General features: G+C 46.0%; 1 protein-coding gene across 2 annotated transcripts; it reads left to right on the top strand.

Moving 5' to 3' along the window:
- Positions 1–950: 950 nt before the first annotated feature.
- On the top strand, positions 951–38,458 carry OPRK1 (opioid receptor kappa 1). Of its 2 annotated transcripts, XM_064170624.1 has the most exons (6): positions 951–1,173; positions 17,145–17,491; positions 17,987–18,293; positions 32,725–33,077; positions 36,087–36,297; positions 38,346–38,458. In XM_064170624.1, the coding sequence occupies exons 3-6, from the start codon at positions 18,034–18,036 to the stop codon at positions 38,410–38,412; spliced, it is 891 nt and encodes a 296-aa protein (XP_064026694.1). In that variant the 5' UTR covers positions 951–1,173; positions 17,145–17,491; positions 17,987–18,033; the 3' UTR covers positions 38,413–38,458. The 2 variants fall into 2 exon arrangements, with proteins under 2 accessions (XP_064026694.1, XP_064026693.1); XM_064170623.1 differs by lacking the exon at positions 38,346–38,458 and having other exon boundaries at positions 953–1,173; positions 36,087–37,567.
- The last annotated feature ends 15,881 nt before the right edge of the window (positions 38,459–54,339 follow it).

Here is a 54,339-nt window from a genome sequence, read left to right as displayed (position 1 = left end):
GCTTTCTGTTACAACTCTCCTACTCAACATTTGCCTTTAAAGTGGCAACAGGCATAATTCCTCTTTCTTACTGCCTCATTGCCTGTCATCTGCCTGTCTCCAAGCACATTTTTTACTTCCTGAAGCTGAAAATGCAAAAGGGATGCACCCAAACCCATTAACAGAGAAATGTACAAATCTCTCTTGCCTGTGTGAAATGCATTCACTGTCACAAAGATCCAGGGCGATGTTTAATTCAGCCTGCAAGCTTCTAGTCTGCTCGTTTGACCTTTCTCATCTACTGTCAATAAAGCCTGGTGCTTGAATAATGAATTTTATCTCTTCTAAGCACTAGGCTGATTCCCTTCACAGTGGATTTGGAGAGGTGTTGTGTCATTCAAGTGGTGCTAAAAGTGAACGATGTGCTGTTAGGGGGGAAATGGTAAATATTGCCTTTAGCCAATGTGGGAGCTGAGGCAACAACTGCTTTGCAAGAAGAGCCATGCAATGTTGCTCTCTTTCTCATAAAGCGCAGTGAGAATTCCCCAGTCTCTTTTCCCAAAGACTCCACACCTTTTTGTGAGTCCTCAGGTTCTTTGCTCATAGCTTCTCATGTGTGCAGCGGAGACTGAGGTGCCACAAAGTTTTGAGGTGTCCATGGCAATGGCCTAGTGTGAACCAGGATGCAAAGAGAGTTGCAAAGCTGCAGGCAGCCTATGACAAGGTGTTAATGTAGTAAGAGTTTGGTATGGGGAGAGGCTGCAGGAATGGCCACTGTGAGAAGAGATCAGGAGCTGCCCCCATGTCAGGCAGAGCTAGTTCCAGGTGGCTCCAACAAGGACTCAAAGATGAGCTCATCAGCTGGAGCTGCCTCTGCCAAGGATTTTGAAGCAAGGTGATGTGTAGCAGCTGTGAGAGAGGAGTGAGAAAAGGTGCACCAGCTCTGCAAACAGCAAGGTCAATAAAGGAGGAGGGGAAGAGGTGCTCCAGACAGTGGAGCAGAGATTCCCCTGCAACCTGTGTTGTAGACTGTGGGGAAGCAGCTTGTGCTCTGCAGCCTGAGGAGGACCATACCAGAGCAAACAGCCACACGGTGGTCTGTGGAGGAATCTTCACTTTAGCAGATGGATGTGGAGAGCCTGAGAAGAGAAGCCCACACAAGAGGAGGTTTTCTAGCAGGAACTGCAGCCCTCGGTAAGCAATCTCTCTGTCCTTATCTCAACCCGTGAGCTTTTCCACCTTATTTTCTCCCTTTGTGCTACTGAGGATGTACCCAGGTGGCCAAGAGAGCCAATGGCATCCTGGCCTGTGTCAGGAGCAGTGTGGCCAGTAGGACAAGGGAGGTTATTCTGTCCCTGTGCTCAGCACTGCTCAGGCCACCCCTTGAGTGCTGTGTCCAGTTCTGGGCTCCTCAGTTCAAGAGAGATGTTGCAGTGCTGGAAGGTGTCCACAGGAGGGCGACAAAGCTGGGGAGGGGCCTGGAGCAGAGCCCTGTGAGGAGAGGCTGAGGGAGCTGGGGGTGTGCAGCCTGCAGCAGAGGAGGCTCAGGGCAGAGCTCATTGCTGCCTGCAACTACTTGAAGGGAGGCTGTAGCCAGGTGGGGGTTGGGCTCTTCTGCCAGGCAAGAAGCAACAGAGCAAGGGGATAGAGTCTCAAGTTGTGCCAGGGGAGGTCTAGGCTGGATGTTAGGAGGAAGTTGTTGTCAGAGAGAGTGATTGGCATTGGAATGGGCTGCCCAGGGAGGTGGTGGAGTTGCTGTTGCTGGAGGTGTTGAAGAAAATCCTGGCTAGGGCACTTAGTGCCATGGTCTGGTTGATTGGCCAGGGCTGGGTTCTAGGTTGGACTGGATGAGCTTGGAGCTCTCTTCCAACCTGATTGATTCTGTGGTCAGGATGGGCACCTGATGCTGAGCCAAGACCAGCCCACTTCAGAGACACGTGGCATAGAGACACATTTTAAGAACCAGTTTAGCACAGCAAAAAGAGGAACAGATGACGGTGTAGAAAATAAATCTCACTTCAGGCTGGCTCTGAACTGAAGGAATTCTGATCTGAGCACAGTCAGAAGTGACTGTTGCATTGGTGATTTGTGATAGATGACATTATTGGCTGTCAAGTTTAAAAGCATTGAAGTGCTCCTCTCTTCAAACTCTTGTACTCACTCTCTGGATGTCTTTATCTAGATGCTTGCCAAGCTTTGCAACATTGGTGGCTTGTGTCGTTTGATCACTGTGGCATATAGCAATAAATGTAGCACAGGGCTGTGCTGGTGGGGGTCTTGCTGACTACTGCAAGGGAAAACATGCTGTAGACCATGAAGGCTTTAGCACACAAACAGCAGGGGAATGAATCCTCCTGCTGGCATCAAAGACACAGTGAAGTGTTCAAGGTTTTAGTCTTCGTGTGTCTAAACCCATCCACTTCTATTTTTTTCAACGTGGGCACAAAACATTTTCATTTGAAGTCCTGATGTATGCCCAGCTGGATGCTGAAGAGCAGCATGAGGTTCTCTGGTGCTATGGTTGTTTGTTTTTGACGTCAGAAAGCATAGCTGAGCTCTACCAGAGGGAAAACATTTCCATAGTCTCACCAAAAACATGCCCCTGAACCTCTTGTAGCTGCTTGAAAAACTGCAGCTTGACTTTCTCACACCCTGTTCTTAACAGACTGAGGCAGGGGCAGAAGTGACAGGGTATGGCTGACAATCTTGGGTACAGTCAGTCTGGATTTAGTGAGGATTTCAACCTCAGACCTTCTCACAGGGAAGAAAATGTCAGTTAATTCAAACATTTTATGAAGGTGTAGTAAAACCTGCCTTGCTTTTGCCCTAGATGATGGCAGCTGTACAGAAGCAAATGAGAGCTGTTTGTTACCTGCTTTAGCATCCTCTGGAGTTTGCCGTGTTAGAAACCCCAGGGACTCCTAGAATAAAGCTTTGAACAAAGGAAAGAAACTTTTGATCACGTTTGAAAGCAGGACTGCTGCTATTTAAGCAGTCACTATGTCACACTGAGGGAGTATCAGCTGGTAGCTGAGGAGATGATGAGCTGCTGAGTCTCGCCATACAAGGTGTGATAGTGTTACAGCTGTCTTCAAGCAGGAGCTAGAAGACTGGAATTACTGAATTATAAGCAAGGGTAAGATTGGGTCTACTGAATGTTCACTTGTGGTCATGTGGAATAGAAAACCCCACAAAATCAAACAGAAACCCATCTTAGTCTTCTAGTTTGTGTTGAGTCTCTGTGGCCAGGTGGTTAGGAAGCTGCCTTTTCATTTCTAAATAGGTATATACTGAGATAGAGCAACCAGGAAAAGCAATGATGCTGCTCTTGCTGTACATTGTCAATGGGGGAGTACTTCAGATGCAAGGAGAAGAAGTAACTGTGGAGATATTTTATATTTTGTATCTCTTAGGGACATAAACAATTTTAATCTAAAGCCATATTTAAGAGGAACAGGGATCTGCTGGAGAGGGTCCAAGTGGAGGGCTAGGAGGGGACTGGAGCACTGCTTGGTGAGGAGAGGCTGAGAGACCTGGGGCTGCTTACTCTGAAGAAGAGAAGACTGAGAGGGGGTTTAATCCATGTTTATAAGCACCTGAGGGCTGGGGGCAGGAGGGGGTGGGGACAGGGACTGCTCACTTGCTCCCTGTCATAGAACAAGGAGCCATGGATGGAAGCTACAGCACAGGAGGTTCCAGCTCAACACAAGGGGGAACTTCTTGGCCATAAGGGTCTCAGAGCGCTGGCACAGGCTCCTCAGGGAGGTTGTGGAGTCTCCTTCTCTGGAGCCTTTCAAGGCCTGTCTGGATGTGTTCCTGTATGACCTGAGCTAGCTCTGTCCAGGTCTGGTAGGGGGGTTGGACTGGATGATGTCTTTGGGTCCCTTCCAATCCCTGACATCCTGTGAGCCTGTGATATTTGTTATATTCTCAGAATGTTAGAGCCTGGAAGGACCTCCACAGATTGAGTGCAGCCCCCCTGCCAAAAGCAGGCTCACCTAGGGCAATACATGCAGCTGTAGATACCTGCTAACACATCAGAGAAACAAAACACAACAGCAATTTCTAAGTGAGTTTTGAATCCAAAGATGATTTTTTTTGGAGGGGGCAAAATAAACAATAAGAAGAAAGAAAATATCAACCCAGTTCACTAAGTACAGTAAGAGTGGAATTTAAGACAGGAATTCCAGTCAGGATGAGTAGGTGAGGAGATCTTCCTTCCTTGTCTCCAGACAGAATATAATCCAGCCAGAGATGGGGGAAAAAAATAGCTGTCTGTGAAACTCCAATGAATTTTTCATGTCCCTGTAGGACTGTAATCTCCTTAGAGCAGCAAAGATGGTCTGAACTTTTCATATGTATCACCAGAGCCTAACATGTCCTGAGCTGGTGTGGATTTCCTTGGGGGTGGTGGTGGTGGGGAAGATTTCAGTTTGCAGGCTTTTTTTCTTCTGTATTTAAAACTAACTTTGGTATCATAGTAGAGAATAACACTAGGAGAGTTTGTAGGCATGAAATATCACCAAACACCTGGACTGGATTTCTCTCTGAAGTGGACCCTCAAAATGCACCACACTTAATGTCTTACATATAAGAGAAATAATCTCTGACCTCCTGGTGTCGTGACCATCCTCAGCACAAGGTCAGCCCATCCTTCTTGGTGCCCACACTGGGTGTGGTGATTCTTCACCAACTGTAGAGGGAAATTGGAAGACTAAATTTGATCCTATTGACCACAAGATCACACTGCTAGCTTCTGGTTAACTTTGTCCACCAGGACTCCAAAGTGTTTCTTCCAACCTGATGCAGTCTAAGATCTAGTTGGAGACATCCCTGCACACTGCAGGTGGGCTTGGACAAGATGACTTTCAAGTGCCCCTTCAAACCAGGTGCATTTTTTTTCAGCAGCTCAGCCTTTAAGTTGTACAGATGACCACACCCTGGGGTCTGTCCAGTGGCAAAGAGGCCACCCATGGCTCATTTCTCCAGGCTTTCTCCAAAGGGTCCATTTCAATCTGCAGCCAAACCAGAAAGTTGTAATCCACCTTCTTGGTTTCCAGGGGCAGCTTTTATGCACACCACCAACTTCTTATGTGCCAGTCCAGCCAGCAGATAACCAACAATCACCTATCAAGGTTTGACAAATTCAGCTTCTTTCCTTGGTGGCTTAAATGGTGCTTCAGACAAATGCCTGACAGAGAAATGAGCTGATATGCAAGTAAGGGAATATACACTCCAGTGGCTTACCTTTACTCAAGTAACAATTCTCACCTCAGAAATGCATCAGGGTCTTGTTCTTCTATCTTTAGAAGGAATAAAAGGTTCCTCATTCTGCTTTCCCATCTCTTTCAAATCGTTCAGCTCTATGTCACAGACCATTGCTTACTTCCTAAATGCAGAGGCCCAAAGTATTCTCATTACTACACCTCCTGCTCCTGCTCAGCAGTCTTCTTGCAGGAAAAAAATATGCTAATGCATTTGTTTCTAAGGCCTTGGTCTTTGCCACGCTTCAGCTTTCATTTCTGCCTGACTTTGATCTTTTTCACTATGAGCCAGCTTGTGGAGTCTCCTTCTCTGGGGACTTCCAGGACCTGTCTGGATGCGTTCCTGTGTGATCTGAGCTAGACTGTGTGGTCCTGCTCTGGCAGGGGGGTTGGACTCAATGATCTCTTTGGGTCCTTTCCAACCCCTGACATCCTGTGAGCCTGTGATCTCTGTTCACTAACTGGGCACTGGCTGTGCTTCAATGCCCTTGTCTGATTTCCACCTAGATGCAATATCTAAGGAAGCAGTCTGTCGCTTTATTAACCACAAGTGAGGCTTGGGTGCAGAAACTTCTTTCTTCCTGATAAATCACTTTTTTTATGAACAATGCTTGTGGTTTTCTTCCTTTCTCTGGAAACTGTTGTTTTTTTTTCCAAACTGGGCATTGTTCATGTTGATCTCCATCAATTGCGACGTTGGATAATGTATTTAATTTGTATTGATCAAGCAGGTTTTGTTATCCAATTAGACTTGGAGAGGAGAAAAATCATAGAAGAGCTTGTTTTGGAAGGCATCTCTAAAGATCATCTTATCCAACACCATCCTGTGGGTGGCAGGTGCATCTTTCACCAGACCAGTTTGTCAGAGCTCTGTCCAATATGACCTCGAACACTTCCCAGGATTGGACATTTACAGCTTCTCTGGGCAACCCCTTCCAGGGTCTTACTGCCCTCACCATAATTAACTTCTTCCTTATCTGCAGCCTGAACCTGTTCTCTTTCAGTTTAAAACTGTTACCCCTTGTGCTATATCTACAGGTCCTTCTTTAACCCTTCCCCCATTTTTAAATAAGCTTATTTTAAGTACTGAAAGGCTGCAATGAAGCCTCCTTGGAGCTTTCTCTTCTCCATGCTGACCCCCAATTCTCTTCCTAGTAGAGGTATTCCATCTCTCTGGCCACTTTTGTGGTGCTCATCTGGACCTGCTTCAGCAGGTTCATGCCTTTTTTGCAAGAACTCCTGCTATTGATTTCATGTCACACACAGTTATGGGTTTTTTGGTTGACTTATTTCCTTGCAACTGAGATGATCTTCAAAGCTTTTATTCATTGATGGTTTTTTTCTTTTCCTCACCCTCTCCTTTTCCATTTCCTTTGCCTAGCTGCCACAAGAGATGAAGAATGTCTTATGTTATCTTCCTCTTCTGGCAGGTGGAAGCTGTGAATCAGAATTCATGGTGCAGGCACTGCCATTACTTTGTACCTATCAATAAAACATATTAGCTGGTGGTTGCTGAAGGTAGCTCTTTGCTTCTGCTATTCCTACAGTCCAGATCTCTGCTGCATTCTGCTGTAGGTCTTCCTTGCATGTGTCACACTTATTGTTGAGCAGGAGACATCTCCATGCATCTTCAACTTCTCTGAGGCCAGTTTCAACTTAAACCTCAATACCATTGTAACTGGAGGGTAGGACAACACTTTTTCTTCACCATACTTTTAACCTCCATCTGTAGGACATGGGTTAGTTTTGAAGCTACACTGTGACTGGTGCCACCATAGCCTTGCCAGCATACAGAACTCAATTCCCTCCAATTCAGGAGGTATTCCCTCTCTACAATTCAGGAGGTAACACGCTGCATTACTTGCTTTTAGGTAAAAAGAACAAAACTGAATGGCAGAAGACTCTTTCTGTCTGTTTCTCCTAATGGGCTTTTAAAGCCATGGGCCAATTTTAACCCAGCTTGTCAAAAGAACAATCCAAAGGATTTAGTATATGTGAGATGGGTTTAAGGAAATGGAATGGTTGGATGGAGAACAGGGTGCACATTAGGAGCTCCATCTGAGGGAGAGGCTGAAGAAGGAGGTTTTCAGCAGGACAGAAATGATTTCAGTGCTGCCAGGACAACTTTCTATGTTTTTTAAGCATTAATGAATTCTTAAAGGTCTCCATGATGACTGCTGACCCAATTTGGCTTTGAGCTGTCTGGGGCACAGTGCCCTATTTATTTATATCAGGAAAAGAGAAACAGACCCAAGTGATGAACATCTAATTCCTTCCAAAGCAAGTACACTTAAAAATGTGCCATGTGAGGAAGGCTTTATTAAATTTGTGTTTTCCAAATGTCAGTTCAAGCATCACTTATCCACGAGGAACAGTGCATTTTTGCCGACCCATTACTGCCTCCAAACCTGTGATTGAGCAGTTCTCTGGAGCAGCAAGTTGATTAATTCAGTAACTGCCTGTTCTTCATTTTTTTTTTCTCTAGACTGGAAGCATGCCATCCTTGTAGAACATATATAACCCAGCTAGAGTGCTGTGATGGGATGTCACTTTCCCTGTAGTCTGACAAGTCTCCTTGAGGCACTCGCTAAGTGATACTGTTCAAAAGCTGTCATTACAGCACCATTTGGGGATGCTTCCATACAAGCAGTGCTCTTGCACTTCAAGGCTCTGAAATATATGAAGCCTTTCCACTAAGATGTGTTAGTTGCAGAAGGCCTCAGCAAAAACACAAGGTCTGCCCAAACTGCTTAACCTTGTCCCTGAAGCTTAGATGTGTAAAAGAAAGCTCTTCTTAGCCAGTTTATCTTAAAATGATGAAGCTGAAGCCCAAAAGTCAGAATGAACAAAACCCCAGACAGATCAGGTATTGAAAGCTGGTCTTGAAACCTGACAATTAGTGTCTTGGAGAGGACAATGACTGAGTGTCTCTGCCTGCTGCAGCAGTAACTGAAAGGTTGATTTTAAACCCTCCAGTGCATTTTTCTCCAGGGATGGTCACAGGATGTCAGGGGTTGGAAGGGATCCAAAGAGATTATCAAGTCCAACCCCCCTGCCAGAGCAGGACCATACAATCTAGCTCAGGTCATACAGGAACACATCCAGACAGGCCTTGAAAGTCTCTAGAGAAGGAGACTCCACAGCCTCTCTGAGGAGCCTGTTCCAGTGCTCTGTGACCCTTGCAGTTAAGAAGTTCTCCCTTGTGTTGAGCTGGAACCTCCTGTGCTGCAGCTTCCATCCATTGTTCTTGTCCTATCCCAGTGAGCAGAGCCTGTCCCCCTGCCCTGCTGACCCCCAGCCCTCAGATATTTATAGACATATATTAAATATTCTCTTAGTCTTCTCCAAAACAGAAAGCTCCAGGTCCCTCACCTCTCCTCATCAGGCAGTGCTCCAGTCCCTAATCATCCTTGTAGTCCCCCCCCCAACTCTCCCGCAGATCCCTGTCCCTCTTAAATGATGCTTTGTTGTGGCTGCTGTGGGATAAAGCAACTGGCAACATAACTTTGTGCTTATTTTGCTGAGCTTGATGATTCAAGTAAAACTCCTGCTGGTCTAGAGTTGAATGGCTTGCTTGATCCCTTTCCTTCTCCTGCCTGCTGAAGAGCCAGGACAGCCAGCAGTTTGGATGAACTCCTGACCAGCCAAGGCAATCCATGGGCTCATGGTGCTAGTGTCAGCTGAAACATGCCATGGGGCTGCAGATTAATCACAGTGCCAAGGGACAGTGAGCTTTTGAAGCCAAACCTCCAGCTGATATTGGCACAGTAAGGGCTTATTAGAGACCAGTTACTAAGAGCTTCCTTGACAACATTCACAAGAGAAGGCCTTCAGCACCATCCCCTCATGCCTGCATGAAGCCTTTCCAGGGCCAGCAGGACTATCTTGCCTGTGGTGCTGGGCTGAGCAGCAGGGATGACCATGAACTCTGAAGAACTTATTGTCATAGGCATGCAAAAGAGAAAATCTACCCACGAGGATAATTTGTCTGTGTTTCTCCCCCCACAAGACACTTGTGAGAACCCTTGGGTGTAGCTCTTCACTGCAGCTTCTGGATCATTTCCCTTTAGATTTTCTTTTTCAGAGGCAGCAAAGGTAGAAGAGCAGATTCTGTCTGCTTTCATGTGGGTCATTCTTGTCCCGTCCAGAATACAGACACAGTTCCCAGTGCCATCTCAGGGAGGGACAGGACTGGGGGGAATGGAGTGAAGCTGGAAGTGGGGAGAGTCAGCCTGGACATGAGGAGGAAGTTGTTGAGCATGAGAGTGGTGAGAGGCTGGAATGGGTTGCCCAGGGAGATGGTTGAGGTCCCATCCCAGGAGGTGTTTAAGGCCAGGCTGGATGAGGCTGTGTGCAGCCTGCTCTAGGGTAGAGTATCCCTGGCCATGGCAGGGAGGTTGGAAGTGGATGATCTTTGTGGTCCCTTCCAACCCTGACTGATTCTATGTTTCTATAAATTTCACCTTAATATTTTTTGAGGCTTTCTTAACTCTTCATTCACATAAGAAGTGAATTAAAGATCCTGCAAGCATTGTCTAACTTTAAATGATGCAACATCTCTTGGTAAAATTCAAGGAAAATGTGATTCAAAATCTCCAGTCAAAACTTCAGATTTGAATGACTAAAACAAGACACTTAGATCCACAATTTAAAATGTAATGGGGTGACTTTATAACTCAATATTTAGTTTTCATTACTGGAATTAACAGGTTAAATTGCAACAGCTAATTTAAATGTGAATATTCTGGATGATACCACACTGGAAATCTTGAGTGCTGTGTCCAGTTCTGGGCTTCTCAATTCAAGAGAGATGTTAAGGTACTGGAACATGTCCAGAGAAGGGCAACAAAGCTGGTGAGGGGCCTGGAGCACAGCCCTGGGAGGAGAGGCTGAGGAATCTGGGGGTGTGCAGCCTGCAGCAGAGGAGGCTCAGGGCAGAGCTCATTGCTGCCTGCAGCTCCCTGAAGGGAGGCTGTAGCCAGGTGGGGTTGGGCTCCTCTGCCAAGCAACCAGCAGCAGAACAAGGGGACAGAGTCTCAAGTTGTGCTGGGGGAGGTCTAGGCTGGCTGTTAGGAGGAAGTTGTTGTCAGAGAGAGTGATTGGCATTGGAATGGGCTGCCCAGGGAGGTGATGGAATTGCTGTCCCTGGAGGTGTTGAAGCCAAGCCTGGCTGAGGCACTTAGTGCCATGGTCTGGTTGACTGGCTGGGGCTGGGTGCTAGGTTGGATGGGATGATCTTGGAGGTGTCTTCCAACCTGGTTGATTCTATGATTCTACTGGTGGAACTCAGCACAGACAGGTTCACTTGGCCCATGTATGGCAAGGCAGGACAGTTACTCATAGCTGGTCTCTTCCAACCTCTTTGATTCTATGATCTCTAAGGTCCTTTCCAACCTAAGCCATTCCATGACCTTTAATTGCCAGCTGTGTCAAAAGCCTGCTTGGGCAACTTCCTCCCCACTGGTAGAGAGCAGCAGCCTCTGGCACCTAGCATATTCAACCAAGTAAGTAGTCTCAGGCAGCAATGACACTGGTGTCTTAACTTAAAACAGGCTATTGAAACAATGGAAACAAAACCACTGGATCTAAAATGCTTCCTGTTCTTAAGGTTTCAAAGAATCTTTGCATTTATGAACAAAACCCTTCAGTACATAGAGCAATTAGCAACCTAAAGCAATTAGTCATATTCTTTTTTGCCACAATTGCAAAAGTACTTTAGAAAATTAGCTGTTATGGGATTCTAATTTATTCAAATACAAAGGAGCAGCCTTAGTGCCATTTACTTCATGAATATGCTGACTATTTCTGCTAATAGGCAGTTATACTAACAGGAGAAGAGGTGAAATCAGGCCAAAAAGAAAAGGTGAAGGTAATGCAGATATGGGATAAACTTCAGTGTGATGGCTAAGCCTTTGATGATTTTCTTTGTTCCTCTGCCAAAGTCTTAATTCACACTGAATGTTTCCTTTTGGTCCCACTTGCTCTCAGTAGTGGTACCTGGTGTGCTGGAGTGGGCAGGCATAGAGCTAATTTCCTTCACAGTAGCTGGCATGAGGCTGTGGTTAAATTTGTGCAGAAGAGAGTGTTGAAAGTTCAGGATGTTTTAGCTGTTGCTGAGCAGTCCTTGCACAGGGACAAGGCCTTTTCTGCTCCTTACATCACCCCACCAGTGAGTGGGATGGGGGTGTACAAGTACCTGGAGGGGACATGGCTGGGACAGCTAATCCCAACTGAGCAAAGGGATGTTCCAGACCATATGACTTCATGCCCAGTGTAGAAAGCTGAGGCAGAAGAAGGAAGGGGGAAGGGAATGTCATTTTTCTTCAAGACGAGATGTTGAGATGCTGGAACATGTCCAGAGAAGGGTGACAAAGCTGGAGAGGGGCCTGGAGCACAGCCCTGTGAGGAGAGGCTGAGGGAGCTGGGGGTGTGCAGCCTGCAGAAGAGGAGGCTCAGGGCAGACCTCATTGCTGTCTGCAACTACCTGCAGGGAGGCTGTAGCCAGCTGGGGTTGGGCTCTTCTGCCAGGCAGCCAGCAACAGAAGAAGGGGACACAGTCTCAAGTTGTGGCAGGGGAGGTCTAGGCTGGATGTTGTGAGGAAGTTCCTGGCAGAGAGAGTGATTGGCATTGGAATGGGCTGCCCAGGGAGGTGGTGGAGTCACCATCCCTGGAGGTGTTGAAGCCAAGCCTGGCTGGGGCACTTAGTGCCATGGTCTGGTTGACTGGCTAGGGCTGGGTGCTAGGTTGGACTGGGTGATCTTGGAGGTCTCTTCCAACCTGGTTGATGCTATGATTCCCAAGTAGCCATTATGTGTGAGGGAGTCCTGCTCTCCTGGAACTGGCTGAACACCTGCCTGGTGTTGGGATGCCCTGAATGAATTCCTTGTTTTGCTGTACTTGCCCATTCCAATGCTTTACTTATTAACTGATTTTATCTCAACTCAGGACTTCTCTCACTTTACCAGTTCTCTCTCCCATCTCACCTGGGGGTTGGAGCTGGGGTCAAACCCATGAAGTCTTCCTCATTCTGTAGATTGTGCCCAGCTTGGGCTGCTCTTTCAATTTTCTGTGTCACACTTTCAATGATTTTTCTTTTCACTTCCCTTCATCCTCTTCCTTCAGACAAAGAACTCTTACTCCCTGAGTAGTATTGCTGAGTTAGTGGCACTGCAAGCACTAAGTAATGGCAATCAAATTGGAATTTGGTATTTTATGTGACCCACTAAATGTCCTTTAAAGTGAATCATGGGTTTTCCCATTTGGTACCCAACTAGCTGTAAGCAGCAGTCAGGCTGATCCCAGACTCATTTTCTTCTCCCACATCATTTATTTAAGCAAATGTCTCAAAAGGAACACTTTCATCTGCTGCAAAACATTGGCATGAGTTCTCAGTTTCATTTTCACACTTAGTGAAACTTACCATTTAGTAACAGCATCAAACAATACAGCTCCAAATGCCTGTTTGTCCTCTTTCTGACATTCTTCATGTGCATTCAAAGGTTGGGATTCCCCCTGACCCAAGTAGCTGAAAGGATTTGTTTTGAGAGTATGGCTGGTACATGTGTGTTTGAGCAATCCCTCTTTCACTTCCCTCCTGCTCCTGACCTTGGCAAAATTGTGTCCTCCACACCTGCTTTCCTTGGATGCTCTTTACTCTCAGCATCACTGCTAATATACTGTTCACTCTTGCAGCAAAGGTGACACTGACTGGGTGACTAAAAACACTCCCTTGGTGGGGAGAAGAGAAGGGGGAACAGATAAGGGAGCTTTATCTTTTTCCCCTGTCCTGGAGTCAGCAGAAACTGGCTTAGTCAGCCAGTGCAGGTGCAACCCCTTATTCAAAGAGCTAAATTCACCCCTCTCTTATGACAGCACTCTTGTCTTTAAGGCATTAAGTATGTATGAATGAAGGTGTCAAAAGCAGGAGGCGAGGAAGTGCAAGGTGCAAAGTTCAGGGGTTGTGTATGTAAGTTTTGCTTGAGCTTTAGCTGCATCAGTCTCAGTCTGATTTTTACTACTGCCAGGGACCAGAAAAAGCCAACAGCCAGTTCTAAGTCTCAAGCAAAGAATGTGAAGACTTAGGTACCAGTGGTACATGATCCACACAGTTCTTATTTCCTGAAAATGAGTCATCTTTCTTTCCTTGTCACAAAGGCAAAGAGAAGGCTCTGAAGGAGCTTGAGCTCTTTGGGAAGAAATATCACTTATCCCACACACTCCACTGGGAGCATCCTGGAGAGAGACAACCAGGCTAGTCTTGAAGAGCCTTTTATTTATTCCTACCAAACTTAAATCAACATCATCTCCTGTCCCAGAGCTGAAGCTGGGTGGAAATTCAGGCTGTCTTAGCCATCCTCTTTCCTCCCTGGAGCAGTGTAACAACTTGTTGTGAAAGATGATGGACTGCTCTTTTTTAGTTAAAATAACCTCTCTTTATCAGATGGTCTGCTCTGTAGCTTAGATACCTGTGCTTGTCCAACAGACATCTCAGGAATATTACCTTTTTTTAAAAGAAAGAACCATAGAATCAACCAGGTTGGAAGAGAGCTCCAAGCTCATCCAGCTCAACCTAGCACCCAGCCCTGTCCAGTCAACCAGACCATGGCACTAAGTGCCCCAGCCAGGCTTTTCCTGAACATCTCCATGGGTGGCGACTCCACCACCTCCCTGAGCAGCCCATTCCAATGCCAATCACTCCCTCCTGACTCGTGCAGCCATTCTCAGTGTCCTTCTCTGCCTTTTGGTAGTCAGAGCTGCATGAGAAATTGGGAAATTACAAAATATCCATCAAGGGAACCTTGATGAAATGAAATGCAGGCAAGGTGGCAAAGTGTTGAGCTGCTTTGCTAACTCCATCTGTGCTCCAAGATTCTGATCTTTATCCCACAGCTGACTGAGGAGAGGCAGGATAGCAGCAAAGCAGAGGAGATGACCTCCTATTATCACCTACTGAACTCCTTAATCCCAGTCGCTGATCTCCTTGCTGCCACTTAGCTCCTGTTTGTGCTCCACTCCTCCTTTTTTCAAGTCCTGGCCTCAAAAATCTTTCAACATCTTTCCAGTGCTTCCTTGCAGCTAGCAGTTTGAGGATGACTGATTTTATCCAAACCTTCCCAAGGACTTCCATGTGGAAGGTAGTTATGTGCTGGGACAGGCCACAGAGGCTGTCCTGGTGTTCAGGGCTTCATCGAGATGATTTCTGGAGGTGACAGTGGAGATCTGTAGTGGTAATTTAACTTTAATGTGACATGTATTTCTGCCATGTGCAAAGAAAAAATAAAGCACAAGTACTGTGCTCAATCTTTCATTTGCTGTGACTAAAATCTGCATCCAAAAATTGTTTAGCAAATACAACACATAATTTTCTACTTCTTTTCCTCCTCCCTTTCCCTTCCCTTCCCTTGCTGGTCTTTGAAGAAGGCAAGACACTGTTTCCTGAGAGCTGTGTTCACTCGGAGAACGAGTGTTTCTGGATGCAGAGAGAATGAACTTTGTTTCCCTGGCAACTAGAGCCACCAGAAAGTGTTTCCTCCCTTTAATCAGGTTCACTATTATTGGTGAATCAGGGAGCAAACCCAAGGTGTGTTCCACTTAACTCACCTGGCCTCCCTCCAAGCCTCTAGATTGAAAAGTGACATCTGCAAGTGATCAAAGCATCCAGTGCTAAGAGTAAGGAGAGGGATCTGGGGGTGCTGGTGCATCAGAAGCTCAAGCTGAGCTGTCAGTGTGCTCTTGCAGACCAGAGGACCAACCACAGCCTGGGCTGCAGCAAGAGGTGTAGGCAGCAGGGCCAGAGAAGTGATCCTACCCCTCTGCTCCGCACTGGTGAGACCCCACCTGGAGTACTGCATCCAGGTCTGGAGCCCCTGGGACAAGAGGGATATGGATGTGCTGGAAGGTGTCCAGAGAAGGGCCATGAGGATGAGCAGTGTGCTGGAACACTTTGGCTATGAGTAGAGGCTGAGGGAGTTGGGGCTGTTCAGTATGGAGAGCAAAAGGCTCCCAGATGACCTTATTGTGACCTTTCAGCATCTGAAGGGGGCTACAAGAAAGCTGTGGATGGACTTTTTAGGATGTCAAGTAGTGATAGTTCTGGGGAGAATGGAGCAAAGCTGGAAATGGGGAGATTCAGACTGGATGTTAGGAAGTTCTTCAGCATGAGAGTGGTGAGAGCCTGGAATGAGTTTCCCAGCAAAGTGGTGGAAGGATGGATGAGGCTCTAGACAGCCTGATCTAGAATGAAGTGTCCCTGGCCATGGCAGCGGGGTTGGAACTAGATAATCCTTGTGGTCCTTTCCAATCCTGAATGATTTTGTGATTCATGGCTGAACATCACAATCTGCCCTATCCTGCACTTCTAACTTGAACCTAGACGTGTTGCAGTCCTCTAGAAAGCAATGTCAGCAGCTAAGCAGCTTTCACTCAGAACCTGCATGTGCTGGTGGGATGGAGCTGGGTCTCTGCTGTGGCAGGGTGAGCAGGTGCCACACAGAGTCGTGCTGGTGATTCAGCACCGTTCATTCTTACCTCTGAGTCAGGGCTGAACTCACGTCCCAGCACACTGAAGGTTTGAAGCAGTTTGCTGATGGGGGCAGCTCTTTAGCTTTTGGTAATAAAAAAAGGCAACAGTGAAGCCCTTCCAAACTGCTGCTGTCAAGCATCACAGATTTCCCTCTCTTTTCATTCAGAAACTTTAACCAGGATTGCAAAAGAAAACACTCTACGGGCATAGAACTCCCAGATTGTGACTGTCCTTCCACTTGTTTGGCCTGAGAATGTCTTTGTCATGTGTTTGAAGTTCTGTGTTTTTATCCAGTTTCATTAAGGGTGAAACTTTTAGACAGCTCTCTACAGATGGCAGAGAGCAGATGCTGATGTTCTGGAGAAAGCAGTGATCACAAAGCTGTCACCACATTGGTACAAGCCTCTGCCTCTAAGAGAGGGCATTCTGTACCTTTCAAATCTCCTACCACACTTTTGGCTCTGTGGCTGACAATCTCTCACCTTGGTTATAGGCTCAGAAAGGGTTGTTTTAGAAATCAAAACTGCAGCCTGGTGACAGACGCGAGAGGAGCACAAAGTAAAGTTTCACCATAGGAAGAAGAATGAAGGAAACTCGGAGCCCCTTTGCTGGCTGCCTAAGCTCTACCAAATGCCCTGAGGGCCATGGCAGGCTGCTGTGCCCTGCAGAGAGCTGCTCTCCTGCTGCTTTCTTGGAGATGCAGCCAGCCAGGCTGTTCTGCACCTCTCCCAAGGGTGCAGGAACAACTCAGGGTCTTGCCTCACCTCTCCCAGTTTATCATTTAGAAGAACTTTCGGTGGGGACTCAAGGTCTGTGTGAAAATGAAGGACTATGTCAAACACAGATTGGTGTGTTCCCAATGCCTGCTTGATGGAGCATATTAGATAATCTCAGGGATGTGATTCCTGCACATGCTACCTTTCCACCCCGGGCTGAAGCTGGAGCCTTAGGGAAAGCAGGGCTCTGGCAGTGTTAAAAGAAATTCTTGGCTTCTATCATAGTGTGGGACAGGCTGAACAAGCCATGGACAGTAACTGGGCTGACTCTCTCTGCATTGGTAGCCAGGTTCTGACTTTCCTCCAAGTTGCAAGTGTAAGGGAACAGGCACAGCCACCCAGTGAGTAGAGTGTTAGATGCACAGTTGCATAGCTAAGGCATGAAAGAAAGAGCAGATAGACCAGGCAAGGCATCTGAACTGAATATTCCTGGTTTATTCAGCACCTGTTAGTCTGTGGGATTCGGAAAGGCAGAGAGGATTGCTGCTTGAGGCCTGGGAGTGCAGAGAGAATGAGGAAAGGCAACTTGGAGAAGTGCATTAAAAACAACCACTCAGCCACTGCAGAACTTATTTTTTGCTTTTAATTTCTCTGCCTCTCAGTGTTTAGACAGAAGTCATGTGAGCTTCTGAGCTGCAGGGACAGAGACAGAGAGTGTGCATCAGTGCCGAGTGCTGCTGGAGCCTCGGCAGAGCGAGAGGGAGCCTGAGAGGTAAAGGCGAGCTGGTGGGAGCTGGAACAGCAGCAGCTGCTGCTCCCACCTGGCAGCTCCTGCCCGGGAACCGGCTCGGCTGCCAGCACTGCTGCCCGCAGGGCTTGGTGCCTCGGCTTTACAAGTTCTGGAAGGTCGGCGGCGCTTCCAGGAGCCAAGCGGAGCTGCTCTCCTTGCTGCTTTCCCTGCAGAGAACATCTGTTTGAGGACTCCACTGCTTTTCCCCGACTAAAAGAGGTATTTTGTGCCATTAATATGTCTTATTTAAAACCCGGTGTGGGATTGGGGAAACAGAAGCAACTGGGAGCGGGGTGCCAAAGCAGATGTGCAGAGGGGTGGTGGGTTTCTGTCCCACTCCCTTTACAGCAGAGCTTAGGCAGAGGGCAGCCCCTGCCATTGCCTTAAAATAGGGATGTTGGGAGAGACAGGGTTAAAGCGTGGGGGTGGATCTGAGCTGCTTCCCATCTGATCTGTTTCTCTGTGCAAGCTCTGTAAGTGGAGGAAAACTTTTCCTTGTGCACCTGGAGGAGCAGCACTTGCCCATGACATGGCAAGATGTACAACTTGTGATTATTTAATAGCAGCCTCCTTTGCTTAAATCTCTGCTTGGCAAATTGCAGTTCCCATGACAGCAGAGCTCCTCTTAACACATACAAATTTCAGAGACATTAGCATCGAGTGGTTGTGACAGCACTCATGTTTCTTCCCTTCTCCTCCCTCTTCCCGGTGTAGCTGTCTCCTGCTGCCTGCACTTTCCTGCCCGGGGCAGCTGCGGCCCTATGGATGCCCCAGTACAGATCTTCCGTGAGCAGCCAGACTCCACCTGCTCCCCAGGGCCCTGTCGTCCCCCCAGCACCAGCAGCAGTTGGTTACTGGGCTGGGCAGACTATGACAGCAACGCTACTGGGGCCTTTGGGGACAGCCAGCACAACCACACCAGCATCTCCCCTGCCATCCCCATCATCATCACTGCTGTCTACTCGGTGGTCTTCGTTGTCGGCTTGGTGGGAAACTCTCTGGTGATGTTTGTCATCATAAGGTGAGTACCCGGAGTGCCTGTCGGCAGAGGGGCAAACAGCCAGCCCTAAGTTAGGTGAGAAGTGGTGTAGGTGTTTGGGGTAGTTTATGGAAGTTCCCTGGATATGCGTATACCAGGAGCTGGAAAAATGCAACCGGAATGTCCCAGACCTTTTCAACCCCCGGAGGTTGCCTGGCCGTGCAATCAGAGATAGGAGGGAGAAGCTTGTTAAGAGTGATGGATCCTGCAGCCCGCAGGAAGGTTGCGCCCCGGAGCTGCGTTCATGGACTGCCCTCTAGGGATGAGAGGCTGCTGGCAGCCCGGGGGAAGCTCTAGGGGGAGAAAGAAGCTTCTGCGAGCAGCTTTCGTCCCCTGCGGGGAGGATTGCTTTTGTTTCTGGTGATGTGAACACAGATACATTGCTGCCTCGTCCCTTCTTCGACAAGGTGGGCGTGGGGGGAGGAAAGAAACTGTGTAACAGGTGGAAATGCTTAAGGTAAAGCATGGGATGGTTTTTTCCTCTGTCTAGCAGTGTTTCACTCCAGTTGTTGGTGCTGGGCTGAAGAAAGCAATGCAGATGCTGAAATACCTTTCCTGTTGTCTTTCAGGAAGCAGGAGAAAGCTTTGTCTGCGTGTTAGCTTTTCATACTAAACTTTGTGAAGGGCATCAGTGCTTACAGTTGCACTTACAACCGGGTAGTGGTGTGTATTTTAGCTTGCATTATGATCCCTCTTTCTTTTTGTCCCTTACACACGGTAGGGGGATGTGTTTTAGCTTGCACCATGATTTTTTCTCTCCTGTTGTCCTTTTCATTTGCAATGTATAAAAATGTCTGGGCAGTGCAGATCAGAAAGGTGATGATGAGTAAAAAAGCTGGGGAGGGACTTCTTAGGCTCTCAGGGAGTGTCAGGACTAGGGGGAATGGAGCGAAGCTGGAGAGAGGCAGGTTCAGACTGGAGGTGAGGAGGAAGTTGTTCAACATGAGAGTGGTGAGAGGCTGGAGTGGGTTGTCCAGGGAGGTGGTTGAGGCTCCATCCCTGGAGATGTTTAAGGCCAGGCTGGATGAGGCTGTGGGCAGCCTGCTCTAGGGAAGGGTGTCCCTGGGCATGGCAGTGGGATTTGAACTGGATGATCCTTGTGGTCCCTTCGAACTCTGACTGAGGGTATGATTCTATGAGTAACTGAGGGGACTGAAATCATGCAACTTCTCAGGCTCTTGCTTTGCAACCCATTCTGAATCCTGACACCCTCCCCCCCCCAAAAAAAAACAACAAACAACCACCAAACCCAACAACTCTGAAATAATGTCAATGTGAAGTATTCATTGCTCAGATTAAACCACCTTGCACACAGAAAAAGAGAGGCATAGGAAGGATCTTGGCAGCAAAGTCTGCATGACAAGGGTCAAAGCAACTGCAGGAGGGTGAAACAGCTGTCAGACCTGATCTAGGGGAAAGTTAACTGGAAGTAGTCCAGTGGATGAGGTACTTTAGAGAAGGTGAGCTCTAAGCAAGTCAGAATGGAAATGAAATCACCTTTAATGGTCAGTGCAAGAAATAAAGATGCTTGTGGTCAATGTGGAGAAAATGGTTTGCTCCAGCTTTGTGATGCTGTAATTTTTATGGCCCTGCATGCCCTTTTGCCCTTCATTCAGAGAAGAGATTTCATTTCTTTTCTTAATTTCCCTTGCAAAAAGGAGAGATTCCACGATTGACACACACGGAGCTGCAGAGATTTTCTAAGCCATCAGGCACTAGCAATGATAGCTGTTTGCCTGGCCTGAGCAGTGGAAATAAATTCAAACTTAGCCAAAGCCCTAAAAGTTAGTATGCATCACATTGAGGTGCATTGGCTTCCTCAACTGCATACATACACACAGCTACAGTTCCTATTGCTTTGTTCAAACAGTTCTTATTGCTTGGAAATATTCCAACTGCTCATGCAAGAGGTGTTTGTTTGCTGTTCTGTTTGTTTTTGTTTGGTTTTTTTTAGTGTTTGTGGGTTGTTTTCTTTCCCCCACCCCAACCTCTCATCCCCCTCTCTCCATCCCTCACTTCTATTCTCTGTACGACTGCCTCTCTAGATGGATTTTTTATGACCCGTTGCAAAATGCAGCCTGCAGTGGTGTTCCTTTGTGTGAAAAGCCAGGGTCTGTGTGAAGTTTGTGCAAGAAAGTGCAAGGAAGGAGGGGGACCATATCCTCTAGCCATCTCACATTGCCTCTTGCCCAGCTGCCACAGCTCTAAAGGAGGGCAGGGACAGACTGCAGCTCCTCTTTACTCCAGTTGAGGTTAGGATTTGTGCGAAGCCTCTTGTTGTTTCTCATCTCTCTGAATCCAGATTTACCCTCCTTCTAACCTCCTCTTGACCTCTTTTGCAGCCAACTCAGGCCCAACTCCTCTTCTCTTTGCCCTTTTAGGCAACACTTGATATTGGAATAGTTCAGTTGGAAGAGATCTATAATGATCATCCATCCTGGCCACCAAGTTATCTTCTGGGTGTCAGGAGTGGGGACACAGGCTCTGCTCACTGCTCCCTGGCATAGGACAAGGAGCAATGGATGGAAGCTGCAGCACAGGAGGTTCCAGCTCCACACAAGGGGGAACTTCTTTACTGCAAGCATCACAGAGCACTGGCACAGGCTCCCCAGAGAGGCTGTGGAGTCTCCTTCTCTGGAGACTTTTAAGGCCTGCCTGGATGCATTCTTCTGGATGTGTTCTATGATCTGTGCTAGATTATATTCTCCTGCTCTGGCAGAGGTTTGGACTCGATGAGCTCTTTGGGTCCCTTCCAACCCCTAACATCCTGTGATCCTATGAACACTTTGTCATGTACTGAAAAGGCCACTCCATGGCCCTGTGACATGATTTTGTCACATGTGAAATGGAGATCCTGGTACTCCCTGTCTTGCAATACGCAGCAGCGGTTTTAAAAGCCAGAGCCCAGTCTCAAAATCCAAATGGAGCAAGACCAAGGCTGGGTGGGCTGATAGACCCTGGCTCATGCTGAGCCACGGCACACAGAATTCAAAGCTTTCCTGTGGTCGCTGCTTTTCCTGGTAGAGGTGGTAAGAGGAAAAGGGAACATCACATTGGCTCCTGCACTGGTGGGAAGTGCAGATGCAATGTGGGAAGCATGGTCCCCCTGCTACTGGGGAGAAGGGGAAGTCTGAAATGGGTTTGTAGAAGCCAGGTGAACTCATCTGACCTCACCTGTTTAGCGTTATACAGCCATGTGTGTCTTGGTGTGATCAGAATCTATCACAACCCCAGAGCTTTCCTTCGGAGATCAGCCTTACCTCTGAGATCCTAGAAGATATTTCTCACTGGCTGAAGTTGATAAGTTACTTGTGTCTGGAAGCAGAAAGTAATTTTCCTCTCCTCTTTCTCTCTCCTGCCTTTGTTTCTCTAAAATTTAGTGCTGGCTCTAAAGAAAAGAGGGCTTTCTTGTGACAGCTTGGAGGGGAAGCAAAGTCTCTTAACCAAAGTTACAACTTCAGCTATGGATTTGCCCTTACTGAACCCATAAATATACTCTGGTAGCAGCTATGGGAGATTCTGTCTCTCACCCACTCCAGATTCACTTTTTCTCTGTATGTGCCTTACTCTCATTGATGCTGAAGTTATTTACTGGGAGCAGCTGCTGCCACCAGGATCCTAAATTGCCATTCCCATGTTTCTTTTGAAATTATCTCTCAAGCTTCCAGAGAACTGAATAATTTCTTTTACATTCAAACCCAGTTTTAACAAAAGGCTGTGTCACAGGTATGTGGATTGATTCCTAAGGGAAAAGAGAAAGCTTGTGTGCCTTTGCTTAGCCTGATGTTGAAGGAAAAATACAACTAGTAATACATTTTTGCTCTTGTAGCTCTCAAATTGAGTGTCATCTTATGTAACAGGTTGAGTCTATTCAGAAATGTCATATAAAAGCAACTCCCTTCCAGGCTGTTTTTAAATCTTCATGGAATCATTGAGGCTGGAAAAGACCTCTGAGATGATCAAGTTTAGCCTATGACCTAACCGTATGACATCAGCTATATCATGCCAGCAACTGCCACATCCAGTCTTTTCTTAAAGACCCCTAGGGATGGTGACTCCTCCACCCTGGGAGTCCATTCCAGTGCCTCCATCATTCATTCCAAACAAGAATGATATATATATATATGTAATAGAATCAACCAGGCTGAAAGAGACCTGCAAGATCATCCAGACCAACCTAGCACCCAGCCCTAGCCAACCAACTAGACCATGGCACTAAGTGCCCCAGCCAGGCTTTTCTTGAGCACCTCCAGGGACGGTGTCTCCACCACCTCCCTGGGCAGCCCATTCCAATGCCAATCACTCTCTCTGCCAACAATTTCCTCCAACATCCAGCCTAGACCTCCCCTGGCACAATTTGAGACTGTCCCCTTGTTCTGTTGCTGCTTGCCTGGCAGAAGAGCCCAACCCCACCTGGCTGCAGCCTCCCTTCAGGTAGTTGTAAACAGCAATGAGGTCTGCCCTGAGCCTCCTCTTCTGCAGGCTAAACTACTCCAGCTCCAGAGGAGCCAACCAAATGGAATTTCCTGTTCCCTATTCCTTGCAGTTGGTCTGATTGAATTCCTCTGTGAAATGAAAGGTTTGGCTGCTAGAAGCAGTCTGAGCTCTCACTTGCTTTGGGAAGCTTCTGGGTTTTTACCTTGTTTTGCCCAATCAGTCAATGGCACCATAGTGGTATCAGCACAGAGGTATCACGTGGCTGGGTAGTAATTCAGCACAGGACCTCAAAGAGCATCTTTGCATTGCTGAATTGAGGTAATTCGGGTATGTTCTGCAGGTTTTGGACAAATTAAATGTGATTTTAATCACAACTTAGAAGACTGATCATTACCAGCAGCTTTTGTATGGAACCTGGAAACATGGAAGGGGACAGGTTTATAAATCAGCATTGGTAGTTTGGGAAGCACAGAATATTTGTACATATTCTAGTTCTAATTATTGTGTATGTTTCTAATACTTTTAACCCCCTGCTAGCCACTGACTAAGAAAGAATCATGAATTCTGAGACATGGGATTTATAAGCTGAAACAAGAAACCTAACCCGAGTTCTCACTCGGATGCTGCAGTATGAAAGCTGATAGTGGAAAAGCAGAAAGAGCAGAGGAAAGGCTTGGAAGGAATATTTACTAGGGACAGCATTAGAGAGAGGCTATAGATTATAGTGAGTAATCTGTTTGGCTTCTGAAAAGTAATTTGGTATCCATCCAGAAGCTTCCACTGGGCTAGCAGCCAGGTAGCCATTTATTTTGGAGAAGAGCGTAACTAGAATCAGTGTCCAGAAGCAAGACAAATTAGAGAGAGCCCTCTTGAGCTGTCTGGAAGTGAAAACAAGAACCTTCCAGCTTGGCAGCTGGCAAGGCAGAAAGCTTGAGAAAGGCAGGAGAGGGGTGGGGAAGATCATGCTCCTGGGTGAAGCATGGGGAGGGAGTGCAGTGCAGAGATGGTTCTGGGGAGTCTGCCTGAAACTTTCTGGTGAAGGGGCAAAGTGAGGAGCCTTCCTTTCACTTTCCATGAGAGCATCTTGAACTTGCTGAAAGGCTGTTGTAGCAGGAAATTCTTGGTGATTTGGGTGGCCTGGGATGTGCTAAGAGCAAAGGAGGATAATTTCCCCCACTTGCCTACTCTCACTGTCTGATCAAACTGTGATTGGTCTGCCCCTTAAGTTAAATTCTCTGAGCCAGCTGAGGTCCCAAGGAGAGCTTTGATTTCAGTGACATGCTACTTCTGAAGGAAAAAACATCCAGAAAAGCTTTGATAGACTCTAGTTCTAGCAAGTTTACTTCATGGCTCTGTTTGGGTCCTCCACTGTGTAAAGATCTTAATTCTTAGTGTGGATTCTGTGCTCCTCTCCTCAAGGAGAAGTTTGTGCTTTGTCTGCTGTTTTGTTTTTCTTCTCTAGTGCTCAAGAGGCATAGGCCAATGACAGTTTGAATGTCATTTTGTCTGCAGGCAGGCATGAGGACACAAACTGCATTGGCTGTGGGAGAGAGGTGTGGGTGACATGGAAAGGAGTATCAGACCATGCTGGCATTCTGTGATGTGTCCAAAGGATATAAACAAAGAATATCTGAAGGGACACAGCATTTCCATGGTGCTGTGGGGAAGCTTGCACGTTAGCCTGTGTATCATCTTAGAAATATTTAATTCTTCTGAGCCTAGAGGGTTCAGCTCTCATTAGATTCACCTTCTAAGCCCTAGGGTTGTGAAAATTAATTCCAGGCAGTTTGCTGTTTTCAGGTTTGAGGCATTATTCACAATAAAACCTGTCTTCTCTGCATGAGTATGAGAACAGAACAACTTTATTCGGTGCCTGAGCTTCCACTGAGACATGGCAAGGAAGTGTGAAGATCCTTTCTCTTTCCTCTGTTCCTCCTGTTGATCCCCTACACCACCAGCTCTGTCTGGCTGCCTGTCTCTGCTCCAGATGCCAGTGCCAGAGCACCTGAAAGACAGAGGAATTTATGTTTGCTGACAGGCTGCAGAGCTAAATGCAATTCCCACTGCGCTGCAGGTAGGTAACCACTGTGACTACCACAGGGCAGCTGGGAAAGCTGTCCTTGAGTAGTGAGAGATGGGAAACTGCATGGTAGGATTAGCTTGGGTAAGGTAGTCAATGTTCATTTAGTGTTCACACACAGAGTAGTTTTTTTTTGTACCATGCTGTGGTGGGTTGGGAACTTCCTCCCCAACCCCAGAACTTCCTCCTCAGCCCCAGTTTGAATTTGCCAGACCAGCTCAGATGGCTTGGAAGTAAGCTAAAGCTATCTTGAATTTGCCAGACCAGCTCAGATGGCTTGGAAGTAAGCTAAAGCTATCTTTTACAGCAAAGCTACATTTATGAGCATATACACAAAACATATTTACATGTATTTACAATTGTCTCCAAGCTAGAAATAATGCAGAAATCAAATTTCCCCCCCCCGGATAAAGAAAGCCCAGAAGGGACCAATGCCACCCTCTCTATCCCCAGATGGGAAACCAGCAAAGCAGTCAAGGTTAGTGAGAGAAGCCAACAGAGCCAGTGCTCAAAAGCCAAGAAGAAAGAATTGTTTATACATTGGCTTCTTGTGCCTCTTAGCAAAGCAATGAATGATATAGACTGTTATAACTGTTATTCTTTCACAACTAATGCCCTGCTCATTCAGATTCTGCACCAATTTCTCTGGCTAGAATATTCCAATAAGCCTTAAACTACTACAGCATGAACAGCATCAGGACTTGCTGTTAGGTATGCCTTTCAGAATGGGTGGTTTGCTAAAGTGAGCAGGAGAAGGATGTCTCTGCTGACTGCAGGGGCTTGGACTTAGATGACCTTTGGAGGTCCCTTCCAACCCAAACCGTTCTGTGAACCTGTGAGAAGAGGAATGTTTTTACCATGACAGCTCCCAGCTGTAGCGTTCAGCTGGCTGTGTCGTAAAGCTTTCTGCATTCCACTTATATTGTCTCCTTTGGGAATATGTGTGTTCAGATGCTCTGTGCTGTGGGCTTCTCTGAGACAGACATGCCACTAGAGCCCACAGAAAGGCTCCCAGCTGTCTCCTAAGAAGGACTGGTGAGTTTCCCTGAGCTTTTGACATCTGCATTTGTTGCCTCTCCATGTAGTCCTGTACTCGTTACAGAGCGAGGTCCCTTGGCTCCCATTCAACTTTATTGAGTGCTGACCAAAGATTCAGGTCCCCACACACCCTGGTGTGCACTTATCCTATAAAACACTCCCAGCAGTGGCAGTTGTTATTCATCCCAATGGTAAAATGCTGGTTATCATTCAAAATCCTTATCCTACAACCCAGGATGCACACAGAAACTGCAGCAAATGGCTTCTATGTCCTTCAGATGACCTCACTCTTAGTTTCATATTAACATAAGAAATTCATATCACATTCAGAAGGTAGCTGAGCCATCCTTTTGACATGGTATGTGCATGGAATAGATCCTCCCAGGTTGTTGTTTTATTTTCATTAGTTATTGTTATTGCTGTTTATTATCAGTGTTCTGTGATGCACTGACATTGAGTACAGCATGGAGATTTAGAGCTTTCCTGACTAAGCTTTTCAGCTGCTTGATCTCCATATCCTTCATCCAGAGGAATCTGGTGGAACAGAGCCTGCATCCTGCTGATAGGTGGCTTTGCTTTTAGATATGCTTTAGCTTCCCTTGTCATCCACTGACTCAGCTATCTACCAAAGATATATTTGTTATACCTGGTTGTATTTCATGCTTTTGCCCTTCCACTCTGCTCTTGGAGAATATTGTTGTAAGATATTTGTTAGCCTTGCTCCCCACCTTCTCCCTTATTAGATGCTGCAGGGAACATTTCAGCCTATTGTGGTTACCTGGGGTGGGAAATTGTGACCAGAGGCTCCTTCTCAGCTTTTATTAGCTTGACTAATGTTATGGTGCACTTTAGAATCACGTTCCTCTCCTCTGCTCGAGATAATAACTTTAAGGGGCTCTCACAGTAGATTTAGTAATGCATTTTGATGGGTTTTCTTTCTTTCTTAAAGCATATCAGCCCCTTAACAGCCTGCTCCCTTCTGCTGCTGCCACAATTTCACTGGTAAGCTCAGGCTGGAGGTGTAATTTCTTCCTATTTACTGTCCTAAAAAAGAAAGTGGGCACATGAAATTCAACTTGAGAAGGAAAAGGTGGGGGAAACTTTCTTAGGGTCATTCTGAAGCCTGCCTCAAAGAACTTTCTGTGTTTGGGAAGTGGACTCAGCCTAAAATGGGGCAGTTCTGCTTGCCTGTTAGAAGTAAAACTCTTAGACATCATCTAAAACTTGCTTCTTAAAAGCTCTCGTCATATACCCATAAAAAATACCCCCAAAACAACAACAAATGCACTTGGACTCGACGCTCTTGAAGGTCTTTTCCAATCTGAGAAATTCTGTGATACTGTGAAAAGCCAAAACCCAAACCTATCCAAACCAAGGTCTGATTTTTCAGCTTGAGTATTTTCTGCAGAGCCTCCTTCTGTCTTCCAGACATTCGGTCAAGAGACATAAGGCCTGCTTGTAGTTTGACAAGCAGTCTGGAGATCCAGCAGACAGCTCAAGTCATCAGAGGTCCTTCTGCCTTCTGAAATCAGATTCTAGTGCCTGAGGGTGGGAGAGACACTCTCTATTCCTACGGAGCAGTAGAAAAGCTGCCAGCTCGTTGTGATATTCCAGTGTTTAACAAACTGTTTTCTGCACATGGATTGCCCACGAGTGGTTTGCAGTGCAAATATTGTACTGCTCTTTGAAAGCTGTATCTCAAAGCCACCGAGAGGAGGTTTGTCATCAACTGCCACAGTGCCAGCTATGCTGCGGATACATCCAGCTTTCCCCTACCTCTTCTGATGGGCTAATGGAAGCAGAGAGTCATCAGTTTTTTGTTAGATAGAATGAAAATATTTGGTCAATAATTTGAATGTTGCAGAGGAAGGCAAGGTGCCCTGACTTGAACAAGCTGCAAACAGCTATCAAGTGTAGACTGGGGCAAGTAGCATGGTAGGAAAACCTCAAACCACAGAATCATAGTATCAGTCAGGGTTGAAAGGGACCACAAGGATCAGCCAGTTCCAACCCCCCTGCCATGAGCAGAGACACAGCCCACAGCCTCATCCAGCCTGGCCTGAAGCATCTCCAGGCATGGGGCCTCAACCATCCCCCTGGGCAACCCATTCCAGGCTCTCACCACTCTCGTGCTCAAGAACTTCCTCTTCACATCCAGCCTGACTCTCCCCACCTCCAGCTTTGCTCCATTCCCCCCGTCCTGGCACTCCCTGAGAGCCTAAAAAGTCCCTCCCCAGCTTTTTTGCAGGCCACTTCACATACTGAAAGGCCACAAGAAGGTCACCTGGGAGCCTTCTCTTCTGCAGACTGAACAGCCCCAACTCTTTCAGTCTGTCCTCACAGCAGAGGTTGCCCTCTGTATTTCAGTGCCATAGAATGAGATGCAGGAAAGCAGCAAAATCCCTCATCTCCTGCTTGAGTTGAGACTCTGTTAGGGTCCAGTTCAAAGAATCTGAGAGTATCATTACTTTAACTTGAGTTCTGATCAAGCCTGCAAGCACTTATCTTCAGAGGCAGGCAGGCATTTAATAATTTTTAGGAGTTGAATTAAAAACATTAAAAGGAGTTTGCATGACTGAATCTGGATTCTCAAAGGCATTTCTGAATTGTATGTGCTTCTAAAGGAAGGTATGACTTAATCTATACTGCCTAACAACTGGAAAGGCCAACAGCACATTTAAAGTGCTTTCAGGTGAAGGTATTCAAGCTCCTGACATCACTAGCATGGCAGCAATGAGATTTAAGGTTACATCAGTAAAACATGCTTGGACTTAACCTTGCTGAAGCTAAACAGTGACCTTTTCACCCCTGAGTTGGGTGAACATGATCCCTCCGCAGTGTCTGGGAGCACTGATTGCCTGAAAAGTATTTATTGGAGCAGAATTTATTCTCCCACCTTGTCCAAAGCCTGGCAGAGAAAGGGTCAAGTGCTTATTCCAGCTCAGTGATTGGTGAAAAGAGGCAGCTGTGTTCTGTGAACTGGGGTGGATTTGGGCAAGGCCAATTGTGCCAATGCCAGGCTGGTGAGGTGTGGGGAGGCACTAGATGCACATGAGGTCAGGTCAGCAAAGCTGTGCATGTTTGCTCCTGAAAGGAGCCAAAGCTTCCACAGAGCTTTATGGGAGGAATGGCACTGTGAATTTTTTTTTTTTTGTCTGTTATGTTTTCACCCCCACAGAACCAACCAGGTTCAAAAAGGTGTTCAAGCTCATCCAGTCCAACCTAGCACCCAGCCCTAGCCAATCGACCAGACCATGGCACTAAGTGCCCCAGCCAGGCTTTGCTTGAACACCTCCAGCAATAGCAACTCCACCTCCCTGGGCAGCCCATTCCAATGCCAATCACTCTCTTTGCCAACAACTTCCTCCTCACATCCAGCCTAGACCTGCCCTGGCACAACTTGAGACTGTGTCCCCTTGTTCTGTTGCTGCTTGCCTGGCTGAAGAGACCAACCCCAGCTGGCTACAGCTTCCCTTCAGGTACTTGTAGACAGCAATGAGCTCTGCCCTGAGCCTCCTCTGCTGCAGGCTGCACACCCCCAGCTCCCTCAGTCTCTCCTCCCAGGGCTGTGCTCCAGGCCCCTCACCAGCACTGTTGCCCTTCTCTGTATATATAGAGGTTGTCTAAATGCTGATGCTGGGGTGACTGTTTCTTGCTGCCTGTTAGTGACAAGGCATCCTCCCTGCTGCACCAAAAGTAGTGAGGAAATTTAATTTCCTTGTATGTGCATATGTTGCATAGTCAGAAGAACTAAACCAAAACCACTCCCTTGTATTACATGAGCAGTGTGTATATCTGAACAGAGAGCTGCAGCTTCAAAAATTAGGCTTTTGAAATGACCTACGAAGCTGATGCTGTTTTACAGAGGGTCTTTCCTATTCTGTCACAGGAAGAAGGGAAAAGTCTACTGGGAAAATATGGTCACAGTGTCACACGCACACAAAAGAATTTAATTAAGGCTGCAAGGAACAGCAAATGCCAGGCATAATGGCAAGCAGAGATTTGATTTTCCAAGGTTAATAAAATCCTCTTGGTTAGTCTTCACTACTGATTTTCTTTAGGGGGGGGGGGGGGGGTGTGAAGAAAAGGTCAGACTAATTCTTCTATAAGTGAAAGTAAACTTTTCCTGTCCAAACCCTTGGGGAAGATTTTAAAGACCTGGAGAAATAATGATTCGGAAGAGCTGTCCAAGTTACTTCACCTCTGCTTAGCACAGACCATTGCATTTCATTAAAATATTCCTGTATTGAGTCCAGTAACTTGTGTTTGACTGAAGCACATCCTTTGCAAAGCAGCAGGCATTGATTTGGAGACATCAAAAGATGGAAAAATGACTCCTTTTCTTGTGTAATTTGTTCCCAATAATGATCACCTTAGCTGTTAGGAAGAATCTGTCATTGTTTCTAAGCTGAGTTTGTCTGGCTCTGACTTTTACATGTTTGTCCTTGTTATGCTTTTCTTTGCAGTCTGAAAGAGCTCTTCAGTGCCTGCTATTTTCTCCCTGTGGAGGTCTTCAGACACTGTAATCAAGTCACCTCGCAGTGTTCTTTTTGATAAACCAAATGTGCTCTTTAAGTTACAGTAAGAATTCTCCTCCAGTCCTTTGGCTTATTTTTGTGGGCCTTTTTATGCATCTTTTCCAACTTTTCAAAGTCTTTTCTGGCAGTATGAACAAGATAAGAATGCCAAACACCATCAGTGATGTCTGTAGCAGTAAAATCACCTTTCTACTACTGTTGTTTTTCCTGGGCATTTAATGGAAATTACTCCATTTGAGCACAGAGTTGCAATCTGAGTGTTTAGTGCCCAGTCTTACAGCAGAGACACACTTGGAGCTGCTTTTTCTTCTACCAGGAGGAAAGTTCTGTGGCTGTTAATGTGACTTCAAGCTCCATGCTCTCATATTTTTGTTTGAACAGTGCCTTATTAGCTATAATGTGACCTGCAAGACAGGCTCTCCACTCTCCAGAGGACCTGCTGGGGTGACTGATCTGCAAGAGGGCAGAAGCCCTGCTCTGACTGGCAGATGCTTCCTTGCTCTGCTTTTGATCTTGAAGCTCAAACAGGGTCAGAAGGATCTTGGACCATGGGGTTCATGCCATCAGTGCAGAGCTTCTGTTGCTCTCTCCTTTTAGCTGTCTTTGCTCAGAGATTTCTAATGGCCCCTGCCTGTAGGTTTGTTCACAGTGCTAGCCTGGGGATGGGATCTCAGTGAGGAAGGTTTGCTTTCCTCTACCTTGCACTTCTCTCTTCTGTACTTAAAACCAACACTTGGTTTAATTTCCATAATAAATTGCAACTAGAGTGCTCTAGAAAAGCTGCTGCCATTTCTAACGTGTCAGGCTGATCATAATATGGCATTACTGCCCCAGTTTTAATTAACGGCTGATTTACATATTTGGCCCATTTGGTCAACACTGCTCAGAACTTTTTTACAGTCATTTCTTCACTTTACATATGGAAGTTTTGAAGGCAAACAATCACATGGCCTGACACGTTCAGTACCTGAACTGACTGAATCATACCTTGCCACTGGAAATTATTAATGGTGCAGATGTGCAGCTAGATGTGCTGCTGTGTGTGTTACATGTGCACATTTTGGTTCAGGCACCCAATCAAAATATGTAGCTGGAGCAGTTTTGAGAAAGAAAATCTATCATTGGATTTCATAATGAATTGGCAGCAATGAGCGAAAGGGACTAGCTGAGGAGAGGAGTTTCAAGAAGCAGAGTCAGATGTACCTCTATGTGAACAGGCTCTCCTTCAGCCTTTGTGTCCATAGCAGAGTTGGGTGCAGTCCCCCATGCCTGTCCCCCTAGCCTGTCACCGGGGCAAAACAAAGCAGAGGCGATCTTAGGGAAGCAGATCCTACCCTTCTGTGTAGGCTGAGGTTCTTACCAGCTGGTTAAAACAAGTGCTTCCCCTTGATGAACTTAAAAGGTAGAGGGGAAAAAAATGACAATATTTTCCTTACTGTGATATCCTACTTAAACAACACTCAGCTTTTACATTATCAGCCAAAAAGGGGGGGATGGGAAAAGCTGATGAAAAAGGAGGAGAAATTAGAAATGGAGAAGCCAAGAAGGGAAATGACTAAAGCTTACTGACAGTGTTGTAGTGGATTCAAGGAAGAAAAGCTATCATGCAACAGGCAACTTGGCCTGACAAACCTGATAACATGGATTAGTAGCGGAGAATGAGGGAAGTCTTTATTCCAAACAATCCCAGAAAGTTCACAGTCCTTGTCAGTCAGCTCCAAGAAGAAAGGAAACACAAACCATTTGGATCAGTTGCAAAATGTAACATTGCTATTTTCTTGTAGAAGGATCTGACAAGCTAGAATTGAAACCAGGATTTAGGTAATTGGGTTAAATGCTCATATACCTTTGGTGAATGATCCTAAGTTGAATGTGTTTATCATCTTCCCAACTTAAGTGTGTTTGCTGACACCTCAAGTCAAATGGGGCTTTTTTTTTCAGGCACTGGAATGAGCTGCCTAGAGAGGTGGTGGAGTCACCCACCCTGGATGTGTTTGAGGGTCATTTGGATGTGTTTGAGGGTCATTTGGATGATGTTGCTTAGGGATATGTTTTAAGGTGAATCTTGTAGAGTAGAGTTCTAGGTTGGACTTGGTGATCCTGAGGGGCTTTGCCAACCTGGATGTTGCTGTATGATTCTTTGTGTTTGTTATCATCCCAAGGATCTTGCCTTTGTTTGTACTTCTGTTGTAAACTAAAAATGGTAGGAAGAAAACCCCCCACAACTATGGCAAAAGCTTGACTGACAAATTGTTGCATATCTGCATGTGCACAATCCCATTTTGAACCACTAAATCCTTGCTTTTTATATGTTCTTCAGGTACACAAAGATGAAGACAGCAACCAACATCTACATTTTCAATCTGGCCATGGCAGACGCGCTGGTGACCACCACGATGCCTTTCCAAAGCACCGAGTACCTGATGAACTCCTGGCCCTTTGGGGATGTGCTGTGTAAAATAGTCATCTCCATTGACTATTACAACATGTTTACCAGCATATTCACACTGACCATGATGAGTGTCGACCGATACATTGCTGTCTGTCACCCTGTGAAGGCGCTGGATTTCCGTACACCTCTCAAGGCAAAGATGATCAACATCTGCATCTGGCTCTTGTCCTCCTCTGTGGGGATATCTGCCATAGTTCTCGGGGGTACCAAAGTCAGGGAAGGTGAGTGTGAGCATTTCCAATTCAATCTTTTGTTTGGTTGGTTGTTTCTCAGATGTGGTTTCAGGTATTTATGAAATCTGATTGATTTCTTCTTCAAAATGAGTATCTGTGAGTTTTCTGACGTTTTGGAATATATTTTGGATCATATTGCAGCAGGACAGATAAATCATTTAAGCTCAGGTGCTCTGGCCAGCTAAAAGAACAAAATGCACTTTGAAGCATTGTCTGTGCTGGAGTCAAAAAACTCCTAGCAAGCTGCAGGGCAAAAAAAATCAGGAATTTGATCACTTTGATCAAAGATCACTTTAGGATGATGCTTGAAACATGGGCTTAAGGTGCTTTTTGTAGGTGTTGTGAGAGTTGTTCTGAACAGGTTCCCAGAGCATAGACTAACTTGCTTGTTATTAATATTAAAGCTATCAGCTGTGTTTAGACTTGGGAGCTTATTAGAATCATAGAATCAGTCAGGGTTGGAAGGGACCACAAGGATTATCTAGTTCCAACCGACCTGTCATGGGCAGGGACACCTCACACTTGATTAGGCTGTCTAGAGCCTCATCCAGCCTGGCTTTGAACACGTCAAGGGATGGGGCTTCAATCATCTCTCTGGGCAACTCATGACAAGGTCTCACCACCCTCATGCCGAAGAACTTCTTCCTAACATCCAGTCTGAATCTCCCCATTTCCAGCTTTGCTCCGTTCCCCCCAGTCCTATCACTACTTGACATCCTAAAAAGTCCCTCCACAGCTTTCTTGTAGCCCCCTTCAGATACTGAAAGGTCACAATAAGGTCACCTGGGAGCCTCCTTTTCTCCAGACTGAACAGCCCCAACTCCCTCAGTCTCTCCTCGTAGCAGAGCAGCTCCAGCCCTCTGCTCATCCTTGTGTCCCTTCTCTGGACACCTTCCAGCACATCCATAGCCCTCTTGTCCCAGGGGCTCCAGATCTGGATGCAGTACTCCAGGTGGGGTCTCAGCAGAGCAGAGTATGATTAACAGCCCTTTCACAGCACTTGAATACACAATTCAAAAGAAAGGAAAAGTCTGTAGCTGGAGAGAGAATATGAAGCCCAAGTGAGCCAAACAAGGTGGGAAATTCTTGTCAGTCCTTACTGTTTATCCCTGCTTGTCTGATCTAAGGTCTCTCTTGGGCATTTGCTGCCAATTAGCTTGTCTGGTGTGTTCATGAAATGCACTGACAAATGCTGAAGGAGAAAAGCATGGACCCTGTCTTTGCTTGACAGCTGGAGTTCAGGACTGAATCTGTTACACTCTTCAGAATAGCTGTTAATGTGCTATAAGGCATCTGTTGGGATCAGATTTAAAGAACAACCCAACACCAAATTGAAAATGATGGTGTTGAAAGTCCCCACCTCATGCTCAATTACTCCCTTTTGTTTGTAAGTGTGTAAATAGTCCCTCTCTGGCCTTAATGGAGCTACTCTTACTGAAGAATTCACTTAAAATATTTTAGCATTGAATTCAACATTTTTATTTGGATGTTTTAGTATTCAACATCTTCCATAGGCTGGATGTTAGGAAGAAGTTGTTGGCAGAGAGAGTGATTGGCATTGGAATGGGCTGCCCAGGGAGGTGGTGGAGTCACTATCCCTGGAGGTCTTCAAGCAAAGCCTGGATGAGGCATTTAGTGCCATGGTCTGATTGACTGGCTAGGGCTGGGTGCTAGTTTGGATTGGATGATCTTGGAGGTCTCTTCCAACCTGGTTGATTCTATGAGTCTATGATTCTATACTGTAATGATAACTTCCCTCCTGGTTGTTCTTGAGTGCAAATTCTCTGCAATATCTTGGTTTTGTGAAGTATTTCAATAGGAGGGGATAGGGCTTAATGGAATTTTTCTGCCTAGTTCTTCTGGAGAGAGATATGGAAAAAAATGATGTGCTAGAGTATATTGAATCATTCCACCCTAGGTCTGAGTCAATAAAAGACAATACATAATCATTTGGAGACAAATGAGAAATTCAGTAGGGAAAATGAAACAAAAATGAAAAAAAAAAAAAATCAGTGCTCAGGAGAATAAAATCTGAGCCACAATTCAAAGTGAAAATTCCTTGTTACCTTGACTTGTCTCCAGCAGACTTTAAGTGCTGACAGCAGCTGTAAATTTACTCCTCCTCTTGCCTCGTCCTTTAACTTGTTTCTTGGTTTTCCATATACTTTATATGCTGGGAGGCTCCAATGAGGTCATCAAATAAACCCTCAAATATTTCATTCCTCAGTGGCCTGCTGTCAGATGAAATATTTCTGAAACAAAATCAAGTGACAGCCTGGGACTCTGGCGTGGGCTGGTGTCAGTGGCCCAGATCCCACAGCTGCTGCACAGGCTGAATTTTCACCTGCCAAAAGAGCAGCTTCCATTTGACTCCCTGCAAAACCATTTTATTTGCTTCTGTTTAACTGAAAAGAAGCTGTTGCCAGGAGGGAAATATTTCTGAATGCAATCACTTATGTGTATTCCATTTGCACTGAAGCAGGCACATAAGAGAAGATCATTACACAGTTATTATATATGGGCAAAATCTTCCCACGATCAAGCCCTCGCTCAGCTCCCACCATTCATGATACCAAAAATCTCTCTCCACCCCCAGACAAAAACAGAAGTAGTTTGATAACAATGAGATTTCCCCTCCATTCAGCATGGTCCTCATTCTGGCTTTAAAGCTCAGTGAGGTTTCAAATGGCAATGTCTTCACAAAGTTTGCTTTCTGCTCTCTGCATTTTCAGGTCCTCCCATGGGAAGCTAATGTTGTATGTTATGCCTTTTAACCCCCCCCTCCACGCCATCTCTGTGAGCAATTTCTAAAGACAGCTGCATAAACCCAGTTTCAACTGCAAGTGAAAGCTTTCCTTGGAGTGATTTAATAACAACTCCATCTATCAGTATCACATTACATGATAATCACTCTCCTAGCTTGTGCTTTGATGATTGCATTGTTTAGAATGCCTAATACTAAAGCGATTTTCCTCCTCTTGTTTCTTTCCTTCCTAGACACTGCTAGCACTGAATGCTCCTTGCAGTTCCCTGACCGAGATTACGTCTGGTGGGACATCTTCATGAAAATCTGTGTCTTTGTCTTTGCATTTGTCATCCCAGTTCTCATCATCATTGTTTGCTACACTCTGATGATCCTGCGCCTTAAAAGCGTGAGGCTGCTCTCGGGCTCTCGAGAAAAAGATCGAAACCTGCGCCGCATCACCAGGTTGGTTCTTGTGGTTGTGGCAGTGTTCATTATCTGTTGGACTCCTATCCATATTTTTGTGCTGGTTGAAGCCTTAGGTGATGTGTCCCACAGCACTGCTGCTATCTCCAGCTATTACTTCTGCATTGCTTTGGGCTACACCAACAGCAGCCTCAATCCAATCCTTTATGCTTTTCTGGATGAAAACTTCAAGAGATGTTTCAAGGATTTCTGCTTCCCCTTTAAGATGAGGATGGACAGGCAGAGCACCAGCAGAGTCAGAAACACTGTGCAGGACCCGGCCTACATGAGGGAAGCAGATGGGACAAACAAACCTGTATGACTAGTCGTGGAAATGTCATCTTACTGTCCCCAAGAGAGAGAAGAGTCCAACGATTTAGGACTGACACAGATTACCACTGCGGTTTGAACCAGACTCACCCAAACAGATGTTTCTGCAGGGGTTCAGAAATCCTAACACCTGGAACTAAAGCGAGCTTATTATCATCAAGTGAGAGCCTCCTGAAAATAAGCTCAAATGAAAAGGACCAGGCTGATGGTCAGCCCTTGGCACCATGTTTGCTGTGGTTGAGCAGGCACCAATGCAGACTTGGGGGAGACGGGAGTTTGTGCTGCACCAGCTGATTCTCGATCAGGAGAGGTTTGCCTTTACTCTGAAACATTTAAGTTTGCAGCAAGCAACATTTTGGTCATCACACTGAGGTAGGCCTCCTCAGTGGTTACTTCTGAACTATGTAGTCTGACAGCTTGATTTGTACTCTTAGAGCGAGGAGTGTTGTTGAGGATCCTGCAGAAGAACGCCAGACCTGTACTTCATATTGTCCTCAACCAACACCTCTGTAACGTTTGACTGTGCTGTGGAGATCCAGTTTAAGCATGATCTGCCTACACACCAAAGTGACTTTGTTGTGTCTGTGTATGATAAAATACTGGGACTTAGGGAGAACTGTTAGTACATTTTCAGCATGTGTTTAATCACCTCTGTGTAATGCTTTCCATGTGTGATTTTTGCAAGGTGATTGTATCTATTGTGAATAATATCAAATGTGTTTGGAACAAGAGGCCAGAAAACTTCACATGACAAATCTGGTGAAAACCTGTGCCACAGTCATGACATGGTGGTGGTGGTGGGGCAATAACTGTGTTTCATTTTCAGTGCTGAGGACAAAAAGGCATAAAAATAGTGCTGTACTTGTTTGTTTGTTTGTTTGTTTTTTTTTTTTCTGGACAATTTGTAAGCAGATTAAAATAAATATTTGATGACTTACAAGCCACTGAATTAGCCCATGGGTTAACTGATTTGATCCAAAGGAGATGAGGATGAAATACATTGGGTGCTTGAATAGTGCTTGACTGGAAAAGTTCCCTGTTCATTGCTGCTGATGCATTTTCTTAGGTGCTGATTTTCTTCACAGTGACTGGCATGAAGTGATGGTTTGGGTTAGTTCTGGAAACAGTGATGGTAGCACAGGGATGGTTTAGTTGTTGCTCAAGTTCAGGCCTTCTCTGCTCCTTACTCTGCCAATGAGCAGTCTGGGGTTGCACAAGAAATTAGGGAGAGACAAAGCTGGGACATCTGACCAGAGGGATATTCCAGACTATATAATGTTATGCTCAGCATATAAAGATGGAAGAAGAAGGAGGAAAGGGTGGGGTGGGGTGTGGCAATAAAAGTTGTCACACTCTGCTTGTCTTCCCAAGTCACCTTTACTTGCAACAGCACCCAGCTGTCCTGGAGCTGGCTGCACTCCTGCCGCTGAGCAGTGGTGACAGTATCCCTTGTTTTGCTCTGTATGCACAGCTTTTACTTTGCTTAGGAAACTTCTTCTGAAACCACAACTTTCCTGCCTTTTTCAATCCACTCTCTCATCCCACTGGGGTGAGTGAGTGGCTGTGTGGGATCGAGTTGATGGCTGAGGTTAAGCTGTGTCACTTGCCTGGTGTAGTGGGAGGGAAATATGAGATCCAAGCAATTTTTCTGTGCTGTGGAAATATGAGGCTTAAAGAGTGAGATGAGAATGTGTTCTAAAGATGTGTTTCTTTCACAGAACATTAACAACCAAATCAGCCTGGATGCAGCAGAAAGGAGTCTTGGAGGTTTTCTTGTCAAATTAGGCAGCTTACCACACTTCACTGAATAACAAAAGTAAGCTGGGCAAGGGGTCTTTAATAGCTGAGAATGTACATAAAAAGAATAATATTACTTGTTTTTGCTCATAGTATCTGCTTCCAGATGATTAATTTCCCACTGTTAGTTCAGCAGTTCCCAGACTGGAATGACTTAACAGGCAGAACTAATTGTTCTCACTGGAATATAGATGGTGACTTAGAGAACCTGTATTTAAGCTTTGCAAAACACCTCACTTGCTACAGAACTCCAGACAAGTGGCTTTGCATTCACTCTTCTGTAGCCACCTGTCAGTAGGTCTGGGTAAACAATAAATTATTGGTAACATCATCAGAGTGGAGCTCAGGGCCAAAGAAACACAACACTGCAGGTGACAGTGGCATCACTTTGTCTCATGCAGGTTGGTTGTATGGGCAGAGATGGAAGTCCTGCGTGACCTCTGTGCTGGCATCACTTTGGCTCATGCAGGTTGGTTGTATGGGCAGAGATGGAAGTCCTGCGTGACCTCTGTGCTGGCATCACTTTGGCTCATGCAGGTTGGTTGTATGGGCAGAGATGGAAGTCCTGCGTGACCTCTGTGCTGGCATCACTTTGGCTCATGCAGGTTGGTTGTATGGGAAGAGATGGAAGTCCTGCGTGACCTCTGTGCTGGCATCACTTTGGCTCATGCAGGTTGGTTGTATGGGCAGAGATGGAAGTCCTGCGTGACCTCTGTGCTGGCATCACTTTGGCTCATGCAGGTTGGTTGTATGGGCAGAGATGGAAGTCCTGCGTGACCTCTGTGCTGGCATCACTTTGGCTCATGCAGGTTGGTTGTATGGGCAGAGATGGAAGTCCTGCGTGACCTCTGTGCTGGCATCACTTTGTCTCATGCAGGTTGGTTGTATGGGCAGAGATGGAAGTCCTGCGTGACCTCTGTGCTGGCATCACTTTGGCTCATGCAGGTTGGTTGTATGGGCAGAGATGGAAGTCCTGCGTGACCTCTGTGCAGCTGAGTTTGAGTGCTGGGTCTCTGTATCTATCTGAAGGCCAAATTTATTAACAGAATAGTTTTGTCTTCAAACAGCTAAGTGCTATAGAAAGGCATTTTGTAGAAGCCTGGTCCTGGCATATTAAGTTGGAAGGTGAAGCAATGGCACAGCAATGTGCCCTTGTGGCCAAGAGGCCATTGGGCTTCTGGGGTGTATTAGGAATAGTGTGTCCAGCAGATTGAGGGAGGTTTTCCCTCACCTCTACCTTGCCCTGCTGAGACCTCATCTTGAGTACTGCATTAAGTTTTGGGCTCCTCAGTTTAAGAGGGACAGGGATCTGCTGTGGAGAAGGTCCAGTAGAGGGCTAGGAAGATGATGCGGAGACTGGAGCACTGCCTGGTGAAGAGAGGCTGAGGCACCTGGGGCTGTTCAGTCTGGAGAAGAGAAGACTGAGAGGGGATTTAATTAATGTTTATAACTATCTGAGGGCTGGGGACAGGAGGGGGGCACAAGCTCTGCTCGCTTACTCCTTGGCATAGGACAAGGAACAATGGATGGAAGCTGCAGCATAGGAGGTTCCAGCTCAACACAAGGGGGAATTTCTTGACTGCAAGGGTCCCAGAGCACTGGCATAGGCTGCCCAGAGAGGTTGTGGAGTCTCCTTCTCTGGAGCTTTTCAAGGCCTGTCTGGATGTGCTTCTCTGTGACCTAGGCCAGATTGTGTGGCCCTGCTCTGGCAGGGGGGTTGGACTCAATGATCTCTTTGGATCCCTTCCAGCCCTTGACATCCTGTGTGCCTGTGAAGTGTATGCATTGTGAGGAAGCTGTTAATGGTCAGCAGCAGCCAACAGGAGTGGATGAGATAATTAATCCATGGCTGAGCTAATATTTCAGTACAATGGCTCATGTTTGCCACTCTGTAATTGCCACCAGGAAAAGAAGAGTATAAAAAGTGGGGGAAATCTGTCTCCTAAGGAGACTTTTCAATGTGTCTTTGAGGACTACTAGCAGAGATGGGAATGTGACTCCCAAGTGCTCTTTCTATATCATTTTAATAGAAAGATTACTGTAGTTTGTTCTTAAATATTAATTTGAATTTTCTCCTGTGACACAGCCAAAGGAAAAACAAAACCCATTTTTATTTCAACCTCCCCTAAATTAAAGAAAATCCTCTTTGAGCAGAAGTGAAAGAATTTTGGATGTGTTCTGGGTTTGTGCTTCCTCCTGTCATTTCAAGGGGAAAAGAACCTATCTCCAAATCAGCTGAGACACGTTCTAAAAGGTTTGAAACCACAAGCAGTTTAGAAGGGCTCAGTGATGGAACTAAAGCAAAAAAAGGTGAGTACTGAAGTGCACAAGAAACAGTGGTGGTGAGGGGGGAAAGTTCAAGGTAAAAAAGGAGTTTGGAAAGTTGTATGAAACGCTGCAGACTTTCGTGATGGAGAACATCACATCTGGGAAGATGACTACTTATTAGTGCTGATGGGTTTTGTTCCAGACTGTCTCCTGTCAAAGCAAATGCTTGGTTGTCTCTCTCAAGGAAAAAGCCATGGCCACGATTAAAAGATTGTGCTGTTGCAAGAAGCTTTTAAAAAGACAACCCAAAGGAGCACAAAACCCCACCTGAAGGCAGCCTGATGACTGGGATGAAAGGTGCTCTTTAGTTGTTGCTTACCGTGGGCAAGAAGCCTTATTGACTGCATTTATATTTCCATTTCTAGGAATCTGAAAGCCTGCAGTGAAATTCTGCATCTGCTGGACAATTGTTTGATGGGTCTGTGGAAATACTTGTAACATACTTGGCAAACCCACTATTCATCAGCCAAGGAAGTGGCAGGATGCATTTTAGGGCTACATCTGTCCTCATCTTCCCTTTTTCTAGAAGAAGGAAAAGTCCTTATTTAATGATTCTTTTATTTGTCTCACAAACAGTGTTAAAATGCTGCTCCTTGTAGTAGGTAAGTGACATTCCATGCTCTCGGAGCACCTTTTTCCTCCTCAGTGGTAATGGTTCTTACCTCTGGTTTTAATCATGGTGAAAGAAGTGTGTGGGGCAGGGGGGGGAACAGCATGGGCAGCTCTACGCTCAGCAATGGGTGATGGCACCAGCTGAGGAAGGAGCCTGGGGATTAGGCTTACCTAGCATACCTCAGCTCTTTCTCCTTGCCAGTCCTGCTCCAATTCCTGTCTCTTTCTTTAGTGGAAAAATGAAGGACATAGAAATGCTGGAGCAGTTTGCAAAGAACTGCAGTTCAGGGAAGGACTCCCACTGGAGAGGTTCCTGGAGAGCTGTCTGCCATGGCAGGGACTCCATGTTGCAGCAGGGGAAAGGTGTGAGCAGCCTTCCTCTTGAAGAGGAGCTGTGATGAACTGACCTCGACCCCCGTACCCTGTACCCCCCTTACCTTGTACCTTCCCTACTGGGAAGACAAAGGTAGAGAAAATTTGGACTAAAGTTACATCTGGGAAGAAGAGAGGGGTGGGAAGAACAAGTTGTAAGTTTTAGTTTTTATTTCTCATTATCCTACTCTGAGTTGTTTAGTAGTGAATTCATTTTCCTCAAGTTGAATCTGTTTTGCCAGCTGTAGCACTGCATGGTTGGAAGATGACCTAGGAGAGATTAGGGCAGGCAAGATCATTCATGTACCTGGGCTGTTCCTGCCCACCTAATAGTTCCTAAATACTTTTTTTTTCAAAGCAAAACACAAAGCTTGTTCTATTTTAGCTCGATCACCTACTTGTGTTACTGTTAAAGGCTGGAAATAGACTCAGGCAGGGTCTAGAGAGTCATATTTGTAAAGTGATTGCTTGGGGAAAGAGATGAGAACTGCAGAATGATCTCTCTGGCCCCTGCAAACACAAACAAGGGACAATATCTGTCAGTGAGAAACATATTTGTGGGTTACTGTGACGTTAACTGCTTTTAATGAATTTGTAAACTGCCTTGTGGTTTGGTTTGATATGAGCATTTCACACACCCTGGGTGCTTCAGCCTCCCAGGAACCCTCTGAGGTATAAAATGAATCATCGCTTTAATAAACGGAGGAGAGAAATGGAAATGTGCTGCCTAGCAGGGAAGGAGCTGGCAGAGGGGAAAAGCTGCCTTGTTCTTCACACAGCTGATCTGAATACAGAATTCCTTTCAGAGAAGCATTAAGATGGATGGAGAGGGGAAGGAGAAAAAAAAAAGTGGGGCTAAAAGTCAATGAGGAATCTGGAGATTAAATGCGAGCTTGATACGGGTTTGCTGCAGTAAATCCGGGTTCAGGTGTGCTGTGCTTTTCCCTCTGCTGAGTTGTTTGGCACTGTAGCAGGGCTACAGTGATCTTGCTGGAGCAACAGTCCATCTGACATGGCAAATCCTGCATATTTCTGCGGTTTTTTGATTGAATCTTTTTGCAGTTCAGCATTCCTCACGTCCTACACATGTGGAGCAAAAGTAAGGTGGATTTCTTTGGTAGATAGGCAAAAAAGAGCCCCTAAGGAAGAGATAAGAATACTGTGAGCTATACCCAGAGAGTTTCATCTTGATGAAGAAGATAAACTGGATGCTCTAGCCCTTCCTATACATTTCCATGACAATTCCTCCCCCTGTCAGCTAACCTCTTCCCTTCTTTCTTTCTCAACAGATCTCGTTTCTGTTTGTTTCCCCTCCACACGGATCAGCTGTAAGAAACCAACCCTTCCATTAAAACCTGCTTTAATGCTGCACTTCTTTTTCAGGTCTGATAAATGCTCTCTTTCTGATTTTCAATTTCCTAGTTGACAACATGCCAGAAACCTTCTCCAGCGAAAGCTAGATGTGGCTGCTTATGACAGCTGACAGAAAGAGTTCCTGCCTATGCTTTCACTGTGGTAAACAGAGAACAAAGCTCACCACATCCCAGCAATTAGCAAACGCTGATGAGCTGGGATGCAGCCGTGAGAGCTGCGCTTATCACCAGCAAGTATTGTTTTGTCCAAATTGAAATCCTTTGTGGAACTCTTTGCTCTGACAAAACTTTTCTAGGAAGAGTTCTTAGGGAAGGGTATAATTTTTAGCTGAAGCAAATACAGGAGTCTCCAGAAGGGCTGGAGTTTGGGTCCTGCATGATTACTGGGGAAGCAGAAGACAGAGTTTAGCATGGCTGGAAAGGAGTATTCAGGGACTGTAGCCTCTACCCTACATGTCATAGATAATGGCTTCATCCCAGGACTAAATCTTTGGGCAGTCAGTTTCCAGTTGCACAGACCTCTCCTCTGGAGAGATGAGACCCAGGAATGGCTTATTCCACAGGGGGGCTTCAGACAAGCTGCCTTACCTCAGGAGGCTGTGAAGGAAGGACACTCAGTCTTCTAGGTGGGCTCCTTGGAAAGTGGACCCTGTCCAAGCAGTGCTGGAGCTGCTGCGTTAGACCCAAATACGCGAGGCTGTGTCTGGCACAGAGTAGGAGAGAGGCTGTGACACTGCACTGCAGAGGTGGGATACAGCTCTGCTGGAGGAGGAGTGCAGGATGGGCCCCAGCTGCAGGAGTGTCTCACCAAGCATGGGTGGCCTGTCAGGTCAGGATTTGAGGATTTTTGTCTCTCTCTGAGCATTTTCAAGTGGCCTCGGTTTCGATGCTACAAATTGAATTGTGGTTTTTCAGACAGCTTGAGCACCTGCTTTCAGCTGGCAAGAGAGTCCTCCTCTTTTTGTAGCTCTTTATCTCCTTGCTCTCTGCTTTGTTAACAAAAGTTCACGTAGGCAACGCTTTGATCTGAGATGTGATCATGTCAGGATCCACGTTTAGTGCTTCATTGTGCCAAAGCAGGGGGCACAAGAAATGCACAGATGCTAGCTCTGTTCCACACCATATTGTTGGTTTGCTTTCAAGAAGCGAAGCTGAATACTATCCATGGGAAACTTGCACTGGCAGAAGCTGGCTGTGAATGCCAAATTCCCCTTTAGCAGAAGCAGTTGATAGAGTTGTGACACTTATCAAAACCCAGCTAGTAACGTTTTGTCCCTACCAAGCCTGCAGACTAACTCTTCAGTTGGCAACTCCAGGAGTGGGAAAGATGATCCTGCAGGTGTCATGAACAAGCATTTGGCAAACTGGAGCTTGTTCCCAGACAGTATCACAGAATGTCACCATCACGGGCACTTCTTGGAAGATCAAAGAAATCAGGTGGGCAACATTTGCAAGGTAGTTTCAAGCAAGATTAATTTGGAACTGCTAAGGCAGCTGGCTCCCCAAAGGAGATGGATGCCAGAATGTTCTCAAAGTAACACTGAAGACATCTCTGCCTTCCCAGATACCTTCACAAAACCAGTTCACAGCTGTAATGGTACCACCTCCTGTTGGCTGAGGAAACCACCTTTAGATCAGCAGGTCTGACTGTGATGAACAGGACTCTTTTACCTGGGGTTTGTGGCTGCAGACAGATCTGGTTGAGAGAAAGAATCGCTACCAAATACGGGAGGCATGCAGAGACTGAGCCATGAAAAAGCCTGTTTGTACAGGTGGCTTGAGTGCTGCAGTGATGGATAGGGGTAAATGGGCTCCCAGAAAACCAGATCAGATTGTTTTAAACCTGATTTTGTGAGTAACCCACTAGCACTAGAAGTAAATGGGAGGACATATTCAGCATATGATGCTAAACTGTGTTTACACAACCTTGCTTCTGCCCAGAAAACTCATGGAGTGTGAATTTCCTGCATAGGACAAGTTGTGGTTCAAAAACATTTAGGATAAACCAGAAATTCTCTTCTGTAAATGATGCTTGGGGCTGAAATGGGAGGTGGTGGGGTTGCTGTCCCTGGAGGTGTTCAAGAAAAGACTGGATGGGGCACTTAGTGCCATGGTCTGGTTGACTGAGTAGGGCTGGGGGAATAGCTTGAACTGGATGATCTTGGAGGTCTCTTCCAACCTGCTTGATTCTATGACTATGAAAACAACAAAGCAACTTGTTCAGCTTTGGTAGTTGTTTGAGCTAACCAAATATTTTATTCCCTTTAAGAAATGACTGGAAGAAAACTTGCATTTATCATGCAAGTTAACTACCTTGATACTAATTTAAAATGCAGTCAAACACATCTCCTTGAGGGCTCCTTCTGCTGTTTGTTCTCCCAAATGCTGATGAGTTAGTTAGTTTGCCACACATGGTATGGTTTTTTTCTCCAGAGATGTATAATTTTATACAACTTTTTGGTTCCTTTGAGAGTGGTGTAGATGCCATATGTTGTAGATGCCTGCCACAGCTCTGGTATGTTGTATGTTGTTCTGATATGTTGTACAGCCACTGAGGTGGCTGTAGATCTATTTTGAGTAACCCTGAGGTGTCCTGTAGGCATGCTGTGAACCTTCATGCTCTAGTTTTATGTCCTGTCTCACCCTTGGTTATCCTTTATATGACATATGAGAATTTGGAGGTAAGAACCCACAGGTAGCTGTTTCATAGAATCAAGCAGGTTGGAAGAGACCTCCAAGCTCATCCAGTCCAACCTAACACCCATCTCTGTCCAATCAACCAGACCATGGCACTAAGTGCCTCATCCAGGCTTTGCTTCAACACTCCAGAGATGGGAAATCCACCACTTCCCTGGGCAGCCCATTCCAATGCCAATCACTCTCTCTGCCAGCAACTTTTTCCTAACATCCAGCCTAGACCTCCCCCAGCACAACTTGAGGATGTGTCCCCTTGCCTGGGAGGAGAGCCCAACCCCACTTGGCCACAGCCTCCCTTCAGGTAGTTGTAGACAGCAATGTCTCAAATACTTGCTTCTTGTTTAATTTTTATCATCAGCCTTCAAAGAAACATGAATTTGCAAGCACAGGTTTGTTCTTTCTCATCTTTCCATCCTGCTGCTTCTTTCTGAAGGTATTTTTGGTTGGCTTGGTTTGGTCTTTTTGATGTTTTATGATTTGTGGCTGACTTTATATCATAGGATTTGCCTTGGTGGGGGGTTTGGACTTGATGATCTCTGAGAGGTTGGAAAGGGCCTCAAGGTTCTGTGTTTCTAAGTTTCTCTAATAGTAAAATGGCAATTTACTCCAGGAAATGCTTTAACAATTGACTGAACAACATGGGAAGGATTTTATTTCAGAGCTCTTATAAATCAGTTAGAGTTTTCCCATAGGTTTAGTGGGTTTTAGATCAGGCTCCTTGGTGGTCATCTCGCTGCTCATCCAAGTGCATCTTGATTTTTTTGAAGCTCATCTCTAGTATAACAGCGTAAGTACAGCAGCTAGTTTGGCAGCCCTGATTATCTGCATTTATAGACATATCCATGCACATTTCCCCATGACAGTCTAAAGGTCTGTCTTGTCAGATACAGCAGTAAGCTTGATCCTTCTTCTCATTAAAAACACCTGCAAAACAGAAATACAGTGCTGAGGAGGAAGGAAAAGAACAGTAAAGCAGGAAATATTCTCCTGACATACTAAATATAAGCACCCAGGACCCTCCTGAAGTAAGATAAGGAGGAGCTCTCTCCTTTACATCACAGGAGAAACTCATGCAGAGTGACTTCAGTCTGCAGGGCTTGTGGATGGACTTGTGGATGAGCATAGGCACATCAAGCATGCAACCTGGAGCAGAAGCATCAGCTCAATGCATGGAAATGATAAAAAGGTTTGCCAAAGACAGGCAGAACTGTGACAAAAGTCATGATATGGTTAATTGGAAGCTGCTGTGACACAGTACAGAGGTTTGTGTCTTTTCATTGTCTTTACTCTGATTTTATTTACTGTCATTAAGACTCTTAAGATTTCATTACAGACCTGCAGCTGCTCTCTGCATGTGTTGCTGTTAGTTGCTTGTGCTATGGTGAGATTTCTTCTTGCCCAGTTGCTCAAGTCATCAGAGGATTATCCACTACACAGACTTTGTTGAAAGCTGTGGTTCAGCAGTAAGAAGTAGGAATATCTTCTCTGTTTTCTTTCTAAGGGAAACATCTCTTGGGATTCCAAGTGGAATGTTTCTAGGAAAACTGAAGTGTGTTTCCACTTAAAGCTTTGTGAGAGTCATTAGTTTCCCTCCTTGGGCAACTCAGGGCAATCTGGGACAGGGCAGCTCAGGCTCAGGGAATTTCAGGAGTTATATTCAGTTGTGCAAACCCAGCTAGGAATGGCCCTGCAGACAAAGTGCTGTGCTGAAGAGGCTGCTGCTGGCTGTCATCTGACCTTAGGGGCATTTCTGGTTTCAGTCACATTCCCTGAGAACATCTAAGTGAATTGGTGTACTGTCAGTGTTATGCAAACCCATTATGGACACTCTTCTGGGGGTGGGGAAAAATACAACCCCAAGCCCTCTGCTCTTCTCTAGTATTTAGCACACTGTGTTCTCAACACCATGGTTAAAAGCTTGCAGTCATTCTTCAGCGCTGTTCATTTTTCAAGGCTGGAACAAAAGTTGAGGATCTTAATTGATTATTGTGTTGGTTTGGTTGTGTTGGATTTTCTTTCTCAGACTGGTATGTGGCCAGGCTGAAATGAGAGGGGTTGAAAAAACAGAGTTAAAAACATACAAGAGCTGTTGGTGGAGGAAGATGTTGGTCTCGTGTCCAGAGAAGGGTGACGAGGCTGGTGAGAGGCCTCGAGCACAGCCCCATGAGGAGAGGCTGAGGGAGCTGGGATTGGTTAGCCTGGAGAAGAGGAGGCTCAGGGGAGACCTTATTGCTGTCTACAACTACCTGAGGGGAGGTTGTGGCCAGGAGGAGGTTGCTCTCTTCTCTCAGGTGGCCAGCACCAGAACAAGAGCACACAGCCTCAACCTATGCCAGGGGAAATTTAGGCTGGAGGTGAGGAGAAAGTTCTTCACTGAGAGAGTCATTGGACACTGGAATGGGCTGCCCGGGGAGGTGGTGGAGTCGCCGTCCCTGGGGCTGATCAAGGCAGGACTGGACGTGTCACTTGGTGCCATGGTCTAGCCTTGAGCTCTGTGGGAAAGGGTTGGACTTGATGATCTGTGAGGTCTCTTCCAACTCTGATGATACTGTGATACTGTAAAAAAGTATGCAATCCCATTTGGATGTGCAGCTTCTCTGCCTTCCAGACTTCCAGTGGTTTGTTACAAGGCTTTTTAACTAGAGAAGGGGAGTGCAAAGCATTGGTCAATATGGAAGGTGCTTTGCAGAAGATCTATGTGACCACTGAGAGCAGGTTTCTTTAGATATGGAGGGTTTGATTAACAAAAGAGAAAAGAAAAGAGAAAGGAAAATGTTTCAGCTGTCTGAGGTTCTCAGTGACTAGTTCTAATTATGGTGTTTAAGACCATCTGGGCTTCATGTAAGATAAGATGATTAGCAGCTAATGGAGAGGAAAAGATGGTGAGATAAAAATTTACAGCCTAAGAATAAAGGAGGACTGAAATGAGCAATGTCTGATAGCAATGAAAAGAGTAATGTTCTCCTAATACAGCCACAAAGGAGCGAGTTCAGCTCTGCAGAAATAATTTCAGCTGTGTGCAGAAGCTGCCCTCCTGTCTTTTGATTGGAAAATGTCTTCATATAAGAATAGGTGTGATAGTAATGAGGAAGGTTCCAGGCAGGAAGAAAATAGTTGCTTGTACACTGAAGAACAGGCAAAATTACAGTGACATTGAAAACATAAGCCTTTTGAATTCCTGACTGGATTCTGGGGTAAGGGAAAATGGGCTGTGAATAGAAAGAGAGAAGAGAAAACTCTTATTTTAAGGACTCTGTAGCACATGCAAGGAAAATTCAGTACATTTCTGTGATCAGCTTGTAAACTCAGACACAGTTCTTCCCCTCACACTAACAGGTTAGACCTGAAATACGTAGTTTTGGGAACTGGATACTTTGCAGGAAGTGGTGCTGGAAACTAAGGAAAGGAAGCAAAAAGTGAAATCTGATTCCTGATTCTCAGTCTGCTCTTTTCCAGGCTAAACAGCCCAGGTCTCTCAGATTGTCCTTGTAAGAGAGATGCTCTGGTGCCCTCATCATCTTCAACCCCCACCACGTTGGAACCTTGCAGTTATTTCCTGCCTCTCCATGTCCCATGCAGTCCAGTAGATTCCAAGATCCTTTTCTTCTTAAAAACAGTTTGATGGGAGAGATGCAGAGGTGTAGTGGCTGCTCTAAGAACGTTGAATTGCATGGGCTCCAACACAGGCATGTTCTACATCAGCTACTGGGAATGAATGTGGCAGGTTCTTAGGAGCACCTCCTGACTCCTTTGGGCAACAAAAGTTTTCAAGTAAACCTCTTGAATTTTCATGCAGAGACAAAACTTGTTCTGTGCTCATGTTTTTATTTCCATCATCTGCTTCACAGTTAAATATCATTGTGATCAAAAGACAACATTCATCCTTGGGGATCCTTCATATGCTGAAGGCAACCACAGCTGCCTCTTCCCCTCTCTCACAGTAGGTGTGAGGAGCAGATGATCAGGTTCAGATCAGTTCCAGAAGGCTGCTGGAAGGAGGAGGGAGGCCTAAAGGGTGGTAGAAGCCCAGAGGCAGCTTTGCAGCTCAGTATTGATTGCACAAGATTTGTCACTGTCATTTCTCTGCTTTCACTTGGAGCTGTTCAGGCCAGCCCAAATGCTGTTGGCTACAGTTAGAGACATGTGCCAGGCATGACAGACAGGATTTATCACATCACATGAGAAACAGATTTTGTGTGCCCTCTTCAAGTGACTTAATTACTGCAGGCTCAATAAGCTGTGATAATACCACTCCATGTTAGTAAATAAAAAGTCTCTTGCAGAGCTAAAGAGAAGAGGCCAATTTTAGGTAAGTGGCTCTCATCACCTCCAGTAAACTGGGTGCTGATGGGTTGGGTGTAGATGTTCAGCATGCCACAGACCAGAAATGAAAACCTGAACTTCTGATGATTTCCATAAGTCATAACTGTCCAACTTTGCAGGTGGAGGGCTGCCTCCAAAGGCAGCTGAGTGTCTGGTGAGCAGCTGAGGAGGATGGAGGGTGCAGGATTTTGTCACTTGGAGAAACCAGGTCTGGTAATGAAAAAAATTGTGATGGTCATAGACCACAGTGTCAGTTGTTGCAGTCTGACTGGAAGGTGAATAACCAATAGTCACTTTCAGTAGACTTGGACTCAATGGGAGAGAATTGCTTCCATGTGTGATGGAGGAAATGGCACCACTGGATGTGGTCTGTGCTGTCATTTTTAGTGCTGTCCTTCAATTTGGTGGTGTCAGTGAAATGAGAAGGGTCTGTTATTGTCCAACCCCTCTGCCAGAGCAGGACCATACAATCTAGCTCAGGTCACACAGGAACACATCTAGATGGGCCTTGAAAGTCTACTCCAAAACCTCTCTGCAGAGCTCTGTGACCCTTGCAGTCAAGAAGTTCCCCCTCGTGTTGAGCTGGAACCTCCTGTGCTGCAGCTTCCATCCATTGCTCCTTGTCCTGTCCCCGGGACCAAGTGAGCAGAGCCTGTCCCCCCCCGCTCCTGCCCCCCAGCCTTCAGATATATATAAACATTTATAATCATTCCTCTGATTTGGAATAGTTCTTTCATTTTTAAAAAGCTGAAGATGTTCTCTGCTACACTTTTATTGCAAGGGCAGCTGAGATAGCCTGAAGCCAACGCAGATGATAGAGGTGACAGATTTACTTAGTAGTGCTGATATAAAAGTCTGCTCAGCAAGTTCAGGGTGACAGTTTATTAACCTTGCTTCCAGCCTGCTGAGATGGTACAGTTCAATATTCATTGCAAATGATGCAAGTCCAATCCAGAGTTTGTTGAAGTCTGGAAAGCCATTCCTTACCTCACAGAAAGTGAATGATTTCTTTGGGATAAAGATTTGTTTTTAATGATTGTATCACTTACCAGGAGTTTATCACTTTAAAACTACACTGTCAGCCCACATGCATCTTCAATCTAATTCTGCTATGACAGTGGAAGTGCAGCCAAAGCACAGTTATCTGTGATATTCAATATTTCAGTGTAATAGCAGAGAGGAAAAAATTGGTTAGTTGTACACAGTTTTCAAACAAATACTTTCAAGTTTTTTTGCTAAGCTTTCTGTAGTTTTCAGAACCGGACACTTCAGAACCTAGGTGTGGGCAGAAGGTCAAGGGAGGTGATTCTTCCCCTCTGCTCCGCTCTGCTGAGACCCCATCTGGAGTACTGCAGCCAGTTCTGGAGCTCCTATGACAAGAGTGATGTGGAGATGCTGGAGTGTGTCCAGAGAAGGGCCAGGAGGATGCTCAGAGGGCTGCAGCAGCTCTGATGTGAGCACAGACTGAAAGAGTTGGGGCTGTGCAGGCTGGAGCAGAGGAGGCTCCCAGGTGACCTTCTTGTGGCCTTCCAGGATCTGAAGTGGGCTACAAAAAAGCTGGGGAGGGACTTTTTAGGCTCTCAGGGAGTGAGAGGACTGGGGGGAATGGAGCAAAGCTGGAGGTGGGGAGAGTCAGGATGGAGGTTAGGAGGAGGTTGTTCAGCATGAGAGTGGTGAGAGGCTGGAATGGGTTGCCCAGGGAGGTGGTTGAGGCCCCATGGCTGGAGGTGTTTAAGGCCAGGCTGGATGAGGCTGTGGGCAACCTGCTCTAGGGTAGGGTGTCCCTGCCCATGGCAGTGAGCTTGGAACTAGATGATCCTTCTGGCCCCTTCCAACCCTGACTGATTCTATGATGATGATGATAAAGGGGTGAGCTCAGAATCACCCTTGCAGCCTTATTGACCATATTACTTCAGCCATTGAAATCATTTTGTCTGAAAGCCTCTCTCCTTCCACTTAAACTCCTTTTCTTGCTATTGCCTAATAGCTACTTTCCCTTTCTTGCTATTGCCTAATATCACCTTTGTCTTCCTTAAGCCCTGCTCACTCCCTGGGATAGGACAAGGAGCAATGGATGGAAGCTGCAGCACAGGAGGTTCCAGCTCAACACGATGGGGAATTTCTTTACTGTAAGGATCACAGAGCACTGGAACAGGCTCTGCAGGGAGGTTGTGGAATCTCCTTCTCTGGAGCCTTTCAAGGCCTGTCTGGATGTGTTGCTCTGTGATCTGTGCTAGATTGTGTGGCTCTGCTCTGGCAGGGGGGTTGGACTCGATGATCTCTTTGGATCCCTTCCAACCCCTGACATCCTGTGAGCCTCTATTATGGACCTAGCTCTCACTGAGATTCAGTAGGAGATGTGTGTGTAATGTTCAAGTTTTCTTTTTAGAAACACATCTTTTTGGTCTTGGTAGCAGAATGGTGGAAATTTTAGGTTTGTTTTCTTCCTTTCTTTCTTGTGAACACAACCTGGTGCTCAGGAAAAGAACCAGTTATTATTAAAATAACTGCTTAGAAAGAGATTGCAAAGAGGGACTTCTAGGGGCTATGGAAAATTATCCTAGCTGTGGAAATAACAGTATTGCTTCTATTAGCTTCAAGTGATTGCTGTCCCTGTGCAAAACCCAGCAATCCGGAATGTGATTTCTAAAGGTTGTACTTTCCTTTTCTCTCTAATCTCTCCTGAGGAAATGTTTTAAAATTGGGGCAAAATAGGGCCTTACAGAGAGAATCACAGAATCAACCAGGTTGGAAGAGACCTCCAAGATGACCCAGTCCAATCTAGCACCCAGCCCTGGCCAATCAACCAGACCATGGCACTAAGTGCTTCAGACAGGTTTTGCTTGAACACTTCCAGGGATGGTGACTCCACCACCTCCCTGGGCAGCTCATTCCAATGCCAATCACTCTCTCTGCCAACAACTTCCTCCTAACATCCAGCCTAGACCTCCCCTGGCACAACTTGAGACTGTGTCCCCTTGTTCTGTTGCTGGGTGCCTGGCAGAAGAGCCCAACCCCACCTGGCTACAGTCACCCTTCAGGTAGTTGTAGCCAGCAGTGAGCTCTGTCCTGAGCTTCTTCTTCTGCAGGCTGTGTCAGGTAGGCATTAAAGAAACTACAGCCTCTGAAGTGAGAATGAGATATTTTGTGATGTTTAATATTAAGATGAGCAACTTCCACAGTTTATGTGAAACAGTATTTCCTGAGAGCAGATAAGGTAATGCCCACTCTTTGGGCTTTGCAATCATATCTGTTGATCCAGTTTCAAACTACTATTAAAAAGACATAAATCTAACATAATGATGCACAAGACCTGTGTGTACTGCTGGGATCAGCACATCTGGCTGATGTAGCACCTGAGCTGTAGGCTGTCACAAAGCACCTGCCTTGGCTTCCTGTGCTCGTGGAGCATCCTCACTTCCCATAGTGACTAATGCTTGAGCGTGTCCAGAGAAGGGCAACGAGGCTGGGGAGAGGCCTTGAGCACAGCCCCATGAGGAGAGGCTGAGGGAGCTGGGATTGGTTAGCCTGGAGAAGAGGAGGCTCAGGGGTGACCTTATTGCTGTCTACAACTACCTGAGGGGTGGTTGTGGCCAGGAGGAGGTTGCTCTCTTCTCTCAGGTGGCCAGCACCAGAACGAGAGGACACAGCCTCAGGCTGCACCAGGGGAGATTTAGGCTGGAGGTGAGGAGAAAGTTCTTCACTGAGAGAGTCATTGGACACTGGAATGGGCTGCCCGGGGAGGTGGTGGAGTCGCCATCCCTGGGGCTGTTCAAGGCAGGATTGGACGTGGCACTTGGTGCCATGGTCTAGCCTTGAGCTCTGTGGGAAAGGGTTGGACTTGATGATCTGTGAGGTCTCTTCCAACCCTGATGACACTGTGATACTGTGACTATGCTGCTGGCTGTGGGTCAGAAATTTTGACCATCCTGCCTGCCAGCAAGACATTTCCTGTGCTGCTCTGGCTTTTCTCCCTGGCCACATAACCCTGGTAGCAGAGCTACTCTGCAAGGCATGTTTGCAGCTTATGTGGCAGGAGTAAGGCATTCTTGGCACACTTTATGCTCCAGTTATATGCTTCTCTTTACAACGAGGGACTTAGGAAGGTCAGCAGGGATGGCTGAGTCAGCTACTCCCAGTCACAAACTGCTCTTTCTGGCAGAATGTACAAACCTTCTCAAAAGACCCAAGCCTTTTCCTTGTTTCTTCC

Source organism: Pogoniulus pusillus, chromosome 34, assembly GCF_015220805.1.
Source record: "Pogoniulus pusillus isolate bPogPus1 chromosome 34, bPogPus1.pri, whole genome shotgun sequence".
Taxonomy (NCBI): domain Eukaryota; kingdom Metazoa; phylum Chordata; class Aves; order Piciformes; family Lybiidae; genus Pogoniulus; species Pogoniulus pusillus.
The sequence above is the reverse complement of the archived record's forward strand: the minus strand, read 5'-3'. Positions and strand labels throughout refer to the sequence as shown.

Bases quoted from the DNA above. Each gene is read 5' to 3' on its own strand.
- OPRK1 (XM_064170623.1), top strand. From the start codon at position 18,034: ATGGATGCCCCAGTACAGATCTTCCGTGAGCAGCCAGACTCCACCTGC. The intron at 18,294-32,724 runs GTGAGTACCCGG...TATGTTCTTCAG, and splicing joins GTGATGTTTGTCATCATAAG to GTACACAAAGATGAAGACAG. The intron at 33,078-36,086 runs GTGAGTGTGAGC...TTTCCTTCCTAG, and splicing joins GGGTACCAAAGTCAGGGAAG to ACACTGCTAGCACTGAATGC.